This window comes from Dermacentor variabilis, chromosome 11 (assembly GCF_050947875.1).
Source record: "Dermacentor variabilis isolate Ectoservices chromosome 11, ASM5094787v1, whole genome shotgun sequence".
Taxonomy (NCBI): Eukaryota; Metazoa; Arthropoda; class Arachnida; order Ixodida; family Ixodidae; genus Dermacentor; species Dermacentor variabilis.
The window spans coordinates 66,719,805-66,791,893 of record NC_134578.1 but is presented as its reverse complement, the minus strand read 5'-3'; the positions used below and the strand labels follow the sequence as shown (position 1 = coordinate 66,791,893).

General features: G+C 43.4%; 1 protein-coding gene and 1 long non-coding RNA gene across 2 annotated transcripts in view; both read left to right on the top strand.

Moving 5' to 3' along the window:
- Positions 1-12,287, top strand: part of LOC142564991 (uncharacterized) — a 17,093-nt gene extending 4,806 nt beyond the window's left edge. The window contains exon 3 of the long non-coding RNA XR_012824728.1: positions 12,090-12,287. This is a non-coding gene — a long non-coding RNA (uncharacterized LOC142564991). The remainder of the gene's footprint in view (positions 1-12,089) is intronic.
- A 16,549-nt stretch (positions 12,288-28,836) lies between these two features.
- Positions 28,837-56,433, top strand: LOC142564306 (metalloprotease mig-17-like). Its single transcript, XM_075675257.1, has 7 exons — positions 28,837-28,903; positions 30,640-30,686; positions 31,223-31,331; positions 36,148-36,312; positions 55,133-55,277; positions 55,461-55,589; positions 56,243-56,433. Exons 2-7 carry the CDS (start codon positions 30,653-30,655, stop codon positions 56,357-56,359), a joined length of 699 nt encoding a protein of 232 aa, XP_075531372.1. The 5' UTR covers positions 28,837-28,903; positions 30,640-30,652; the 3' UTR covers positions 56,360-56,433.
- Positions 56,434-72,089: the final 15,656 nt, after the last annotated feature.

Here is a 72,089-nt window from a genome sequence, read left to right as displayed (position 1 = left end):
AGAAAAAGAAAAGTTGCTGATGAAAGTGAAGCTAACAACCCACCACATCCGAGGAAAAAAAGGTTTAAGATTTATTCCAGGGACTAGAGTCGTTGCCTTTTAGCACTGACTGAAATATTTGGTAACGCTTTTTGTTCACAATTACTGATAGAAAAGGTGTTAATATTTTCAAGGCTATTCATGGTATGCATAATTGCCGCGGAAGCTACATTTCATTTATGAATATCTGCCCCATAAGCTAACGAGCCTGCATAAACCCCGGTTCAGCTGAAGTAGAAGATCCCGATGTATGCTGGATAATCATGTTGTCATCGCCTATCACGACAGCTGTTTCTTGTGGTGAAATTGGTTCTTCGTAGCTTCTGGTACTTTCGAGGTTTTAAAAGACCCTGATGCGTGTTTTAGACGCCACGCGGGTGCAATATGGAGGTGTGCTTCTCACGCAAAGAAACACTGGAATCGCCATTGGCCCGCCTACTGCATCTCAATGAGATGGCTCACATTAGCACGCGAGACCTAACCCTCGCGACGCCACCTATTCTGGTCGTGAACATCCCAGCGAGAATCGGGTCCCTCCCTCCACATACAATGAGATCAGAAAGCACTTTTATCTACACCGCAGAGTATACAGCGCACCTCACAATAAGCTCCCCAGGCCTCAAGCCCTCACGTTCAGAATGGTTCAAACCAACACGTACCCCACGCAGAACAGACTACATCACTTTATGCCTGAGCTATACACAACATCATATTGCGAAAATTGGCTTAGCACACTAAACGTACATCACTTGCTCTAGCCGTGTGGTCGGGCCCACGTAAACAAGAATCAAGACTCCGCCAGGCTACAAGATGCATTACGCAGCACGGACCTGGCGGAGCAGCTCTAGGCCGTCAAGTGAGCCCACGATGCAACCAGGGAGTTAAAACTCCCAGTCTCAACGTGGGAGTAGCCCGTTCTATGGTGTCTTGCGCCCCATAGCTCGCAGAACCTTTCAGTAAAGTTATTCCATCCATCTATTCATCCTACTGCAAGTTCGCTTGGGTGGTAAATGATAAACTTCTTGCAAGGAAACCAGAGAATTCAAGCTTTGCAGATATTCCACATGAGGAAGCTCCTTCGAGGATATGCTAAGAATCGCTAATATGGCTTCTTCGTAGCAGTTTCCACTTATTAAACAGTCCTACTCGCTGGTACAGAGCAATGTACGGAGTTTCCGCAAAAGATGTCGATAATCTCTGCTTATTGCTTTTAACTAATTCGTCTCCTTTCGATTTTGTTACTGTTGCAGAGATATGGGTGAATCCTGCCAAAGTTGAAATTATAACAGGTTACTCATTCTTTTCAAAGCCCGGGCTGTCTCGCGCGCGAGGTGCTGGTGTTGGGCTGTTCACAAACGAGCATTTGAAGTGTTATGTTGTCCCATTATTCTCATACTCTTTTTTTCATGAACTTGACTTCCTTGCTCTAAAAGCTACCACCCTAATCATTGTTGTCTATCTTGCCCCCTAATCAAATTACTGATAACGTTTTGCATGATTTGAAGCATCACTTCTGCATTCGAGCAGCTCGATTGGGAAAATACTAATCAGCTCCATAACTAATACAAATTACGAATATCTTACGCTGATCAGTTCCTATGGTTTCCATAATCTTATTAAAACAACTACCAGGGTCGCGTCCTCATCGTGAACGTTAATTGATCACATATTTTGCGGTTCTGATACATCAACCAGCACTTCTCTGATTTATGACTGCGTAATTTCCGATCATTGTCTCAGGAGCTTGTTATATCCGCATGATCATAACACCTTCACAGAAACTGTTACTTCGCATGGAAGAAGTGTCCACGCTTTAAAACAACCTGCCTTATAAATTAGAGATATAAGTATACGCCGCATTAACACAAGCCCTTAATATATCTTATTAAACAATAGCTTGACAAAACATAGGGTAACAGGGCAAACGAATGGCCACAAGAAGGAAGACAAGTGCACACAAGCGGTATAAGAGCGCTTGTGTGTACGTGTCTCCCTTCTTGTTGTCGTCTGTTTGCCTTGTTACCGATATGTTTCAAGATGGACCAACTCGGCCGAAAAGAATTATTGCAGAAACTTGAGAGAAGTCACACTAAAATCTACTGTTATCCGGGAGAAGGGGCACCACAAGAAGCCTATTTTTGCATAGATGAATTGTGCTATTCGAGAACTCATCAAAGCGAAAGCTGACTAACAACCAAATGTCTTTACTCTTTCAGTCAGCATATATACGGTATACTCCACCACTATCTCAAAGCACAGAATCAACATAATTCAGCATGCGCAGGAGCAAAAATTGCAATAATGCGATAAGAAGGCAATCTCCTTCGGAAGTTACACATGTTTAGCCGCTATAATGAATCTGGAAAACTTCGGAAATAAGACGTTACTCAGCGCTGTTGTTGCGTCCCTCCTTTTGTCCTGTTTATTAGGGGTCTTTACTGCTTGTAATCCTAACCAATGTGGTGAGATATCTTCTTTTTGCGGATCAGTACATACGTTGCATTGCTTTTGCAGCGCACGTCCCTAGTATGGGTCTGTCATCCGCTTGGCCTGTGGTGCAGGTCACTCGACGAATGTTTGTACCCGGTGGCTGTGCGTCCCGACGCGATCAGGCTCATTGAGCTCTCCTTACCTTTCTTGAAGTAACTAATTTAGGTTTACATTTGCAGCCTATTACTATTTTTTAAACGACAATACGTCAGACACAATTTTATTTTAACATTCTGTAGTGTCATGACCTTAAGTGACCGGCCGTACCGATTGCGATCTACGCTCTCTGTGTTCTGTTTAATTTAAGAGATTTGTTCTCTATTTGTAATATTGCTCTTTTTTCTTGTCTCTTTCCTCCCTTTCCTCCGATTCTTTCATTTCTGGGCTTCTGCCTCCACTTTTCTGAAGAGAGTAGGCAGGCGTTGTGCCTGTTGCTTCCAGTGGTAGGTGCCAGCCTGCTCCTTGCTTTCCCTTTCCTGCCTAGTGTTTAAATGTTGTATATATATATTATATATATATATATATATATATATATATATATTGTAACGAAGAAGACAGGTGCATCGGCAGCGTCTCTCTCGAACGTAGAGCTTACGCGCTCGGTGGCTGAATTTCTACGAGTAGGCCTTCCTGTTCATCCTTCTGACTTTGTATTTCAACAGAGTAACATAATTGCTGGAGGTTGCTAAGCTTTTCTCCAAAACTTCCCCTTCAAAACATGGGATGTTCCTCTTGAAACTTGCGCATGGCATGTCCTCGCTTCTCCAGAGTACATAGGCTCGTGTTCAGCATGCCAACGCAGCAGGTCTGCTGCACGCGGTCCTTGCTGTCCTTTGCAGCCAATTCTGCGCGCCACTCGACCATTGGACCGTGTCGGCATCGACCTCTACAACGCTCTAGCATGTACACCTGCTGAGAATTCATGAATTGTTCTTGCCGTGGATGACCTGACGCGCTATGCGGAAACAGCTGCCTTACCAACCTCCGCGTTGCCTCCTTACTCTTGCAACACTTCGTGCTTCACCACGGTTAAATTCTGAGTAACACAGGAAGTGGCTTCATTCATAGGAGGGTAACACGCTACTTACTGCAACGTACTGTGTGATTTAACCTTACTTCGGGTGACATGCTGTCCCTGTACATTCAGTCCAACCCCACCAAGAGAGCCTACGACAACGTTCTCCATGACGCCATACTTGAAGCATTGGAATCGGTGGGTCTAGGCGGTCCGTAATATCATTGGACACACAGTTATTTACATAGGCGGACTCTATTTCTTAACACTGAAGCTGGCCCAACTTCGCAATATTATACGCACCATGGAGTTCCACAAGGCGGTGTCTTGAGTCCCACGCTTTTCAACCTCGTACTCATTGGTCTCGTGGAACAACATCCCAACACAGTTTAAACATCAATGTATGCCGAAGACATCTGCGTCTGGGCATCATGCGTGAGACAGCCGCAAGTACGCGCCAGGCTTCAAAAAGTTGCCACGTCAACATCGGTGCACTTAAAAGAAAAGGCCTCAAGATCTCGCCAGAACAATGCGCATTGGTCGCGTTTAGCAAAAAGCCAATGAGATCATACGATGTCTCTATCGACGGTCAAAGCATACCTTATGTCAGGACGCACCGATTATTAGGCGTAATTATTGATCGTGACCTCTGCTGGAGTCCTCATGTGGCCGACCTAAAGAAGCGCCTAATGGATATTTCTAATGTGTTTAAGTTTCTTGGAGGAAAAGTCTGGGGTACTTCACTACATGCAATGATGTAACTGTACAGGACGCACTTTCTTGGGTATTTTCGATACAGCTTGCCTGTGCTGACGAACACCTGCAGAATTAATATCCGTACACTCGAAAGCGTCCAGGCCCAGGCACTTATAGTTTGTTTTGGATTTCCGCGGTGCTCGTCAACGGCTGCAACAATTGCCGTTGCACACGATTTCCCAGACAAGACCCATATAGTCATGGAAGCGCTCAGAGAACACGTAAGACACCTTGTTCGAGCCCCTGCCCATCATCTAGCCTCACTGCCAGAGGATAGACCACGTGCTTCCTTTTGATAAACAGTCCTGCCCAATCGTGCACACCTTCCATCAGGTTATACAGCTCCAACGAAAGTTCCGTTTCCACCATGGTGCTTGGCTCAAGCGAAAGTTCGACTAATGGTACTAGGATTCTGAACAAAAGCCCAACTCTCGTCTCCAGCACTCAAGCAGCTTTCACGGCTCTTGCTGTACGAGACGAACAACGAGCATCATCATCTATATACTGACGCTTCAACCACGGTGAATGGGTCTGAGGGATCGGTGATCTTTCCTGCAAAACCCTCCACCATAAAGTGTCGATTATCTCACCAGACTACATCGACAGCCGCGGAGCTTGCTGCTATTCTTTGTACACTTCGCGTAATTTCAGAAGAACTACCCAAGAAATGGAGCGCGTTCAGTGACTCCAAGGCTTCATTGTTTAGTTTCTGCCTCACGCCGAGGACCCCACGAAGAACTAGTTCTAGAAATCAGACTGCTGCTTCGCCACCTCGTCGAGCAAGGACACGACATCACGTTACAGTGGCTTCCAAGCCACTGTGGCATAATGGGCAATGGACATGCCGACGCAGCAGTGCGATCTGCACATGAGGAGGGCTTGCAAGACTCCATTCCGTTCTCAAGAACAGACGCTGCAATAAAAATTCGCGTGCTTGCAAATGAAGCCATCAAAACTTCATGGAACACTGCAAGCTTGAAGCATACGCGTCTACACCAACTGGACCCATCCCTTCGACTTCGACCCCCCATCTGGACTCTCTCCACTCGAAACAGCAGTACTTTGCCGACTGTGACTTGGTGTCGCCTATACACGATCTTTCGATCTTTCGCCTTCTGAGTTTGTATGGACGACAGCGCGGCCTGCAGTCACTGCGGCGACGGGGAGACTATCGAACACAGACTTTCCCACTGTCCTCAATTCAGGGCGCACCGGCTGTCACTAGCGACCGCATTGGCATGCCTTGACGACAGGCCACTCTCAGAACAGTCAGTTTTCGAATGCCGACATGAACTGTCGTCGCAGCGAAAGTTGGTCAAGGCTGTGTTGACCTTTTTACATGACAATGGCCTATTAGAAAGACTGTAATAAACCGATTCCGTCCCTTTTCATATTTTTTCTCACGCTTTTCTTTTTGTCACGTTCTTTCCATCTTTACTTCCCTTTTACCTTCCCCTAGTGCAGGGTAGCAAACCGGAGGTTCTAACTCTGGTTAACCTCCCTGCCTTTGTCTCATTTGCATCTATCTCTCCCAACCCAACCAACTGGGACCTTTTTTTTAACATATGAGACTTACGCCTACAAAACCATCTCACAGGCCATGACTGGATTTTCCCCGTTCTCCTTGGTATACGACCGGGAACCTTCCTGTACACTCGACACGATTCTCCCTTACCGACCTGATCGATCCGAGTGCACACCACTGTCTGAAGCTTGCAGATACGCGTAGGAATGCCGCCAGCTCAACCAATCGTTTGCGACAGAAGACCAGTGGCTGCAAAAGTTTCCTCGTGATGACGACCCACCCACCCCCCTCCCTCCCCGGCTACACCACGACTCCTGACACACATTCCTAAAGCGTCACCAAATCGATGTTGAGACTTGACAGCTATTTGGCTTAGAACATTTTGCTGCTTTTTCACTCATTTTAACGGCGGTAGATAACTGCATTCCCTGGGATGTCAAAGTCAGTTCTCTTATTGATTCGGTGCCCGCGCGATTAACTCAAGATGCGTTCAGTTTTCACCATCTATTCAACAGTCACACGCATCGCTGTTGCTTCGTTATTTCAACCTTGTTCTTTAGTCTAATCCAGGGACCAGGAAAGGATTCAGATCGTAGTCAACTGGTCCGTATGTGCTCGTGGAACGTGTTGCGGCCGGTGAAAACGCCAGTTGCGTTTAACTTTTCTTTTTGCTTCTTAATTTCCACTAGTCACAGCTCGCCGCGACGCTGGTAGATCCTCGGAATCATATATACTCATGATATAGGTTAGATAAGGTGGAAAGTAAAATATTGCGAGATAGCGTCCATCATTAAACCCTGCCGTAACCCCTAAACCCATAAGGAATACGACTGTCATCCGTTACCTCGTCTGGTTTTTCCCTAATATTGCAGAGCACTTTCCTGCAAAATTGGCAACTGGAAACAAGAGTCGCAAGGAGCTGAGAAATTAGGCGATCAACTAAGGGAGACAACCAAGGCAACAGCCAAACAGGAAGGAAAAGCGAAAATTAACAAATTTAACCTTGTTTATGACTGCATTTATGAATCGACGTCTTTTTATTTTAAAAGGAAAGTAGAGAAAACGCGGCCGGAAATGTATAACGATCCCGTGTGTTTTGAATTACGCTTCTACAGTTACCGGTCGAGCCACCTGACGTGGCGACTTTTGTGATGTGCTGATGTGGGTGTTTTGCTAACCTTCCACAGTAGGCGCAGTGCGTCTACAATCGCGGAATCCTGGGCTCTACGCCGTTGTAAGGGACTGGCGGCCACGGCATCGTTAGGCAACATCCCAAATAACAATACGAGTCGGTTGTGACACTATAATGGCAGAGCAGCAAACGAGGGATCAAAAAGAACTGTAATTGTTCCGCAAGTATATATTTATCTATAATTCTTCCAGAGCTAATTCAAGAACGCTACTATAGTTGGATACAACTTCCGTCTGCAGTGAAGCCCCGCCCACGCCCTCATAATCGCCAGCCACTGTTTCTCCGCGAGGCTGCAAATAATTTGTACATCAAATTTTTCTGTCACCCAAACATGGCGGTAACTACGAAAATAAAATTATTGGTGCGTAATTTCCTACGTTGGTGCGTAATTTCGCGTATTATAGCTGAATTGCGAAAGCCTAATTTTTTATTGAACTGAAATACTTGCTTGGCTGCAACTATTTATTGTAAAGTTTCTATTCCTTTGATAGTGAAGCTTCATGAGTAAAACAGGTTCAGCAGTGAAATAAACTGCGCTGCAGACTTTTAAAGCGTGAAATGCTCCGACTCCGCACACCTTGTCCACGTCTGTGGCACACCTGATTGCTTCCGCCGATGAAAAGGCTCTTCAAAAGCAGCAGACACTCCACAGGCCACATGACGTCGATTTTACTTGCTTCTGTGATTGGCTGGCAGAGCAACACAACTCCGCGAGGTCCGTGTGCGTTGGTTCGAAACTGCACTTTATTTTTCGTTAAAGTTGTATTCTACTCTAATAATTCTTATGTTACACTTTGGCTTGTTTACTTGTACTTGACAGTGTTCTTCCTGCGCTTCTTTTCTTCGCGAAGCTATTTGACGTGGTTCCTTGTTTTTAAACTAAAGGAGAGGTGTATTTCACAGGCGTACATGCGAAATACACCTCATTCAATTTTTCTTTTGCATGTTCACGCGTCTTTATGGTGAATGGTGGGTGTCATCACACTTACACTAGTAAACCTATCCCCTCACCATTTGCATAGAAAAGTTACCTTGGGTTGCCCCTTCCCCCCGAAAAGAAATCCTGTGTTGCCTGTTTAACAGGATACCGTGCAAACACAACACTGGGTGCGATGAGGTATTTTCGCTTATATTAAAGCAATCTAAACCGATTCTGTGCGTGTCGTCGGAAATAATTTTTAATGATGGATTTTACACAGCTACGTACCGAGATATTTTAAAGCTTGCTAAAGTTATTCCTGTACAGAAAAAAATGAGACCTAAGGCTTCCTGAAAATTACAGCCCAATATCCGTTTTGAATGCCATTATTACAGCTTTTGTAAAACTCAGCGTGATAAGGTCATGAATTTTGTTGAACGAGAATTGGTGCTAACAACTAGTCAGTATGGTTCAGGAAAAGCAGGTCATCTGTCACCACTATAGTATATATTGGAGCTATTGAAACACCTACTTAAGCAATATGGGATCCTATCAGGTCTGTTCATTCATATTGGAAAGATTTTAATACTGTATGTCATGGAATTATAGTTGACGAACTAGAATGCTACTGCTTCCGTGGTGTCTGTCTAGACATTTTAAACGCTGTCTCACCAATACACAGCAAAAGGTATGATTTCTAGGTGTCAAATGAAATTTTTCTGCGCTAGCAACAGGAGCTCTCAAGGACGAGTGTTGGGGCCCATATTATTTTTATTATACTTGAATGGTCTTCCGTTGATATTGCGTAATTTCAGTCCTCTCGTGCACGCAGTTGACACTGCTCTCATTTGCACACAAAAGTCTACGACAAAAGCTTTTGCTATAACTAACAAAGAAAGAAATCGTATTAGTGGTTGGTTTAACGCTGATTAGCTGCTACTGAACATAAAGAAGACAAAATATATGGTAATGAATTCTTTACAGAAATTGGCAGCCTTCGAATCATGCGCGCTTCAGGGAGGGGGAGAGCCAAATGAACGTGTCAATTATCAACATGTCTACGTGTAATGATCGATCATCAGGTAAACTGTAAAATGCATATTAATTATTATGTGAAGAGGACAGCAACATTTACGTTCTGATAATTAAATGTCGCCAGATTTCTGATGCACTGACTTTGAGAACGACCTATTTCGCTTTTTTCATAGTCAGTTATTATACTGTACAGAGTCATGCGGTCATACGTATGATCCTTACTTAAGTCCACTTGTGTTGCTCCAAAAGAGAGCAATTAATATTTATTGAGTTAAAATTATGCAGCCCCTACCAAGCCACTCGTTAACAAATTCGAAATAGACCCTATTAACTTGCGAATAATCTATAAACGTACAATTATGGTGCATAATTGTATTAGTCGCAATTGCAAATTTCATTTGTCATGATTCGTGACTTCCCGGTTTCCAACACGAGGCTACGAAGCCACTAAGTTCTCGCAGCCGCTTGTAAAAAAATTTGTGCGGCAAAAGGCGACTATCTAGCGTTAGTGGGACTTCCTGGTACATTCTTCCTATTAAAATAAAACAAAGTAAATACTTTTTCGTAAGATAAAACACAGTTGCAAATATTCGCATTATTGTTGAAACATAATTGCAATGCAGTATGTCTGCTGCTTGCATAAAAAACTGTTTCAATTGCTGCTCTGTAAACATATGTCTATGTTATTATTTATGTATGGATCCGTACTCACCTCATCCTTAGAATCCAGGTGCATCTCATGTATTTTCATCATTTTTGTATGCACACTAGCTTTAACAAGTCCTACGCGTGCGCATTCTGCACTCGTAATGCGCAGAATGAGCCATCTAACTGTCGTACTCTTGCTGCACTACCAACTTGAAACCTCGGGCCATGGGAACACTGAATTGGTTGACGTATCGCGCAGTGGCTCCTTCTCGGTAACGCACACTTTTTTATAGTCCTGAACGGCGAAAGTTGCATAATATAGCTTCTGTTGAGGAATCAGTATTAGGCCCCGTTCTTGGCTGCAGGCCAAGCATAAATAGAGTTGGTGACACGCCGGTTATGGTATGGGCTCAGGCTTAGAAATCCCGTAAATAGGCAGCAATACTCTTTGAAGGTTGCAGCCTTCTAGCGTTCTCAATTCTATTTATTCATTGGGGCCCCAGTTGAATCTTTATACGAAACATTTCGTCTTTGAGGTAGCACATGGACAATGTCGAGGGCTTGACGATATTTTTTGCAGCAATTTTCCAGAGTGCCGCCTAAACTGGTGGTCAATGTAGGTCGAGATTGTGTTGGCCAGCCTTCCCTTCTGAAGGTTGCTTGCAGGAAGTTGAAGATTGCTTCCCTGTTGTGAGCGCAAAATCCATCTTAAAACAGAGCGGGTGGCAAATGACCGATGTCATAAATAATCTGCACTCCACAAGTACAACATCTAGAGGCCCAAAAACATAAGCGGTGAACATTTGTCATGGTTTTTCTCGCCACGACAATTATTTACAGTAGGGCCAAAGCCACCTTTTCTTTCTCATCAACAGTCGAGTATGTCGCTGCTTGAAACTCCTCCTTGGACTTGGTTGTGCACGTTGAGCCAACCGGGTCACCACTACGACCGCCAGTCTGACTGGTTCTTACTAATCATGAGTGGACACGTTGTCAAAATATAAGTTTGTCGCTCTCAGTATTTTAAGGGGATGCAACCTTTTCTCCTAACAAAAAAGGCCCTCCAAGGATGATAGTTCTTGTCGAATCTGGGTGTAAGGTGCCAATTCGGCGGGTAAACATTGCTTCAGCTTCTAGCACTCTAAAACTGGATGCAGGATCTCTTGAAGTCGTGTGGCTTTATACAGACAAGCTGAGAAAACCAACTGAATTTTTTTTTCAAACACTCGACACTGTTCTGCGATAGCTGGTACCCTTGGTGCGGTGTCGGCAACCAAAGTATCCTTGCGTTTAAACCAGACAACATTTACCTATTTGGACTTCGAACGTGGGACTCAAGTCAAGTGGCACATGATAACAGCCCGATGATCTGCACGTTAAGCTATAGACGCTTGCATACTCCTCTTGTATCAATGACAATTACAGTACTTTAAAATGACTGACTTGTGTGGCTCGTTTCAAAGGAACTTTTAGATTTAGAAATCAAGAGCACGTATGTGTGTTCGTTTTTCTTATGTCACATATGCACTAACGAACACGCCAACCACACCTAACTTTAACACCGCTCCCAGAAACCACGCATTATTTAAAATGTTTCTCGCTAAAGTCTGAGCGCACCCGCATCCCGTCCTGTGTCGCAGCTTCGAGTGCAATTGACTTGGTATTCAATGCTGCAACGACATAGGAATCGGTCCAGCTCATAGCAGAGAAAAATGTAACGTTCCTCCTCAAGAGTACAATGTATCATTGATCACATCATCGCTATCGTTGTCATCCTGCTGTCGTTATTCGTCCGTTGGCGCCACGCAAAAAAATCATGTGCGTTCATGTATCTGTTGACGTTCTGAGAAGTACTAAATATAGCTGGCTATAGGCTTCCTAGAACATTGATTCTTGCAGTGCAAATGATCTGCCCGTTATTGAGCGTAATGTTAGCTTCCGATTCAGTTTCATGTAACGTATTGCTAAGGTTTGATATAATATAATTGTATTAGCAAAGATCGCACACACGAAGCTGCACTTACTTTTCATCTGTATTTAGATCTGAATGCTACTGAGACAGCTACTGAACATAATGTCGCAATGTCCTCATGAGGCCAATCAGAAAAAAGAAATTTTTGGTACGTGAGATATTTCTCGGCTTGTAAAATTTACCGATAGGATTTTATGATACTATGTCCTCAGTGACCATATGCTCAAATAGTTCAATTAACAGAGCTGAGATTTTGGGTTTAACCTTTCCTTTATAATGTCTACCGTGACCTGTATTCAGTACATCTATGTCACATTATTCAAGTCACACTTTTTAGTGCTCGGTGCATTTCTTTTGTTCAGTGCCGGTCCTATATTTGCTCCATGTATCTACATGTTCCTTCTATGTTAAAAGAAGTACCTGGCACCGTTTATTGACACAAATGGCTTCGATCTTTTATCTAGCGAGCACTTATGCCAGCATTTTTTTTCCTTCCAGGGTTTTCTAGCGAGAAACTGCCAGTTGCTCAAGCAGATATTGGTAAAGCAGGGAATGCCAATGTAAATGCCCGCTGTGCAACTCCTACTACCGGTGGGCATCCCAATATAAATAATTTGTAATTTTTACAAAGTGTGCGTGAGCAGTAAATGTACACAATGTGTTTACATAATGTGCGATTATAATTAGTTTTGTATGCGTCTACCGTACCGTACGTTAGTCCACAGAAATTTTGCAACGATCGCGCTGTTACGTTACTATGTTATCCAAAAAATAACCGCGAAATAAGTAAAAGTGGGAGGCAGATATACAACTATCATAAAATTCAGCTTCAAATTGAAAATTCTCAGTGAACGCTTAAAAAAGCAAGATGCAGGAAGACAGTACAGAAGAGTTAAATTAAATATACAATATTACGCACTATACCAGTACGTACATATCAATCTTATTTTTTTGTCACAAGCCGGCTCATTTTTGCGGCTGCAGCGCCCAAAAAGATATATTGCAGACAAATTGAAGGATTAAAAAATTATTTAAATACGGTAACATTTGGAACGTTTCTCTTACTTAGTACATTATGATCCCTGTGCTTGTGTATTAGTATGTCGCGAATACTATTGTGCTTCCAAATACAAAAAAAATTCGCTGTATTTCGTAATAATAAGGCGTGGGAACTACTTGTAAGACCGCACTAAATGTGTTGTGAGCGCTGTTACAAGTCCTAGGTAAAAGGTTGCGCTTAAATAAGTTTTTAATTTTTATGGTTCCCAGCGCAAAAATAACTTGAATGTTCGTGAGACGGTTTTCAAATTATGACTTAGGAGTTATTTGAACGAATATTGCGCATTTTATTGAATAGCGATACTGCACGCGTTTCGAACTAAATAAGGAAGAGTCGGAGAAATGAGTCAATAAATGCATACTGTGTGCCTTTCAACAAGCAAAATCGTATAAAAAATCAAGGGCCATACGAGTTTGTCGAGTGCAGGATACAAATGGCAGAGCACAAAGGAAAAAGTGCAGCGAAAGATGCAACCGGGAGGTTGCTGACAAGTGAGTTTAAGGCGACAGCCTTGAGTGTCATTGTTGGAGGTGCGTTTGGCGAATCTGTGCTTTGTAGAAAAATGGCCGACGTCACAAAGAGTAAAAATACGTCAAAAATGCTCTGATTGACGTCGCATTTCCAAGGGAGGTTCCTCTGATCAAAGTAAATTAGTGGCTTTGAAAAGAAACTTTGGGACGTTTCGGTATGGGTGGGAAACGAATCCGCGCCTCCGGCGTATAGATGATTACGCTTCCCTGAAGCCACGGCTGCTCCACGGTTTTAGCCTAATAAAGCTGTGCCTAGTGCGTGCATCATTGCACTCGGCACATCGCATTCATCTCGTCGACTAGCACATGCGTCATTGTGGGCGCACGCGACGGTGCGGAGCAGCTGGCGCCACGTCATGACAGTGTACAATGCGCGCGCTGATGATCTTCCGAAGTTTTCAAACTCGTAATGATTTCGCATTCCTACAAATGAGCATTTTAACGGGCCTGTCGAATTGTAAGTTTAGTCATTGCTGCCGCGCCAGGTGTTGTGCAAAAAAAGAAACGGACGCGGTTGCTCTGCACATTGACGTCATAGTCGGAGCAGCGGCGGCGTTGTGCGATGAAGGAGCCTGCAAGCTCTGACGGTTCGCGACGACTGCAGTGGAAGTATGCCTCTGCTGAAGAAGCGCCTGCCGCTGCACCTTAGTCAGGAGGTCGCCTTAGTACACGTGTACTTACCTTCACGTCTCATTAAGTCTTGCAAGAAGTGTAGCCCCGATCCTATAACCCAATGCATTACCAATATGTCTTTCAAAGAAGTCGAACCCCAACTGCATAACTTCATGTATTGCCAAATCTGCCGCAAGATTTCGCCTTCTTTTGTTAAAAGAGTGTAACACCTACCGCACTTTTTTTATTCGGAGAGGATCCGGTATTGGGGACGCATTTGTGAACAAATATATATAATATTTTGTATTACGGTCCGGCAAACTAACTGCTTGGAAGATTAGGGCAGCATCATTCCAAACCGCTAGCCTTAAACAACAGTCTCTTGAACACGCACTGCCATCGTATCTTATTAAACCACATATCCCACTCACAGTGTTCATAATTTTGTATTCCAAACTGGTATCACAAAGAAAGCGTAACGACAAAGTGGAAACTGCGGCTCTGCGGTACTGTCCAAAACCAAATTACTACCAATTTCTGTCGTGGAGCCACAAGTGAGATATATAGCTTTATTTATGGACGCTGCCCTAATGGTCGAGTTTGCAATATGTGCATTTCATGATGCATGCTGCTAACCAATTTTAAAGAATATCGCTCAGCGCAAAATGTGCCATTCTGTATCGGAAACTTCTGGAATGTCATGCTGGGCCTATCTGTTGCTTATCTTGACACTGGGGGTTTAATAATGGGATTGAGAACGCAACGCAAACACTGGTGCACATTGCGTGGTATAGAAGTTACATAAACAGGTATAAAATGCCTCAAAAAGGCTGGCGAATGTTTGGATACTTGGACCTACTTTAGTCAAAGGCGGCCTTAATTTAATAAGGTGCCGTTGTGTCGTCGTGTAATAAGGTGCCGTCGGCTGGCTGTAAAGAAGGACACTGAAAAGAAAGTAAGTGCTCTAATTTGCTTTTGTTGGCATTGTTGCGGGAAGGGCGGGGATGAAAGATGAGAAGTGAGCGGGGGCTTGGGGAAGTGGCAGCAAAAAAAGAAAAAAAATAGAAAGAAAGTGCCTAATGGGGAGGTTGTTGGAGAAGCGAGAAAACGGGAAGCCGGCGGAGAACTGGGCAAAATCTATAGGTGCAATAAGCGGCGTGCATTTGTGGCATTAGAAGAATGGTCTAATCAGCTGGTGAGCATGGAAGCAACCGTAGAAAATGAGGCCAATGGGACGTCTACGCTGATCTAGTGAGGTTAACGTTCCTTTAAGAATGAACCCGCTCCAATAAACCACGTCTGCTTCTCACCGCCTCCAGTTCTTTCCCAGAGACAATGTTGCCATCCTAATACCTCCGAAAATATCGCGCCAAACTAGGCCAGTAAAGCCATTCTCTTAGCTCATGTCTCCTCGGTTACTCTGGTGCTGACTGGCTGAGCGGACCATTCCTCTAAAATCACAAATGCCTACGATTCCAAAGGTTTCATTCCAGTTATCTGCAGGCGTCCCATCCTCTCCCCTCCCACCAATATACCCCCAGGCCTGTCTCTCTCTCTCTCTTTCCGGCTGCCATCTCCCCACTCCACATTCTCGTCCCCTCATCTTTGAACCCCATTCTTTCCCCAAGGATGCCTAGAAGCGCGAAATACACCGCTAATTTTCTTTTTAATCACTATTTCTAGAGCAAGCCACTGCCTCAAACTACAACACGCGACCTTACCGTACTAACCCCTTTAACCTAACGCTCTCGAGAATCACAAGGCCGCGTCTTACAGAGACAGGTTCACCTATCGAAAAGTTGACCAGCCTTTCTGAGACACTTTATCCCTGTGCACGTAACTTCCATACCGCTGTATCTCTCGGCACCCATCTGGATTTAGGCGCAAATGAAAGCACTTGCACGAGCACCAGCTATCACGCTCAAAAGCTCATTTGAGGCGTGCATAAACAGCCGACGCGTCTGATCCGCACATCAAGTTTGCCCGATCGATGAGTGTACCCCGTGCTATCCTTGTTCTGAGCGTTATTTCTTTAGCTGGGCACAAGTTCGCCCAACAAACAGCTAGTTTAGTGACTTGCGTCATGCCACTGTGGTTTTACACAGTCGTTACAATGCGATACTGAGAAAATGTGTGCTCTTCAAAAATAGACCTAGAATGTAGCTATACGCCCAGCTATTGATCCACTTGAGTTCTCGGCAGAATGCGCCTGTGTTTTGGCTATTTTTACACTTTGGAATTGCCAACCTGTGTAAGTTGATAGTGCCAGTACAAATTAATATAAATGTTAACTAATCCAAAATAGCGAAGTGCAACTCTCCATAGAGCTGCTAGCTCCGCTGACCTCTTTTCAAGGCGCCTCGAGTTCTCTATCTACAACTGGCGCGGTTGAACATTGCCTTGCCGTACTATAGCGATCAGCTTCGTCGGTAGGAAGGGGGGAGGGGCGGACTCTGAAACAGCTCCTTCTTGAAATTTCTACTGAATGCTGCTCTTTAATCATACGAATTCGCAGAACACTAATAACGACAGAAATCGCTAGCGTGTGTAAGGCGTCGTATGAGACGAGGCACTTCATCACAGGTTTTAAAGCATACATGGCGGTGCCGGAATAAATTTATGCGTTGATACTGCTTTGTCTCTTTAGGGTATTGAATGCTGTAAGCGAGGTTCTGAGCAAACATGAGGTAGAATCGAAGTTCAGTAGATCACTTTGATGGCAATCAGTAACACTATGACTGAGTGCTTGGTTTTCTAAGAAAACGAACCTTTAGAAGTAGCTTGAGGTATTCAATGCGTTGAAGACGAAATGTGATAGTTCAATCTACCGAATGTGCACAACAATTACCCTGCGTAAACAGCAAGCTCAAGAAAATGTGTAGCACATACCTAAACATTGTGCACTCAGTGTTACTGCTATGCCGAAAAGTTCTTTGTAGCTGTCTGTTTTTTTTTTTAAGATTGCGGTAGAATCTGCGATTTTTGCGCTAGGGTATGCGAGTTTGGTGGCAACGAAATCCAGGTATTTCCGTAATTATTGGTTTCCCTCGAGCAGTTCAGCTCACGTGGCGAAAGTGGCTAAATCTTAGAACTGCAGCATCATGCGAAGGAAATGTCTACTACTTCCCGACCGCCACGTCCATCAGATTGTCACGTCATGGGTTTAAGTAATGGTACTGTAAAAAAGACAATAACGCCCACTTAAACGCGTGACCCGACGATCCAGTAGATGTGCCTGTGTAGTCATAATGAGGACGCACTGCTTGATGTAATCATGCCATCGTTAGTGCCGATTAGCTTCTAAGGTGCTACGCAAGCAAGACAAATAGCCTAGAGCTGAAAATAAAATAAAATTCTCGATCAGGTCTCTATCGTTTAATTATTAAATTATGGGGTTTGACGTGTCAGAAAACTTTCTGATTATGAAGCACGCCGTAGTGGGAGACTCCGGAAATTTCTACCACCTGGGGTTCTGTAACGTGTGCCTAAATCGAAGTACATGGGTGTTTTCGCATTTCGCTCCCATACAAATGCAGCTGGCGCGGCCAGGATCGATCAGGTATTGACGCTAAAGAAAGCAAGGTCGGTCTACACAGCGGATAAAGTCGTTCTTTCAATAAATGATGAAAATGCACCTTTATTATATGTCAGTGCATCATTGCATGATTATTATTCATTAATTATGTATCTCGTTCATATCATACTTAAGTTACAATTACGTCGACCGTCTTTTCTAGCGCGGACACTAAGTGGAAATTCATAATTTTTTTATATATAGGTTGGCCTACACTGAAGATAGTGAAGTTTATGGTGCCGCGTGGCAAATTTTCGATACGTTGGAGCTAATGACATCCGTACAGCAAATTTTTCCGGGTCTGCAACTAAATCTAGGTTCTTGAAGGCCGTAGCGAAGTCATGTTTAGCCTAAGACAAGTTTAGCCTAAGCGCTCACTCCATTCCCCAAAACTGAGCCGTACCATGCGTTCACCTCAACATGTTTATTCTACGGGGCTGCAGCCTTTATGGCCGTTTAGTGGAATGTGGTTTATTAGTTATAATACAAGTTCTAAGGATGCCCGTACCTTTAGTTGTAATTTTTCTGCGACTGATGCTAGCTTTAGGCTTCACTGAGACCAGCATTTTGATACCTTTTGCAACTCCCCACGACGCTATAGTGTCTATTAGAGGGCTCGTGGGACGAAAAATCTGATGTCTGGCGTTACGCCATCCGGCGTAAGGGCAAGAAAATTAATTGCACCATACTTCGTAGGGACTCAAACCTCGATCTTTCATGGCAGTCGAAGCCACTACCTGTGGTGTTAAGGCGAACCTAATTGAGACCCACGACTATTGGTCGGAGTCAAACCCTCGACCTTTCTTAGGGGGGTCGAACACACAAGTTTTGGTGCTAATTAAGGCGCAGTTAAGTAAGGCACTCGATCCACTGAAAACCTTGACGTTTGGTTGGAGTCGAATCCATGACTGGTGGGCTTAACTAAGGCGCAGGTAATACGATAGAGGTAATTAGGACACTCGTACCCACGACCTTTGCTGGGAGACGAACCCGCTTGTACGTATGGGCGAACCAGCCACATATCGAAGTTGCATTCCAATTGACACCGAGAAGGTCGAGAGTCGAACTCACTATTTTGGTGTTATTCAAGATGAAGTTAATGAAGAGTCAGTTAATTAATATAGAGTTAATTGCGGCACTCGCAGCCACTACATCTGGCGTTAACTTGGGGAAGTTGATTAATGGAATCGAACCCATGCCCCAACATGTGGATATGGCGTACCGGCCATATGTAACTCAGATTCCAATTGACATCGTCAAGGACGTGAGTCGAACCAACTAGCTTTAGTGTTCATTAGGCGAACTTAACTATATAAGGGTAACTGAGATAGAGGTAATTAAGGTACTCGAAGCCGCGACCATCAATTTTCCTCAGGACCCATGTAATTAAGACAGTTAATTAAGGTAGAGGTAATGAGGAGACTCGAGGCCTCGACCTTTGGTGGGAGAAAACAAGTAATAGGGAGTAACGCATTCCAAGGAATATGCCAAGTAATTTAATAAATGTCTTGCCAGCGCGCCGGCATTTGCCTTTGTTTTTTCTAGCGTATGCTAAAGTACCTGTCAATTTTCTGGCTATATATTGTCAGAAAGTTCATTACTGGCTTACGGAAAACCTTAAGCGAACTTAAATTTAGTTGTTACCAGCACGACGCACGTTGCGCAATATATCTTTTGCGAATAGGGTGCGCCCGCGAAATCTATAAACCACGATGTGACTCTGCACCTACGCGTACGCACTAGCAACGTCATGGAATAGCCTCAGTAGACATGTAAACTGTTCATCTGTCACTTCGTTATGCGGTGACGATAGCAGCAAGCGTCTTTTTTTCGATAAGCGGAAAGCATCCTGCGATTATTGCGCAGCGACATCTAGGAGACACGCTGCCCTGAACGTCGTGTCGGAATTGAACAGCCGGCTTTCCCATGAAACTGTCTCATGGGGCTGCCAACAAGTTTTCGAGCTTGTGTAGTGACATCGTACTCTGCAAGTGTTGAGCACCTTCATAATAATAATAATAATAATATTTGGGGGTTTACGTGCCAAAACCACTTTCTGATTATGAGGCACGCCGTAGTGGATGACTCCGGAAATTTTGACCACCTGGGGTTCTTTAACGTGCACCTAAATCTAAGCACACGGGTGTTTTCGCATTTCGCCCCCATCGAAATGCGGCCGCCGTGGCCGGGATTCGATCCCGCGACCTCGTGCTCAGCAGCCCAACACCATAGCCACTGAGCAACCACGGCGGGTAAGCACCTTCTTGGAAACACTTCAGTTTGACATTGCTGATTATTCTGCCATGCCCTAATTGATGTCCAGACAAGCGGAGGAATAAATAACATGTAAATATTGTTTTTTATGTACCCTGTAGTACAGTTTGCGAGAGCGTCAAGATATTGCTGATGGTTTCTTGACAGGACTTTAAACAACGTCCTCTGCATGGCATAGAATATTCAATCACTCTAGTTTTTAAACTTCACAGGTGAGCTCTGTGACAGAACGTATATATATATATATATATATATATATATATATATATATATGTGTGTGTGTGTGTGTGCGTGTGTGTGTGTGTGTGTGTGTGTGTGTGTGTGTGTGTGTGTGTGTGTGTGTGTGTGTGTGTGTGTGTGCGTGTACCACGCAAAAAATGGGCCAACTGAATATGAGATTAGCAGCACGTAATTTACTGCACAGTAAGAAAACAGGCGTATCAATCAGGGATATCTTGTGAATTGTTTCTCCATGGAGAACACAATCCCGAGACTCTTTCATGTCAGTTATATGTCACCTCAAATGGTAAGTCTTATTCTGTGTACATAACACAACCTTCTATATCAGGGCACAATTGCCGTCATGTCGAAAAAAAATTACAACCCTGTTGTTACAGCGAAGCTGCATGTGGCTAGCCGATTCTTCCGTCCTCCCGTCTGTCCGTCCATCTGTCCGTCTGTGTGTCGCCTGTACACGGACAACTCCTGTACACCGAATACCTACGTGCACCTGTACACCGACAACAGCTATACACCAACAACCCCATGTACATGTGCAAAAAAATTAAAAAAAAACAAATCGTGACGGTCGCTCTGAATAGTATCATATTCCGTCTATGTATAAAGTGCATCACCATTTAAGCTTCATGTCCTCAGTCGCGGCGGTCACACAGAAAGTTATCGACCATGTTATAAAGCATGACCTTAATGGCCATATGGAAGACGTGGAATGGCGGCGTTCATTCGCTCCCATTGGAGGGTCGAAAAGCATAATAAAATGCAATGGTGTACCCATCAATCACCCGACAAGATTGCTTAGTGGCTATGGTGTTGGGCTGCTAAGCACGAGGTCGAGGGATCGAATCCAGGCCACGGTGGCCGCATTTCGATGGGGCGAAAACGCCAATGCGCTCAGATTTAGGTGCATGTTAAAGAAACCCTGGTGGTCGAAATCTCCGCAGTTACCAACTACGGGGCGCCTTATTATCCGAAAGTGGTTTTGGCACGTAAAACCCCATAATTCTTTTACCCACCAGTCATCCACTTTAATGTCAACCTAGCGCTACCCGACGGCAACTGGATTGTATCCTTCCCTTTGGAATGGTTTGTAATGAGTCACCGGTAATGTATAGATTAAACCTTTGGCAAGAACTTTTCTAGCTTAGCAGTACAACCGAGCGCGGTGTACCACGGCGATCAGAAACCTATGGTCACTGTGGTAACAAATGAGACAAAATCAACAGTATGAAAACCACGAAGTTGCGTGTTTGTGCCTTTATTCTATTAATTTAGGAATCCTATAGCAATCAATATAAATCAATATAGTTGTATAAATAGTCATCCCAATACATCTTCGCTGGTTATCCTTCTTCTCAGACTGCAAGGGCACACATTTTTTTATTCTGCAGGCCCGATGGCTGCTACAATTGAGGCTGCCCTTGTCGTCAGCCACGAGTACAGTACCTTGTTTCCCACTATGACCGGCAACAAACACAAGGCCCTCATTGATTACTTACGCGTTCTATTCACAGCCGTAAGTATCTCTCTTAATATCAAATAATTTGATAATCCTCGCGTTCAAATCATAGAGCCCCACAGTCATACAGGCTATAGGATGGAATTATTGGTGGGTTAGCACGTTGTTATGGTTGCGATCATCATTCGCGGATCTAGATTCCAACTGAGGCCAGATGGCAATAAAACGGAGCAAACGAAAAAAAATTGTTCACGAAATGATTGTAAGTCTCTAATATAGTGTGTATTTCGGCGAATTGGTTATTTGGCACCATAATCTCTACTTATAGCTGAGTTTTTATTGGGAAAAATCTTCAGGTATGGCCGCCGGTTGACAGTGATAGGTATTATGGGCACACTCCGCTGGTTCTTTCCGTACCCACCGGTGTCCGCCGGTCGCCTCAGCGGAATCTCAAAATCATTTCCGAAAGAAAATGGAAGGAAACTAAAATGATCAATGGGCTGAAAGCAACTGATGTTACAACGGATAAGTTGATATTCTACTTGTTTGCACCTCGACCGCTCTAGTGATGCTACAGTAGAAGAAAATAGTGATCCTTGAGCGAGCGATTGTCCGAGTAGCTGCGATCGTTAGCTAACGCCCTTTCTGCAGCTCTGTACTAATATATATATATATATATATATATATATATATATATATATATATATATATATATATATATATATATATATATATAAATGGAACCCGTGACATCGTGTACAAGCACGGCGCTTTCCCAGTAGTGGAATGAGTGCTAAATTAATATTTCTTCTCGTACGAGCTTGCTTGTCCTTTGTGTCATGGCGACTATCTACTGGGGGGAATTGAGCAAGAAGCCGGTGGTAAAATGAATGAGAGAGTGAGAAAAACTTAAAAGAAAAGGTAAGTGAGGATAAGGCAAGCAAGCCACGCGCTACGAAGAGACATTGCCTCCGGTTGGGATGTTGCTCTAAACGGTAGCAGAAAAATTCAAAAGCGTAGAGGGAGTTACCAAAACGCTGCGAGAGCGTCGAGAGCGCTGCTAGAGGGCACATTGCGCGCCTAGTTGAAAGAGGGCGCCAGTTCTTTGCCGCGGAAGTGCCGGAGTAATCGAAGTGCTCTCTCTCGCGTTAGCAGAGTTTGCGAGTACACATACGCAAAATGCTCCGCTTGGACTCGTGCTGGCGCTGGTGGCAGTGGAGTGGTAGTGTTTGTGTATGGCATATAAGCGAACATTGCGGAGCGTTTGCGACTCCATGCCAGCGCAAGAGGCGGCTTGCTATAGATCACGGACGCCGTCTCTTGTGATTAAGGCCGCTTAAATACTAAATACATGTTCCTCTTCCTCCTCAATGTCTACCAGTGTGGCTGAGGGAATCGTTCGTTGCTAAAATCTGCTGCGCGTCCTATTTAATGCGCGGGATATCGCTTACAAAGACAGGAACCATGTTCACGATTCTATTGCGCTTTGTATGACAGTGACAGAAGAACAAGCATAAAATAACGAAGTGGGAGTACATGAAGCAAGCAGTGGACGTACTTGCACCACATTGCTCCCCGTTCTTTTTTATGTTATTTCTATAGTCCTCCCGTCAGTGTAATACTAAGGGTAATACGATAATGAACGGCCACACACTAGTCTCGTTCATTGCTGTACTAAAGGAACCAAGCACTGGTACCGCCACGACTATTTATAGGTGCCCCACCACCATCATCTTAAGCTCTCGCCTCAATTTCATTATAATGCCTTGCGCACAAGCCATTATCAGCATAGAGATACAATGGTGTAGAAGTAGTTTTCCGTTAGTGATTATAAGGCTAGGTTTACTTTTCTTGTAGCGGCTGCTTTGTTGGCGCCAGTAAGATTGGAAACAAAGAAATTTGCTGTATATTCAGTTAGCGATACGTCTTGCGCCGTGCTTTATTATGTAAATAAAATTGCAACCAATTATAACAGAGCAAGGCAAGGTTAAGGCAATATTCGGTGTATGTATCCAAAGAGATGTATCCTTTGGCCGTGCCATGAGGAGGAAAATTAAGATGTGCTTCAGGAGAAAAAAAAAGCAAATTTCAATATAACAAGGAAACTAAAATTTTTATTTTGAAAATATTACTTCTTTCTCTTTTTTTACCGAAGGTCAACACAATCCTTAGAAACACGGAGACAGATATCTTAGATCTGAAGCTCATTATTCTGGATATAGTTATACTCATGGTGAGTTTTCCAGTTACTAATATTTTTACACTTCCCCATAGAGTAACACAGGCGTCTCACACTAATAAATTGACCCTTTTTATCGGACAATTATATTGCCAATTATAAGCAAACTGAGCACATTTAGCGAGATCAACTGAGACCAAATTGGGTACTTATGCACGACATTACCATAGATACACCTTCGAAGTCAATATCATGGTTTTCCTTGCCGCTTCCGTAACAATTTTGTTGAATCTGTTACGGTAAGGTGAAGGATAATTGGTATTTTTTATTTCAGATGTAAGTGTACGTCTCGATGTTGCAAGCTCGAAATAAATAATTTATTTAAACAGCCTTCACTGATGTACTCTCTGTATATTCAGTCTACAAAGGTTAAAACCGAAAATGAACCCAATCTTTGTCGGATGCATATCTCTTTCGCGTGAATATCCTAAACTTAGTACCATCGTTACACAGTGTGCCTCTGATATTGTGGAAAATACATTGCTGTTGCAGTTAAAGCCAATAGCTTTCTTTACATCTTTCGTAAGTATTCTTTTTTTGTTTGTGGCCGGCCTCGGCAGGACGAATGTTTGTTCATTCGTTCGCTCGCAGGTTAGTTCAGGCTATTCCCCGGCATGGATAGTCACCATGGATGATGTGCAGACATTCCTTTCCTGAATGCTTTCTTTAATCAGTTGAACGATTTTTAACCTATCGCTAAAAAATGTTGAATATTTGACATGTAGTAGTTGTAAAACATAAAAATGGTCGACAAAGCTGTTGGAACAAGTTTATTCAGCATTGCAAGCGCTCGTATGCGTCAAAAAGACAAGAATGAAACAAATGAAAAGACACACGTAGTGCAACGTGTGCATTGTCCTTGTTATTGTTGTTGCCTGTTAGGGCGCATTTAAACGCTTGTCATAAAAATGTTAGTAAATTGCACCTTGGCATAAGGAAAACGGATAAATAAATAAAAAGTAAATTGCTGTATGCTTTGAACACAAATAATGTAGCCTAAGTTCTCAGCTGCTGCACCACTCAAAGTGACACGGACGTCTTCTTCGACGATAAAAATATTTTTGTTTGTTACAGTTTTAACTATGGTGGCTTCGCTGGCTCAAGTAGCGTCACTTAGGGAGTGTTCTTTGCTTTGCTCTTGCGTGCGGAAAATGTCGACCATCTTTTGCTAGATAGGGTTTTCCGCGATCAGTCATTGCTGCACGTTCCTATCCTGAGTGCCCAAAGTGATTCGGCTGTGCAACATGCACTCTTGAAGGTCCCCAGACTCGCAGTTGTTTCCCAGGGACGCATTTCCGTCAACCAGTCATTAAGCTTCACGCCTCATCCTTTCGGTTCCTTGAACCAATACGAAATTCTCGGAATGATATGTTCGTAGGCGGGCTTCTAATGCTCCTCAAACTTCTTAATGAAAACTGCAAAATAATTTCTGTCCTCGTCCTTCCTCGAACATGAACTTACTCTATCACTTCTGGGCCCGTTTGGCTATGGTAACTAGCAACGTGGCTGCTTGAATGTATTTTGACTGCTTGTTCGATTGCGTAGCAGAGGTAAACACCAGAAACTGACATTTCAAAGTTTCGCCAGCAATCCAAGGGTCGTGCGATGCGCCCATGGGCTTCGCGGATTACAGCAACGCAGACACCATCGACATCTCGGCTGAACTGGACCATGCAGCGAGGTCAGCAATTGGGCGAACAAGTTTATTGCGGTTGAGCAAGTTACATATAAAGGGAAGCAACGTGACGTAACAGATCACGTGATTACTGGTGCTAGCTGGCGTCTGCTGATTCAGCCGTGCTACGCTTGGTAGAACCTGTATTTTTTTTTACAACGAAGCTGTTTATGCGGAACCTGTGATATACTTGTCGGACTGCGCTAATAAGGAGCCACGAGAGCTAGCGGGAGAGGAAAAGCGGAGCTGAACCGGGGAAGGCGGTTGTAGTGACCCCTTTACCCCTGTGAGAATGCTATCTTATACGCGAATCTTATACGGTTATCACACGGTGAATTTTTTGCGATCAAGCCAGATCGGCATCGAATTTATCGACGATTGATTCCACCCTGCCGCGAAAGAAAGAGATGCTATGCTGGTGGTTTGCGGTCAATGAACAGTGCGCAGCGATTCAAACGCGATACTAGGAGTGCGTGGCTGCAGGCACTTCTTGCTGGCGCAAGAAGTGCCGGAGCTACGTCAATCATCGAACCAATCCAACCACTCGTCGAACAGATTCCAGCGCCCGCAAATCCAGTGGCCGGAATTGCACCCAATACACATAGCTATGTATTAGTGGTTCTGCACATTCCATATCAGCTACAACTATGGAAAGACCACGAGCAGTGCGTACTTCTGAGGAAAAAGCTCCCTACCGTGAGCAGCAGCCAGAGTTGGGTCGTGAACGGGCTCGTCAAACACAGACACATATAGACTGAAATCTCACGCGCAAAAACAAAAAAAAAGAACACAGGGGTAACCCAAAAAAGCACTCAAAGCATGCTCACCACGCGAAGCACGCAAAAGCGAAAATGAGGTGAAACAATAGTGAAGCAAAAATTGAAAATAATAAATGCTTGGGAAGTTTCACTTCTTCCATGGTGTAACACTCGGTGTAACTAACGTAGCTTCGCTGTTCGACCGTCTTCACGGACTGGAAGTGGCGGTGTTTTGTTATTGTACAAATTTAATGTGTTTTTAGCAGTACCATCAGAACATGTACGATATTTTCGTCAATCTATTTGCCCCGTGCTTCCTTAAAGTATTGGCAATATATGAACTAATTTAGCTCAAAAGAGGAATATATGACTTCCAAATGCTTATGGCTGGAATAAGGGCATGCGGCGTATAGCTGCTATTCTATTACTGAGAGTGATCTGTCGCGAAACATGTATTAGATGATAAGCTGGAATTATGGCAGAATGCACGAGGTAGTGGTAATATACATTTTGTGATGGATGCAGAAAAGCATCAGGTTCACTTAGTGCATATAATTATTGCCTCCCTTGACCATGAACGTTGTAAGACTCCCATAAAGTAAAATTCAGAGAGACAGAAGGGAAACATTGGCTGTTAGCCGCGTTCAAACGCTAGATTTTTATACAGAGCCCAAGACAACTTCAACTCTCAGACATGAAACTTCACCTTTTCGCTCTCGTCCACTTCAGCTACTACATCTACGGCATCCTGGCAACTCTTTAATACCGGCCGTCCTTAGTCAATGTTGCCTAGAAGTATAAGTACACTTGAGGACATTATACGATTTGCGCTGCCCGTATGTTGATGCATGTTGCACATATTAAGAAAGACTATTTGTTCACGGTGCACAAATGTATGTTCTAATTTTTAATTAGTGATACTGTGCCGCTGAAACACTGGAGGAGGGTATCGAGAAACGCCCGCCAAAAGCACTTTGGGCGACTTGGGTCTATTCTGGTTATTTTTTCGTAAGAAAAATAGAGCACACGAAATTTAAAATATACGGTATGACAACGCCTGCTCGCGTCTGCGAGAGCTGCTTCATACGTAAACATTGTCACCTGTTGTTGCATGCATCTGAAGCAAATTGAAAATCTGGTCGGCGCTTTTTGTAATAGTTGAAGGTCCGCCCCGAATGATGGTGGTGAGGGTAATGCGGGTTCACATACCTGCGCGATATTTTAGGCGAGAATAACCAGGTTTACGTCTCTGTGCACTGCATTCACTGGCGCGTGGACTCGTTGTCGCCTTGTGAGTAATAAATTTCGCGTTTTTATTTCCCCCGAAAAATGTACCGCATAACACCAAGGTTTTATAAGACGGTCTTATTGGTCAATTTGCTACGTCGTCCACAAATTTCATTGCGCAGAATACGATTTTTATATTTCCCTAAAACTAGAGAGACGTGTGCTCTTTTTCGTGCTTATCCTGTGCACTTGATTCAAACTACTGGTACCAGCCATATAAACATTTGGTACTTGAAGCCATTCTTTTATGCTACACACCCATATTCTTAAGCTTTTCATAACGAGCGTGGAAATTTTCTCCAGACGTGAAATCCTTCGGATGAAAATAATGATGTGCGAACAAACTGTACATTCCAGCGTTATATAAAATATTTTTTTTTCAGTTCAAGACCAATAATTGGTTCATCAAAAATAAAACAATAACTATTGGTATTTTAATTATAACAAACAATAATGAAGCTGTAAGTGCTTGGGCTAAGTTATACGCAAGTATTTTTATGGAGCGGTAGCACTAGCACAACACTAAGGATATCTCTAAGTGAGTGTAAGTGTAATGAGTCAAAGTGTAATGTACACTTCATAAGGCCTTTATTTCTTATTTTTCAGCCATACACTGAAATACTCGGTCAGAAAAATGAAAAGAACCCTAACCTAATTGAAGCAAGCTCACCAGATGCATTGTTCATGTTTATGACCGCTAATGAGCACTTGTTTGGTGGAGTAGATCTGGTATACTACTTGAGCAGGTACGCGAAATATTCTTCTGACGTTCGCTCTTCTTTCGTACTGCACAGCAACAAGCTACTTACACTGAGTTTACACCAGAATGAGCTCGCACTTTTCCGTTACGATGTTTAACGAACGCTCATCGTGATCTTCATAACGAGAACTTTTTTTATACAGGCAGCCTGCTACGGTAAACTTGTGTGAGATGAAGCGGCACTTATACAGGCAGCAATTTCATCACAGTACCATCTGCGAAGTGACAAGTCCTTGCACGCAAGGGCCTGTTTCTGTCCTACGTTTTGAGCACTCCATTTCAGTCAGTGACCTGTCTGCTGCCCCATCACTAAATAACCAAATGGGCTTGACGTGTGCCGAACTATGGCTCAATAAATTAATTTATTATTCATTAGTTCTCATTAAAGGATTGTTCTACACACGCAGCTGCAATACCAACAAATAATAGTTGAATACTCATACAAGAAGAACGGGAAACTCCTCTACGTAATGGTACATCGTTGTAAAAAAAATACACTTGCCTACGCTGAACAACCATTCTTCTACCCCTAGGTAACGACACCCCATTTCGAAACATTGTGTGCAGAGTTACGCCAGCCCTACACATGCACGAATTCTATTTGAAGGCGCACAAAAACACTTTCTTCATTATTCGTATAGGGGCTTTACCTTTGAAGGACGTCGCCTTACGAATTTCCTCCCGCAATTTTCTTTTTCACGTCCTTAATGCATATCGGAGTTAGATGTACTTAACCCAACAATCAACGGCTTTCTTGCTCCCTTCGTTTTCCCTAGCGCACTGGAAGCTACGCAGGGAAAGAGGCAAGTGAGCAAGGCTCCACCCGAAAGTTTAACGTCTCACTGAGGTGAGGGCTCATGGCGACACCCCATAACGCAGCATATACGATGCGCAGCACGCCGCTGCTACCTCAGACGCCACGTATCTACGCGCTACTGAAGTTTGTAGACCGGCCATGCAAAGACGCAATGCTTTCTCCGTCTTACCATGATCACAGCCACATCCTTTTTTTCGTTCATTTTGGTCAACATTAGCGATACTGGTATTACTGAGAATTAGGCCTATAGCTTTTGGTGGGCCTCTATGCTATTGATGGCGATATTTAGAAGGTAAAAGCAAGGAATTGTTCCCTCATTATGACGTGTGATGGAAAATTCCTTGCTGCATGCATTGCAACTATATTCGGCTCAAATGTTAAAGAGAGTCTCTTCGCCATATCGGCAACGCTTTTCTTTTGACTATGTTCTTAATGAGTTTCAGGACCCCTCTAACATTGCCTTTCTAGTGTTGCAGCAGAGATTCATTAAATAGAGTGCATTTCTATCGTTCAAAAGTTCTCTCTACGAATAGCGCGTTATTGTCAAGCTGCTCTACCATCTAAGCGTTAGCATATAGCCACCGCAACTATGCGGTAATTTTGCACATATAGTAAATTATATACGTACATTATAAATCAAGAACTATAAATATTGCAACTTAACATAAGAGGAATAGTTATCACAATAATATTTCCTTACGCAGAATTACCAACGCCAGTATACTTTGACGTTCTATACCCGTTTATAACTGCCCGAGTCTTTCCAGTATTTTCACACCCCCTCGATTCTTCAATTTCCCCAGTGTATGCGCTAATAATCCTTACATGTCAAGCGACGAAAAATTTACGAAATATACAATACTGACCTGTTTTATACAAAACTCCCACAAAAGATTTAAAAATGTTTCCTGTAGAGACAAGATGTAAATAACTGTCCCGTGTGCTGCAATTCGCACGGCCAATAAAAGTGCTTAGCTTAATTAATGTATTTCTCTAGCGCTTTGCTTTTTTACCAATGTTTTGGTTTTCGGACAAAAATAATAGTTTATAATTCTGCAGCCTTATCATGCCCGTGTGCTCAAAAAAAAATTATGCGAGCCTGTAATACACCGCTTCTGCCTTCCATCAATCCCTAAACTTTACTAATGTACGGTAATTCCGCTGTCCTTTTGTTGCTGCTTATTTCTTAATACACTGGTTTCTTGCTGATTTCTATGGCTACTATTTTGTTTTACCCTTTACGATACATGTATTGGCTTCGGAAACGCGGGCTGTCGCATTGTTCTATAATTGCTTAAAAGTGTGGCGCACGGATGTTTGTTTATGTAATGTTACTGCAGGTAATCAGAAGTAACCTTCTGCTCAAGCAGGCATATATTCGGAAAGGTAGAGAAATATTCAGAAAGGTACTTATAGGTGGAGTGAAATATTCAAAATACGGACTGAGTTAAACATTTGTAAGCTCTAAACTCCACCGTGATGTTAGGTCCAAATAGTACATCGGTCTTAATTAGTTCAGGGCCCACATTAGGTTCTCGACGTTAGCACCAGAAACATTGTTTGAACAACACATTTCAATTGAATTCAAGGCTGTGTTACTCAAAATCAATTTGCTCGGGGACCTAATATAAATATACTAAGTTTGGTACCTATAATTGCAAGCATCCTACTACAGCACCAGAATAAGCATCAATTTTCTCTACTTCCTAAGAAGCAATAAAATTGTGCGCGGTACGATTTATACAGTTTCTTAATAAATCGCGCAGGCAGAACTATGCCATGACTTTCGAAGGCGGGTATCACGAAGTGAAAGGTGAGTATTTATTTTATTCTTACACTATGTCATGTAGGGCAAATAATTGCTCAATGTAACGTTTGCCAATAATTTATTCAATGAAGGTGTCGCTAGTAAATATGAAGCCTGCTTTCACATGGTCATATGGGACGTTCTAATATATACAAACGTAGAGGATATATATGGATACCTGATACGTTCACATGATCGCATAAGCCTTGTCGCGAAAGATATCTGGGAACAAACGGGTAAATCTATGAGTTCCACAGTTGTTCATATCGTGATTATAGGGACTGCGATAGGGATCGCCAATTCTAGTGCTATAAAACTAAAAAAATATAAACCTTACGCCCGCGTAATAAAGCTCATGTTAGCAAACGGTGCGACGTAAAATGCATTCCTAATGGTGACTAGATAAATTTAAGACTTCCAGCTTTAACTTCTTGAACTAGTTCACAAGGAACTACACATTTCTTTTTTTTGCGTGTGTGTGTATGGGTATGCTCGCTTTTGTTGCGCATTTCGTTTTAGCATATGTTTTACCTTTCTTCAAGGAATGGCATATGTTGGTTCAGCTTGCGGCGATTTCGCTGGTGTTTTGGTTAGTGATGACGCCACCACCATGAAAGGCATGACAACTATTGCTCATGAAACACTTCATGCGTAAGTATACATGTATACATCTAAGTTACATGGCTCTACATAGACGCTAAAATTTTTGCCCAACGTACGAGCATTTATTTTTAAGGCAAACGTTCCTGATAGCGGGTGCGTTTTTGCAAGTATGCTCACACCGCAATACTGAACATAGACAGGAACACTTCCTTTTCCTCTTTCATTGACAGAGGGGTGAGAACATGCATAATCTACAAGGCAAGGTCCGCGGTGAGGGAAATTGCAACGTCAAAAGGCATGTATCGATTGGAGTCTATAAGACGATTGCAAAGAAGTCTCACTCGTAGTCACCGTAATGCTCCCTGGCTGGCTGCAATTGTGCGTGCGCGCCCCGCAAAAGCATTGCAGAAGCTTCACTGCTTATATAATAGTCCAGAGAGGAGCTAAAGCCGCGACACAAAGGGTGGCTAGAGCCAGCGCAGTAGGAAAACGAATGAAAAATATCATCGCCAATCTTCACTCGTGGCAGCTTGCGCACTTGGAAGAACCGTGGTAGAGAAAAACGCGACGTCAGAAAGCATGCCTGGTTTGGGGTCTCTTCAATCAAGAAAGCGCTCATATTCGACAATGCAGCGGTTGTGGTCAAAGTGGTAAAGTTATAATGCAAGGTGAGGTACAGTACGTTTCCGCTACTGCTAAACACGCCTCACTAGAAATGAAGCTTAGAACGACAGAAACGACAGAAATCTGAGCTAGTTGGTAAGGATTCACTATGCAAAAAAGAAGTGAGGCGCGCAGACAGGACAACACGAACGCCGAGTATCAACTGAAGGGAGCACTGAGGCGAAAAAAGAAAGAAGACACAAAACTCATCTGCGCATGCTCAGGCACTAGTTCAGTATATGAGAAAAGAAAATCCTGGTGATTGTACAGCTTTTAGTACTGATATCGAAGACCTGTATTATTCTTTGCCGCATGACGGGTTGCTAAATTCCGTAAATAAGTGGATAAAAGAAGAAGTGCAAGAGTCAGCTTTTATTGACAGAGGCGGTGTTTCCACGGGAGCTTTTCTAGAAGTTATTCTAATGTACTTGAAGTCGACGCTGATTGGGTGGGGAGATGGCGTTCTTCTACAAAAATCAGGCATTTGTATTGGCTCAAAGGTAGCCCCTATTCTTAGCAATATTTACCTGAGTAAGGTTGACAACTGCTTCGACAAAGCCTTAGGTGACAGCGTTATCAAGATATTTCGTTACGTTCATGATTACCTGATTTTCTGCAAGAGCGAAGAATTCAATTCCGCTGCTACCTCTGTAAGTGAGCAATTTAAACTTTATGGAGGAAGTTTAAAGTTTAACAAGGAATTTCCTCAGCGACGCGTAATTCAGTTTCTTGACATTTCCTTGGTCTTCGAACAAAATCATGTTTGTTGGCAGTACTCCCCAAGATCTTCGAAGGCGTTTGCCGAAGGCGAATTGCCGTGTCGTGCCTTAAGAATTCCCTCACCAGATCCTGCATGCACAAAATAAGCGCCAGTTTTAATGCGCAGGTCCGGCGCTTATTAGAAGCAGGTTATCCTTGTTTAGCAGTGGCCACTGTGGCTGAGCGCCTAAAGAAGTCGGTTTCGAGAGGGACGGACGTGATTACAGAAAACAGTAATAGCAAAAAAAAAAGAGTAGTGGCTATTCCGTATATTCATTCAGTGTCGCACAGGCTTAAAAGTTGAAAGTAGAATATGATGTTAATGTTGCTTTCACTGCTCCCAATATGCTAGATAAGATATGCGCTGCGGTAAAGAGTAAAAAAGGAGCGGGTGAAAGACAAGAAACCAAGTGATATTTCTCCAGTGAAGCACAATAACAACAACAGGTGTACTGACTGTCGTATGGGTGTGGTTTATAAAATTCCCTTAGCTGTGGCCAGTTCTACGTAGGGTAAACGGGACGGTGTATCAATCAGAGTCTAATGGAACATAAAATGTCGTTAACCGGTGGATCACCTTCTAATCTTTCGCTACATTGCCGAGATTGTAACTGCACGCCAGACCTAGATGAATGCGCGATATTGTACAGGCATAAGAATGAAGATACGCGTCTTATGGTAGAGGCATGGCATATCTATAATGGTGGAAGTGCGTGCGTGAGTCAGCCTCCGATTACTTTACATAAGGAAGAGATTAAGTGCCTTAACAGTTATCTCTCACGTAGACCGGCACGTGTACCCGATTGACACGTGGTGTTACCATTACTGAGCATGCGCAGATGAGTTTTGTGTCTGTTTTTTCGCCTCAGTGCTCGCTTCAGCTGATAGTCGGCGTTCGTGTTGTGCACTTCTCTACTATTGTGTCCTGTCTGCACGCCTCACTTGCTTTGTTGCATAACGTCTCATTAGGTGTTTGTCTCTACTACCTAAACAAAGAGAAGTTGTGTACGCAAGGCAACCTTTAACATCACATCACGGCTGCCGCATCTCATGAGTAGCACTGCCATGTAATATCAATCAAAGGAAACGGCACAGAAAGTTTCACTTACATCGATTCCCACAGTCCCTAGGATCTGGGTAATTCTTTGTCTTTATCCATGTTTACCCTTGTCCACCATGGATATGTACAGTCAAAATCTTTAACAAAATGTAGTGAATCGGGCTCACAAAAGCACCAATTTTCCCAACCAGCAACCAAAATATTGTTATGTTCAAGTTATTTATTTTCTGTAAATTCACTTAATCTTCCCATTCATAAGTTCTTATCTTTTTACACTTGGGCTAGAATGATTTTTTTCTGTGAAGAAAACACGTAAACATTCGTATTTGTACGGATACCTAATGCAGAATTTCCATTGTCACGTATAAGCATTGCTCTCGGACGCCAGATCACTGACTAGGGTGTAACGCAAGAAACAAACAATAAAGGTGCTAAATAAGTTACACATTTTAACACGCGCACACGTCAGACGGAATAAGGTAGCAAGCAAGGCGGCAAAATGAAGTCCACGAATAGTATTTTTGCGTGGATTTGACAGTATGCTAAAGTCAGTGCATAGCTGCCATTCTTGGAGAAAATATTTCATGTGCGTTGTGGCTAAGCTCTGCAAGCTAAACATTCTTCATCGCTTGGAAGCTTAAAAAAATTTCGGTTACGCCATAGATTATGAAAAAGCACTTTTTCAGTTAAAATACCAGCGGTCGTAGAGGCGTTGCGCAAGCATACGTGAATAACTTTGCGAATACCTGAAAAGATTCCACCGCTGCCTTAATTCTCCACAAGAAAACTGGAATGTTACCTATCAGGCCAGGAGGCACAATCTCTCCAAAGCTATTCACTGCGTGCTTTGAAGTATTCAAACTATTAGACTGCTAGCGCTTCGAAGTTGGGTTAAACGGTGAATATCTACAGCCACCATAGACATTAATGATACCAAACCGTTGCAGATGACACTTAGCTGTTCAGTAACACTGGAGACGACTTAGAGCAAATGATTGATGACCTTAACCGACTATTTGCAGAAGAGGGATTGAAGAATAATATGCAGCAGAGAAAGATAATGTTCAATATCATGACTAGGGAACACGTATGCTGTATTACCAATCAGCATCTCGAGTCGATAGAAAGTACGTTTATCTAGGTGAATTCAGGAAGAAGAAATCATGATCATGAAACCTGATCATGAAGAGGAAATTTACAGAATAAAAATTGGTTCGAGTGCATTTGACAGTCATTGCCAGATCCTCACTGGGAGCTTACCACTATCACTGAAAACAAATTTCTACAATCAGCGCACTTTACCAGTGCTAACAAATGGAGCAGAAACTTTGACGTTGGCAAAGAAGTCGACAATAAGCTAGAAGAGTTCAAAGACTGATGATTCGCAAAATGTTGGGCGTAACGTTAAAACACAGGAAGAGAGCGGTGTGGATCAGCGAGCAAATGGGGATAGCCGTCATTCTAATACCGAACAACCGAAAGAAATTGAGCTGGGTAGGCCCTGTAATGCATAAGATGGATACCAGTGAACTATTATAGTTACAAAATGGGCGCTAAGAGAAGAAAGCGCAGTCAAGGATGGCAGAAAACTAAGTGGGGTGATGAAATTACGAAATTTGCAGGCGTAAGTTGGAATCACCTTGCGCAACCTAGGGGCTGTTGGATCACAGGGAGTCACCTTTGTCCTGCAGTGGACATAACGAAAATACACTGATGATGAACCGAAGAGGAATTCATATATATCTTCCTGTGAATTGAGAACAAACCTTTTCAAGTGAAGGCTCCTAATAAACACACCGCTTTTTGTATTCTTTCATTCCGAGCCACGAGAAGTGGGACGGCCTGATAGGTCATATTGTAGCGGAAATGTTACAGGCTGTTTCAACATAGATGATCAATTCCGCTAGAGGATAAGGTTAGCATTCGATCCGCGACTACTACAGCGACACACGGAAAACACATTGCTTTACAGAATGCCCAAGGGAAGAAATGATAAGGAAAGCGCAGATTCTAACTTATTTTGTTATAGCGCAAACTTGACACGGACTACATAAGGCACATCTTACACACACAGCGCTGTGTGAAGCTTGCGCTATAATAAAGTAAGATGTGCCGTACCAACAAGCCCCTATTGCTATCCTCATCAGCAGATTCTAAGATATTGGTATGTATGAACGAGAATTCGCGAAAGCACTGTTCAGTGGTCTTCGAAATATTGTTCGTACAGGAAAGTCTCTAACAACTGCATTTTAGATCAGTAATGTTGTGCATACTCTACAAACCTATGTCAGTTTCCACAGAAGTCCCACAAAAGCATTTGACAAAAAATCACTAAATACGCATGAGAACTTCAGGATGTTTATTTTATTTTACGTATTTCAGTCTAGGATCTGAGCATGACGGTGAACCAGCAACTGATTACATTCCAAACAGCCCCGGTGCGACAGTTTGCCCGGACAATAAACAGTACATTATGACAGCGACGCCATCGCACGAACTGCTTCCGTTGTCACCGTGCACCCGCGATCAAGTTGTGGTGTACCTAAAGTGAGTTTTCTTCTTTTCACTTTTCTGTACAAAAACTAAAAACTGTTTAATTGGAAGACCAATACTCGCCATACGGTCGGTTCGCAAACACTGAAAGTTGTATGCTTTGCAAGTGCATTAAGGGAGGATTAAGGACTATATCTAAGATTTTAATTAAGAAAGTCACAGTTTCCCCTGAAAGGAGAATCATCGATTGCGATAGCAAATTAGCAGACACCCATACAAAATAAAGATATTACTTTTCTCAGCTGCATCAGCTTGTAAACAACCGCTTGCTAACTAAATTAACAAACAGGGTGTCAGCGCACACAGCGAAAATTAACAGATCACACTCGATGACCGCGGACACTCGCTGCTAAACGTTTACATGAAGCATTTCAGCACCAGCCAAGGAACTGAGCTTCGTACTTTCGATCACTCAGATGTATACTGAGCGCCGAGAACAGAGAGCATGCACAAAGGTTCGAGTCATCCACGCACTTATACTTTGCTCATAATGCGTGCCTATCTTAAGAGGAAGCTTTAGCTCGGGCCCAAACCCGACGCGGCCTATTCAAATACATGTAAAAACGCAAAAACGTTTTTCTGAGATAACCCCTGGACAGATTTTAATGAAAGTTGTTGCATTTGAGAGGGAAAGTGAAATTCTAGTGACTGTTGGTCACGGAATTTCTATTTAGGTCCTGAATTTTGTTAAAAAATTTTCAAAAATTCGAAAGTTTGAAAAAAAATAGAAGCATGAAGTTTACAAATTCATAACTCTGCATCAAGAGCAGATATCGCGGTTCTGTAAGCGAGATCCATGAGATCATTGAAAGCGGACAAATTCGAAATGTCATTTTATATCTTACGTGCATTTGTTACGTTGTTTACAAGGGTTCTGCAAAACCTATATTTCCATTTTACGATATTTTTTGACATTCATGTGTAACCTATCAACTTTGTCCGCTTTAGATGTACTATTAGATGCAGTTCACGGAATTGTATTATGAATTTTCATTGCTGAGTTACAGAGTTGTAAACTTGATAGTTTCGTTTTTGAAAATTTCTAATTTTTGCCAATTTTTAATAAAAAATTGACAACCTAAATCAAAAATCCGAAACCAACAGTCACTAGATCTTAAGTTTTTCTTTCAAATGCAAGAAACCTCGTCAAATTTGGTGCAGTGGTTGCCGAGAAAAACGAATTCTACTTTTACATGTATTTAGATAGGAGCACCCGAGCAAAAGCTTTCTCTTAAGGTACGGCCGCGCGAACACGTTCAGCTGTCACATAGCCAGTTCCAGCCAGAGTAGAACGCCGCCGCCCCCCTACCACCAGAGCCTCGCGCCCGATGGAAGACAGCGCCCTTCCTTCTTGCTTTTCTCCGTTTCGCGCGGGCCAGAGTAACGCGTGATTGTCGGCTCAACTCGCACGCTTTAACACGTACATAAAGCGTACGGCCTTCGGCGACAGTGTTATCGTCCTTGGAATTATTACGGAACATGACGGCGACGGCTACCGCAGGAGTGCGGTTGCATTGTCCCTACAGTCACTATCGCAATGAAATACACTTGTTCATACTTGCATACTTTCACGGGACAGCGTTAAGGGCCCTATGTCGCAGAAAATCCGGCGTCTGCCTCAGGCGTCTCCCGTCCAGCGTCGGCAGCAATCATTCCGTACCATGGAAACCACACCACGCACACGGAACCACGCAGACGCTCCGTGTATCGCAAAACAGTTACGGAACTAATTGAATTTCTCAAAGTAAAACACCTCATACAAATCGTAAACTATGACTTTGACACAACCTACAGGCGTCGAATAACGTCGAATTGTGACTTGAATAAACGATAAAAGCATTGTTCTATTACGCGGACACTCACACAAACCCCTTTTCAATCGTTTGTACAAATTATAGAGCAGTAACGGGCATGCGAGACCTCGGGACCGCGAAAATCTCGGAGGCCACGGAGATAACACCTCCATATAGCACTTGCCTCCAAGGCATCGCGGCCCAAGCAAGAGGCCGCGATTGTACCAGAAAGCCAGTGTTTCCCGGTAAACATTACGCTTACAGAAGCCGCAGTTGCCTGGAAGCGTGAGAGCCAGTTAGGGATCTTTGTATGGTGTCGCGTTCTACTCTTAAAAGCGAAGCTTAGGCGTCCTCCAGATTTTTATTTCCTCAACTAATAGAGAATCTTTTTTTCACGTGACGATGGCACCAGCTTCCGCTGATAGCACATTTAGACGCTGTTGTCAAAACGCGACAGCAGAGCGCCAGAAAAACTGAACTTAGAATGAGCGACATCCTAGGAAAGATCATTCTCTAAAATAAATTTAATTCTGGTCGGAAGGGGGTTGAGCGTAAAGAAACGTGAGAACAGGAGGAGGGAAAACAAGGGGAGGGCGGGAGATGGAAATTCAAGACGATGAGCAAAACGAGAATAAGGTGAAAGCGGGAGCCACTGTTTCGGCACATGGTCTTGTCTTTTTCAAAGCGACATATGCTTTCCTCGGCACAGTATATATAGGTAGGGTTCTTGTAAAGGGGAGAGGGGGTAAGGCTGGTGGGTGCGGCAACGAGCGAAGGTGTGTTAACAGCGCGGGTGTAGAATTGAGAATAAAGGAGTGCTGTGCACAAGGCTGCTGCCACGGCCGTCTGTCAATCACATGTGCCAATCACGTAGCTGTGTGTCAGTCGGCGTGTCCACGGCGTGCACAGCACCGTTCTATTACCTGCTTGGTTGGTGGTCGTGGGTTATATGCCGTCTGTGAAAGAGATCATAGAAAGAGTGGCAGAAACCAGTGCTCCTGAATATAAACAAAATAATGAAATAGAATACATAAAGAAATAAATGAAAGAGAAAAAAATAGAAAGGCGTAGAAAGAAGGAGACAAAAACAAGAAAGAAAAAAAGAAAACACTAAGCAAGCAAACGAAGTGCTGTTGCCTATAGCATAAAATTTATCATAGCGAATAGGTTCTGAAGTTCCCTTTGAAACGTTTACGCCTAGTGATTGCAATCCCTTGAACTGGTGGATAAGGTATGATTCTCTGTATTTTATTTCTCGTTCAGAACGGAAATTTGAGTGTAAGATGTAGAGTTTAAGTTCATCAAAGAACATGACAAGGCACATTGGGCGCTTAGCGCACGATTATAAAGGTAATCGGAAATGACGAAGCCGCTTGTAAAGGCGCACTGCAAATAAACTATATTTGCCTCTAATTTGCCTTCTTTTATCGTCGTGGTCTGCTGCGCTCAACTACTTTGAGTCAAATTATGCCAATGAACCCACCATCGTCACCCTTGATTATCTATTGGGTTTACGTTGGAAATCCATGATATGATTATAACGCATGTCATAATGGGAAACGATTATTTTTGATCGCCTGGGGTTCTTTAACATACACCTATGTGTGAAGCACGGGCGTTTTTGCATTTCCCTCCCATGGATTTGCATTTCGACCAGATGGAGCCGTGATTTCTTCCCACGCCCTCTGGCTGAATAGCGCGGCACCAAATCCACTATACCACCGCGGTGGGTAAAACTCATTCTATGGCGGTTATCCCTAAAAAACCTATTAAGGGTGCAGCAGACTTTGTAAAAGAAAGAAGGAAAATGTAAGAATTTTCTCTATTACAAGCCGGAATTGAATGTCAGACCGCTACTTATACTCATTTTGGCGGATAGGCAACAAAAAAGGCCGAATTTCATTCACGGTGAGTTTGAATTGGTAATAAATTATAGAATGCATACTGGCGGATTACAACGGAGATGCAACCAGTGAGTGCAGAAGTGCATTTATTTATAGGTACCTACTTTGCCCAAGCGCCTGTAAGCAGGGGGTTCAACATGAAAAAAAGAACACATCTTCATTGATGCATCCACGTCTGCACAAGACAAGCGATTCCACTCTGTTACAGTTTAGGGAATAAAGCAATTAGCATGAAGGTTCGTTCTATTGTCTGGTAGTCTCGAATTGTCTACAATGATCAGATCTTATAGATATATAGTGCAGACTTTAACTCAAGTGTATTTGCTCATTCCGGTCTTAAGATGTATCGGAAATTATAATTTCAAACGCAGTTTTCTTCGGCGAGAGGAGAGCGCTTCCCATTCTAGCACGCTTTTCATATCAATGCAGCTCTCGCCTCGATTGTACCATCCTAGAACAAACCTAGCCCTAACAGAAAAAATTATTCGGAATACATTGAAAAACCATTGGTCAACATTGACCAATGTTAAGAAACTCCACATTGAGTTTCTTATTAAGAGGTCATGGAAAGTTAGTTGGAATATAATTGGGTTTATTGTTGAGAGCTCTTGAACATTGGCCCTTTAAATTTAATTGAAACCACATTGGGTGTCTCAATGTTGAATATTTGTTAAGTTGCCATTAAAAATACATTGTGCTTAGACATTCTTTGTGTTCGTTCTGTTGAATTGTGGTTGGGTTACTAATGATGCTGCATTGAAACGACAATGTGGTAATTCTGTTCACCTCTTGTTGAGTTATTATTGCCACAGAACTGAAAAGTACATTGTGGCCCAGTTGAGGTGGCATTGCGATTTGAAAGCTCGCCACTGAAATATGATTGAAATTTCGTTCGGCTAGTGGATTTTTATTCATATAATTTTGAAATTGATTTGCTATTCACAGTTACATGCTCCGGTGCCTGCTCATAACTTTCCCTAACACAAAGGCAAAGGACACTGATCTATTTGAAGTTCCTTTATTTACCCTAAAGATGCGCGCACATGAAACATTATAACAGCATATAAGGCACAACTTCATGGAACCTGGAGACATGCGCTAGTACCTACACTTTTAACAACGTAATTACATCTGAAAAAAGCTAGATTTGAATTAAATCAGAACAATCATTGTGGTCTTCACTTGAGACCTAATTTTATGACAAGAACGTTGCATTAAAATGTTTCGCACACCAACATATCACAGGAAGAGTTATAGGCTGCCTTTGAGAAGACAAAATAACAAATAGACTGGAAACAAATGACTTCACGTAAATTTATACAAACTTTAGCATACGTCTTTCACCGCAATTAAAATCTTATGAAGTACCAAAGTAGACTTGTGTGTCTGAGCTTTTTGTCCTCGAGATGTATATGCATTCATGTTGACCAATTATTCTATAAAGTAACATCACTCAACTTACCTATTAATTGGCGAGACATCTTTTAGAAAGTTGTCGGGCATGATGAGAAACACCTGAAACATGTGTTTCTGACGAGCCAGTTTTTTTCTTCAGGAATAATCTTGTAAAGCTTTCTAGTGCAGAATGCCGCTTATCTCCCTGGTCCAAGTCAAGAACTGCACAGTATTTATTTTTTATGTTCATTTGGCGTACAGAAGAGTTCGTTGGTGGTGTTTCCTCAACTTAGTGAACTCATTTTCATGTAATTTTCCTGCACTTGCACAAAGCTTATGAAAGCACTTTTGGGGGCCTTTTTTGACTATACACAGCAGCTAAGTGGTAACTCTGTCAATGAAGAGGTAAGGCTAGGCTAATACCTTGGATGATAAGAAAAATAAATCACTATTTAGCACAGAAAATCGACCGTAACACAAAGCTAACACAATTGCCAACAGCCAAGTAAATGTTTATCTGCACATACTGCAACAATCAGCCCAGAAATAGTACTTATAAAGCATGAGAAAAGGTTCCAATGGCTGGACAGCGAGATTGGTGAGACAGTGAAAAATTCAAATATTTGCATATACAAAATACCAGTTACCGCAACTGTCCAGGTGAAATGCGAATAAAATTCCACCAGAATATGGCATAAAATCCATAAAAGTTGCATAAAAATTTGGACAATGTAGTAACTGAAACACGGAAGGAGCCACAGCGCCTGTGTTGAAAAAATTAGAACGAAAGTGATGTACATGCATATTTAAGTTCACGACAACTCTTTCTCCAATATATATACAAAAAAGAACACCCATGCACTTAGAACATAAAAAAAGGTCCCTACACCTGGAGAATGAAGCACAGTATAAAGCAGCGTTATGAGAACCGAAAAGTAAAGCTTAGTATGTTTAAAAACTGCGAATGCTTGTATACCTACAAACAGGCATTTGATATATCATGCGTTGAAAGGATGAGATTCATAAATCTTACAGACAAATAAAGTTACCATCACTCTTATTGGCTGCCTCAGGGTACTCCTTCAAGTTGAACTATATAAATCTACATCAGTGTTAAAAACAAAGGTGAGACGGTATAGCGTTCCCCCAGAAATAAACTATGCAAATAACTTTATGCATTAATTCTGCGGACACTTTGGCAATTTGGTGTACATACATATTTCACAAAACAACCCAAACAGAGAAGAGAAGGATAAATTAACGTAGGAATGCACATAAACGCTGACTCAAATAGAAGTTCATTCGTGAAGAAAAAGATTTTAAACACACTGGCCAACTTCACAAAGAAAATGCCATAATGCGCAGCAGAAACGGCCCGGTACAAGAAAAAAGTAACGAAAGACATGACCTTAAGAATTAGGATGTGTGTCAAAAACAAACAAATACGCATGAAAACTGAAAGATTTGTCCTCTAAGCAATAATACTTAACGAGAAATGCTGCAGCAACTCCTTCCCACTGAGGGTCACATAAATATTGCTTATGCATTTGTCTTCTTCATGATCAATAAAAATGCTTCCTTAATTTCACTTGTATTCTGGTCTTTGTGATGAAACAATCGTTCTTTCTGCCCGAACAGCAGAAAAAAGCAATTTTGTTTTGCCGCAATGAGCACACGGCCGGAGAAATTACGGAAGTATTATTTATTCATCATAAACGAAAGAAATGCCCAAATAGGTAATCTCTTGGCCTTAGTGGGAAAGAGTTGCAGTTTTTAAAAGAGCATTTCTCGTTGGGTAGTATCACTTATCGGACAAATCATTCGTTCCTTTCGAGAGATTTGTCCAAAAGATTTCATTTTTGACGCACGTTTATGCGACATGACACGGCTTTTCCATATTTTTTCTTGTCGCACGTGGCTGTTTCTGCCACGCATGCATGACTTTTGATTTTTGTCAAGTTGACCAGTGTATTTAATACCTGTCTGCAAGAATAAACATTTAGTTAATCCTGCGCTCGTATGTGTTCGTACCTATTTTGTCGACCTCCTCTGTTCGCGCTGCTGTTTCAAATACACTTATACCCCTCAGTTAGGCTGATAAACATTCCCAGACGAAAAAATTACCGACGATTACGTTACTTCCTAATGCGAAATTTGAGCGCAGCAAATAAGCTGTTTCACCTTTTGGATAGATTGAGGCAAAGAAATCGAGCAACACATGTATGCGCTATCACATAATTTTTTTTTTATTTTTCACACGTATTCCTTTAACAAAGACTCCACTAACAGTTCTTGACAGTCATGAAGGAAGCTTTGTGGTCGGAGAAATAGACTGATATATGTTCGACTTGGTACACCAATGCTTGATTCTCAAAGACGAGATCTATACAAGTGCCTCGCGAGGTTGTCACAGCCGTGGGGGAAGCAGAGGCTAAGCGCCGCCGCCGAGAAGACCCTGCCGTTCGCGCCGCCGAAGCGGAGGCTCATCGCCGCCGTCGACAGCAACCAGCAATAAGCGAGGCTGAAGCAGAAGCTCATCGCCGCCGCCGAGAAGACCCTGCAGTTCGCGCCGCCGAAGCGGAGGCTCATCGCCGCCGTCGAGAGCAACCAGCAGTAAGCGGAAGCGGAGGGGGGCGGCGTGTACACCCAGCGGCAAACGATGGGGGCAGAAGCGCGCGCAGCAAGCGGACAACACGATAAAGGGAGGAGGGAAGAGATAGCAGCGACTGACTGATGCCGCTGACGGCGATAGTGAGTCAACCCCAGCTATCCGCCACACAAGAACAGGGGGGGGGGACCCTTTCCTCCTCTTTCTGCATGGCGGCGACGGTGTTCTATGCAGTCACGTTATCTTGACTCTCTAGCGGCGTCAGCGGCATCCAGCGGTATCAGTCGGTCGCTGCTAGCGCTGGGGGATGAAAGGGGGGCGGAGCTGGTTACGAGGCCGACGACGACGCCGACGACGACGACGACGCCGACGACGACGACGACGCCGACGACGACGCGAAACCCAGGAACGGACGCCAAAGAGCTGCGCTCTAAAAGGAAATACGTCCCCTCAAAATGTAGCCCATCCTTTACAACCAAAAGGCAGAGCAAATCGAAAGCAAGCCTTCACAGTGTTCATGCGGCAGTTGTTACACCACAGAGCAGCACAATAATAGTTAAAATCTCACTTGATGGAGATTGGCATCAGAGATGCGAGCTTCCTAGCAAATCAGCCGCATAGCAACGGGTGTGTCTTTCACGACATCAAGCTGATGTTGATGCAGAACACTTTAGCACCAGTAGCACCCGATCATTTGATGCACGTGTAACCTCTGGGAAGGGAATGCTGACAGAAAATGTGATTATGCCGATTCAGAATCTGGCCACACTGCAGAGCGCCGTCGAGAAAAGGAAGAAATGCTTTGCGACAGTCAGTGTGTCCTAAGATACGCACAACGATGTTTGTTTCACGTCCGTAAAAATACTCCCGGCTCTCTCGCAGAACGAAAGACCACGCGACAGTGCACAGCCGATATCAAGCAGATGTCGAATCGTTGGTATCAGGTATGACCTATAGATAGGCCTAGAGCGATGATAGCGTGAGCGTACTTCTACGAGTGAGAACCTGTACCGCTTCTCTGAAGCTTAGTATCCGCGCTGCTTTGTGCCGAAAGTCGCGTACACGCCCTTTCGCGCATTGCTCTGCAGCGTCTGCGCAGTGAGCTTCATGCACGCGTCATTCCTCTCCCAGCGTAGATTGAGGCGCCAATGCACCGACTGGCGCTCCTTTCGCTTCTGCAAGCAACGCGTATTCGGATCGGTCCAGCTCAAAGAGGCAGCGGAGATCGGTGGCGTGTTTGGGTTATCGCCTATTAAATTTGTACAGCACGCCTACAACGGCGACACGCCAGGCTAGATAAAGATGCTTGTTGCAGTAGTTTTGGCGGTGAAAGGCTACAAGCGGAGCCCGTCGGCGGCTGTGTTTTTTGCCGACGTTGTCACCATACCTGTGTTCATTGGAGCTCTGTCTCGGTGTACAGTCACCGCGCTGAAGCTGGACTTATCGGTTGGCCGTTCTCCGCAATACTGAAATGGCGAAATATATTTTGCGGCGCACCGCATCATTAGCCGCAGCGTAAATCACGCTGCTCTTAGCCGCTGCGGCACAAAAAGTGATCACAATAGCCGTATGGTATACGATAAGCCACTAAGGATAAAAAAATAACTCTGGTAGCCTACGTGCCAAAACAATGATCTAATTTTGTGGCAGGTCGTAGTGGGGAACTCCGTAATAATTTTAACTCCCAGGAAATTTTTCACGTCCTTACAATGCACAATGGATGAGCATTTTTGCATTCCGCCCCTTTAATGCGGCAGCCGCCACAAGGATCGAACCCATCATCCCGAGCTTGGCAACGCATTGCCACAGCTACAGCAGTATTGCGACAGGTGTCAGTACCGATTAAGGAATCTGCCAATACCAGATCAGCATTTGTCGCAACCACATTTTAACTATGCGTACTTTTTAATCTGGTATGCATTAACAAGGCTTTTCTCCCATTTATTGCCGCTATCCAAAAGCAGTATACTTCAAGGCCAACAACGCATGAATTAAAGGTTTACCACAGCATGAAAGAATACCTAACTCCAGCCATGGATTATAAATGTTATGGATTACTCGGCAAAACTTATTTGCCATGAGTAGGTGAGGCACATTCGAACTAACCTTAAGAATTTCACATTCTTCTTGGAGCTCTTTGGCCCTCTTCGATGAAGTACATGGTGCCCTCTATTAGACGTAAAAAACTGGAAACGAAGGGTATTGCGCCATATACAAGGTACGCATGTAAACTGCCCCTAGAATTCGTTCAACCCCACATTTAATACAACATAAAAGTCGTATTCCACTGAAAGGAGCCTCAAATATGTGTAAAGCATGACTTTGAAGTGCAGCCTAATTTACCATCCTGAGCCTTCGAAAATGCGAAGTGCGAACGTGTAGCAGATAGCCGCGAACCATGTTACATATAGCGATGTACATTTGGCTGAAGGTAACAACATCATAAGGGAGTGGTTCTGTTACCCAAATGCGCAAATATGAATGACTAATTTTTAAGAATCTGTAGAACAAGCTCCAGTGCCTCATTAACCCACATTATCAACGCAGCATGCCATGCATAACACTTCAGAAGATCCTCTCAATCCACATAAAATGACATATGTGACACAATGCCGTCCGAAGGAACAGTGTGATGTGTTTCTATGCGTCGTTTATGCCGCTCGATGCCCGATGCGAGTTTGAGGTCACGTAACATAAAAACTGCAAGCCCGCAAGTCAGCTGCCCCGCATAACAAAAATTAGTAACGTGGCCGCCGTAGTAAAGCTTTTCAACATTGCAAGTGCGGGAGAATACCGAAAAGACGGAACGCTACCAAGAGGCCCAAATTGCCACGGCGGTCGCCATGGTTACGAAATGAGTAAACGTGAAGTGCAGCCCTGCCTTGCGGTATGAGTATGGTACAAGCGTAGCAAGCTGCACACATACTGCCAAATAATTTGTCGCGGTTCTCTTGCGCTCTTAATGCCTGCCTAAATGCCTTGATAGGCAGCGCACCTCTCACGCATCGGAACGCGGTAACAAGTGCTTAGGCGGCCCACGTGAGCCCCTATGAAAGACGGGGTAGCCACTGTATAAAATCTTCACTGCGCAGAGAAGCTGATTCTTAAATTCCAAGTGTTCTCTCATACAAATTAAGGGGAGCTAATCAAAAGTTATTAGACAAGAACAAATGAAGTCGTGCAATTTTACGCACGTTAGGCCCCGCTCCCTTTCCCGCAACCATTGCTTCAGACGAAGTAGCGGCGGCAGCAAGCGTTAGTTTCTCGCGCTTTCGCTCCGGGCATGCGCTTTGCCTGAAGAAAGTGAACGGTGTGCTTAACGTATCACGTTCACCAAAGTCAAAATAAAGAAAAAGACTACGCGCTCAAGAAAACGAGATTACTTACCTGTGTACAGAAGTTCGGCTTCGACTGTTTCGGGGTGCCTTCCCTCCTATTGACATCATGAACTCTGCCACGAAACCCATCAAAAGCGCCAGGCTCGCACATCAGTCGAAGACTAGTAGCTGGGTCTGCCAACGACTTCAACGGATAAACAACCCATTTATCGTCGGGAAAATATTTCGCTAAAACGTGCATCATGGTGTCCGAAAAGAAAAAGTACGTTCATCAAAAAGCAAGAGGTGCTAACCACCGCACGACTGTAACCGAGTAACTGAGTCTGCAAGCCGTTCAGAGCTTCACTTTCGTACTGAATTATAAAAAAACATATTCAACACAATATAACCGCACTGAAAAAATTCTTAGTTATTGATAACTTTTTAACCTACTAAACTTCAATAATTCTTGAAGAACAACCTAATTTGTAGCGTAAGCAATAAATACTACAACCATGAAATGCGACTACGAAACTAGTGGTACACTATGCGTACTGTTGCAAAAGGCTGCTCAAAATAAGGTTACCAACGCGTGCGCGCACACACACACACACCCGAACACTAACTTCAGGTTTGTAGCGCTCCCTAGAAATATCAATCATTAGTAATTTTGTTATTTTTACAAAAAATCACACGCTTAAAATAGTTTGCAGCGCCTTTGCAGATGACCAGCTGACACGTAAGGTCTGAAGCGAGTCCGTTACCTGTTATTCTTTCATTTTCCTTTGGCCTTCTTTTATTTGACTCAACATACTACACCTCCAGGCTTTTGAGACGACAGAACGACAGTTCGGCGAGGTTTAGATAAATTGAATGCTTCTTGTAAGACGAGAGTCGGGAACAGCTGCACATACAGCGATTAGCTGTGATACTGTTGGGGCTGTTGCTGAATTCGAAGCTATTTCAAGTCAATGATTCTAGCGGCTGCGCACTGCGATCTCAAAGCGCGTTCGTTGTTTCACCTCTGGTACCACGGCCATAGGTTGAAAAAAAAACTATGTTTGCTTTCCAGATAGTGGGTGCGTCGAAGGAAATTCGAAGACCTTCACGTGTATGTTTGCAGCCGGTGCGTGCTTGCGTCCCACGGTTCCCACAGCACGTCCCAATGCTTAAAGGTAGCGTCGTCACGTGTCCGCGCCTGTCGTATCGTTACCGGCCACGCTGCCGCCGTATCTCCTTTTGAGGACGTCAACATGCGCGCAGTCACCGTGTTTGCAAGTGAATTTTGCATTCTTCTGCTCCCCAAAACATGCTCATTTTGAATCGTACGTAGTGTATGTTAGAACGACGATGTCATTTGTACGCTGACGAAGAAATTTTAAATCATTACGAACTTGAGCGATAATGAAGCTGGTGCAACTTCGCAGTCTCTACGTAGCGCAAACAGCTGAGAGTGAGGCGGTCCCGGAGATGGGCGTTTCAAAGTGCCAGCTGTAGCAGCAGCACGAGGAAGTGGCACATGGCGTACGCGTCAAGCGTTTCGGAGGTTACTGGTTTCCGTTAGAGCACAGGGCTAATGGTTAGAGCACAGGGCTTGATGGCGGACGGTCGATGCCACCATAGGTCACACATTGGTTTCTTTTTACGAAAGCGACGCGAAAGAAGAACCCACCGGCCGCAAATTGACAAGAATGAGGAAAGAACGCTTGCATTATAAATTTGGAATGTCTTCATATGCGAGTCCTAATTATAATACACCCGCCGCCGTTGCTCAGTGGCTATCGCGTTGGGCTGCTAAGGACGAGGTCGCAGGATCGAATCCCGGCCACGGCAGCTGCATTTCGATGGGGGCGAAATGCGAAAACACCCGTGTACTTAGATTTAGGTGCACGTGCAAGAACTCCAGGTCGCCGAAATTTCCAGAGTCCACAACAACGGCGTGCCTCAAAATAAGAAAGTGGTTTTGGCATGTAAAACCCCTTAATTTATATTTTTAATTATTTGCTGGACTCAACTGCCACACAACAAAAACACAACTACAAAAATCAAACATATTGCTCAAATTATTTATTTAAAAATTTATTTATTATTTAAAAGATGGAGTGAACTCAATGACTTTTGAAATTTGGTTGAAAGTGAGTTGTTTCAACAATTACCCAAAGATACATCAATGGTAAATCAGCAGTCATTTTCGCACGGGCTAGCAGCTCTATTCTGCGTTCTATCGATTTGCTCAATCAAGATTGTCTGGCGAAGGTCCCTAAAACAACGCGCATACTCCAAGTTTCGATGAACGAATGAAATATAAACAGTGTTTATTTGGGTAGAGGGTGAGTATTTCAGATTTCATTGTATGAACTTCAGCGCTCTGGCAGTTTTGTGAACACATTATTCTCATGCGAATTCCAGCAGCAATTACTCAAAAATGCCACACCCCACAATATGTACATAAATAGCTGGTTAATGTCACTATTCAAAAAACAACGGGTTTCCTTTTGTTCCCGTTTTATTGTGAAAGATAAATGAACACATTATTGCATTTAGTTCCATTTTCTACTGTTCGCACCATGACATTTGTAAGATCTGTCTGCAAATTCACAGAATCCTGTTGATCTTCTCTATTTCTCTACACGATGCAGTCGTCGGCAAACAGACGTAAACATGAAGATATCCCAAAAGGAGTATCATTCATATAAACAAGAAATTATAGCGGCCATAAAACGGCCCCCTGCAGAACACCCGATGTGACGTCAACCTAAGAAGGAATGGTACCGTTCAGTATAACAGGTTGTCGACGCAGTGACAAGTAATTGGCCATCTAATGGCACACTTGCTGATGAAAATTTACCCTATGAAGCTTCTGAAGCAACAATGGGAGGCAAACCGCGTTGAACGTCTCACTGAAATCTAAGAAAACGCAGTCTGCTTGCCCATTTTATCCACCTAATACACTAAGTCGTCATAGAACTCAACTGTATTGTGCAGGACATTCCCTTCCGAAAACAATGTGCATTATCACCTAATAGTCTGATTTAAAATAAATGTTTCGTTATATATTTGTATAAAATATGTTCGAATATTTTATAGGAGGCGGATGCTAAACAAATTGGCCCATAATTATTCACATATTATTTTTGGACTGCTCTCATCAACAGGAACTGCATGTCCCATTTTCCAGTCCTCAGGCAGCACTGCAGTAGAAACAGATTTGGTATTGATTAGATAAAGGCAGGACCCGATTGGGCAGGTATAGCGCTTTGACATGAAGGGAAAAACACCATCCGGACCAGGGTTTCATCTATGCTTTCTAACAATAATTAGATATCATTCACACTGTGTTCGACAGGTGACATTAATGGCTCAGCCCTCATGCATCATTTCACTGAACTAGTTTTGGGTGAAAATACAGAACGAAAAGAATTGAAACCAGATACCTTAGTTGTATCGTCGGATAAGGCGGAATTATTCTGAACAATTTTATTTACTACACTGGAGTCAAATCCGCATTCTTTCACGTATTTCCCAAAAAGCACTGCATTCCTTTTCTTACTGTCATTGGGTCGAGTGAAGTATTGATCCCTTGCACTCTGTACTTCATCGTTATATTCATTAGTCATCTCGACTAACCTGCTAAACTACTAAATACTTTGTGTTCTTTGAAATGTGATATACCTGCCTTCTTTTCCTTATAATTCAAAATGTGATAGGCGCCACCCATGGCTTTGCACTTTTCTGTCTAACTGAATCAATGTTCGGCACATACTTTGCCGTACGTTCTATCACTTTTGTTTTCAAAGGAGACCACGGTTGTCCGGCATCAGCATTCTCGGAGGGGCATTCAAAAATGAACAAATGAGTAAATAAGCTTTGAGAAATAGCAGATTATCACTCTTATCAAAACAGTGTATCTTCCACCATTGGCGTGGCTTGGGTCGTTTGATCGCATATTTAGTGTTAGCCACGACAGCGAGATGGTCACTCATACCAGGGATACCAGTCACAGTATGTACAGGATTAGGCCAGTTAGAAAGCAACAGGTTTAAAATATAATTGTTACGTGTATTTGTCAAAGACATTTTTCATTTCCAAATTTTCTCCACAGGCAGACATAGTAATACAGTTTCCACGAGACCAGTTCAGGACTGGTAGGTTAAAATCGCCAGCAAGAAATATCTGATCTGATGTTTGAGAGACGATCTCCTGCAGCCGCTGTAACGTCGCCGCATCAGTATTTGGTGGGCGATAAAATGATCCAGCACTAAATGAGGTATTAATAGTCAGGGCCATTTTTCTCCAGATTGATTCCGCTTCATCATGTCCGATATCAAAGAGAGATGAACGTAAAGAAGAATGAGGGAACAAAAACGCCCCACCGCCCGTTCTTGTCCTATTGTTTCGATAAGAGGTAAAGTGGCTTGAAAACACCTAACTATCACTAATCGACAGAATCAGCCACCATTTTGTCCCAAACATAATGTCAGCCTTTGTGGATTCAATGAGACCCGCGAATTAGTCTACTTCGTTCACTATGCTGCTACAGTTTACAACAACGGCTGTTAAATTGTGGGAAGCAGGGTTCGTCTTAGGAGCAGGGTTTCACGGCTTTAGGACTGAAATAATTACCTGTTTGACTTTGTCCCAGGTGAACTTCTTATCGTAAACAATCAGCTTGTCAAAACTTAGAACAACCTTAGATCTGATGTTGCTTATTTTAATTTTAGCATATTCCATCATCTTTTCCGGATATCTCATGTTTCTGTTGCATAATTTTGATCCAGACTGCATTCAGACCCCTTGAGTGTTTTTGTGTTTTTGATGACATCTATTTTTTCCTTCTCAGGGAAAAGAACTAACAACAATCGGTCGTTTAAACTTGTTGTATCGACCGACACGATGCCCCCTTTGCACTGTCTTCAGTTCTATTGCAGCATGTATTTGGCAGATACGTTTAATAAGTTTTTCTCACCGACTCCATCATTCTACTTCGTCACCTTTAACACCATAAAAAACAAGATTAGTCCGAGTAAGAGGATCCATCCGTACGTCCGTTGATCCTCTTACAGCGACACAGTGGCCCAAGCTGTCTACTTGCTTCGTTGATTCTAAGTTGCAATGTGCCAAACTGATTGCCCTCGGGTGCAGAAATTTCAATTGGACGGTTTCTGTTCAGCTGTCTAAGGTTTACCAACCTCTCCCTCCAGCAATGAGTCCCCGTGCCACTCTCTCTTTTTTTATCTTGCCACCCCCTCCCCCTACCTTCCCGTCTTCTTCTAAGTCAGTCCTTTAGCTCAGCGTTGCCCAGAAGCGCCAAATGACAGCGCTCACTTTTTTTCAGTTTATTCTTTTACATCCACGCTACTGACAAGAATAGCCCACGATGTCACCCTACTAACCCGTTAAAGCCAACCCGTCGAGATTGACAAGGGCGTTTTTGACAAATATGGGCCCCCTTTTCAAAACGGTAGCATTTATGAAGCACTGTCCTTGTATATGTAACTTCTACACAACACTTTTCCGGAAAGTAGCATGTCGTTTTTGACCAATGCATGAATAATAAAGGCTCTTTTTTTGCAGGCCCACAAGTTAGGACTGCTATCCTGTTCAGGCTGATTCTGCGACTTAATTTACGGTCGAGTGCATAAACTTAAAGAAACTGTCCGCCTCCTTCCCCAAGCATTCTTCAAAGCCTAATGGGGAAAATTATACATGAAGTTCTGCCCCATAGTTCTGGTTGAACACCTAGTCGTGGCAGCAAAGAACATTCTCAAGTAGGAAAAATCGTCGCTTAGTTTTTATACCATAATGAATTGGTGGTCAAATGTGCAGTACGGAAGGAGATATCTGTTAATGATAGCAAATGGGAACAAGCGAATAAGCGGCCTAAAGATGTAATTCTACGAGGAAAATAACTAAAATGCAGCTGTGCACCTTCAGAACCAATCAGCGAGATCATTTTAAAATCATTATACTATTATTGGCAGATAAATACTTATGCGATAAAGTGCGCCCAATTTATGGTGGCTAGACAATTTGGGCGCATTTACATGCAATAATATTACTGTGTGTACTCAGTGAATAACCGATGTTTATCAACATAAATAATCGCATGTAATATTTTGACATCCTTTTTGTTCAACTTCGTCTTACTTAGCCTTTGAACATTTATTAAATTATTATAAGATTGGTTTGAATCTGTGAGTGAACAGAACAACGTTCCGTTAATAAAAAAAAAACTAATGCATGTGAAATGCTATACATCAACATTGCCAGTTAGGATAGAAGAGTTTCGGCTGCTTGCTCGCAAATTTTTGTTATTTTGAATTCGTATCTGCTCAGACACAACCTTCTTACACACAGAGCCGGAAGCAGCCTTCATATGCGCTACCGATACACTTGCCAAATACAGAATCAGTGGTTATGAAGCACTTCCAAACAGTAAAAAAGTACCGTATGGTAAACAACGACCAAGAATAGGTAAGCTGAAAGAAGAATAAACTTTGGTTCAGTGATCAAATAGGCGCTCGTGAGGGTAGCACACTTCCGTTCATATGTTACACCTTTAATTTCAGAATTTTGTCCAGAGGCTACTGTATTTTCTACACTATCTTAACTAGGCTTTGTACGTGGACGAATATTTAGTTCTAGTTCACGTTTGTTTTTAGATTGCAAGAAAGTAGGCACAATGCATTTTCGACACATCACTGTCATAAAACGGCAATGAATTAGACTAGTACAGTAGGCCTTAGTGCAATTGATCTTAACTTTCGAATGCGAGTCGCAACGACCGCTGCGCCTCCCTACGAGTTGCTCATTGCAAAAAAATAAATTATGAGGTTTTACGTGCCAAAACCGCTTTCTGATTATGAGGCACGCCGTAGTGGAGGACTCCGGAAATTTCGACCACCTGGGGTTCATTAACGTGCACCTAAATCTAAGTGCACGGGCGTTTTCGCATTTCGCCCCCATCGAAAGGCGGCCGCCGTGGCCGGGATTCGATCCCGCGACCTCGTGCTCAGCAGCCCAACACCATAGCCACTGAGCAACCACGGCGGGTGTTGCTCATTGCAATTAGTGTTCCATAATTGTACACTATGGAATTATCGGAAGTACGGAAGAACCCTGATGGTGTTCCCAATGAATATCCTAAGTAAATGTTGCAAGTCGGGGATCTTTCACTCTGCCTGTCCTTGTTTCCTTACTACGTGCGCGCTGTGAACTCCGTCACGATGCATGTGCACAATCTCGCCAAAATTGCTTGCTTAAACCCATACAGAAAACAGTCGTGAAAGTACGATGAATGGGAAAATGCTCGGGGCTACTCTAAAAGACTAGCGAGTACTTCGGATTGTAATGAAAGTCAGAGGGGCGGGGAGTGGGGATGTACCAGATGTTGCTCACACTAAGAGGAACAAGGGAAACTCGGCAGGCCACGTAATGCTTAGAGCGAATAACAGCCGGTTCGTCAAAGTTACAGGAGAACAGCAAGAGGAGGACGGCAGCTATTCAGGAAATTTGAAAGCAGAAGATGGGATCGCCTAGGGAAAGACAAGGGTAGTTTGAGATCGCTGCAAAAAATCATTTGTCGTGATTCGGGTATAAATAAAATGATATGTGATATGGAATCCCCACTCTACTACTGCAGTAGTGTCGAACGCTCTTACGTTGTTTTCTGGCGTGGTCAGGCACATGCTGCTGTGATTCAGCTCATCACAATTTTAGTGTTCGCCGTGGTTATATTTAAAGAATAAATCGAACATAAAATAAAATTCGCCCAAATGTGCGCTCCTTCCTTTTCAGAACTGAACAGGCCACATGTCTGAAGAATGCGGAGCGAAGGCGCTCGCCTCCTCTTTCTGAAGCAAATTTGCGGAAGCCTATTATCAACGCAAGCAGATATTGTCACGCTCTACACAAGGATGCCGCAATAGTAGAACACGTCCCCGTAAGCTACTTACCAATAAGATATTTTCAAGAGAAAAACGTCTATATTCTATGCTATTTACTAAACTAGAATTTGAGCCGCGAAAAAAGCGGTACGAGTAAATTTCATATTATTTATCAATTTACTATTTGCCAGGCTAGAAGAAATTTCTGCAAACAAATAATACAAAATTGTGCCTTACAGTTCTACAGCGATGAATACAACATTGAGAAGTGCATCGTGGTCTGCGCAACGACCAAAGTTGAAGGAGAAAAGGAAAATAATATTTATGCCGCACCTGATTACATGAAATGTAGTGAGACACAAAATCTGGTAAGCTGACAATCTCAATACTAACGAAGAACATTATGATAATATTTAACATGCAGATGGTCAACAAAGTGTAATTCTTGGAGAGATAGTAATCTATACCCATCGGGTGAGGCGCCGCAGCGACGCCATTTCCCCTCACGAAATATGTGGCGCGTGAGGGCCACATATAATATGTGGCCCTCTCTCCCGCTCGGCTCCGTCTAACCGCGCTCGTGCCATGGCGTCGTAGCCAGTAGGAACTCTGTCGAGGTGAATTCGTGACGTAGCGTCTGAGCCAGTGAGAATCAGGAAGCGAGTTCGATGCTACAAATGCCATCGACTTTTTCGCTCAGTGGGTCATTTAACGGTTGCGAATAAAAAAGACAGAAAATAAATATGACGCAGATTGATCGAAGTACTGAAGTTCGTGGGCACCTAATCTGAGCGAGCTCGTACTTTCAGATCAACAAGGAAAGTCATAGGACCTAAACGCAGGGCCGGCAACTTTCCTAATGGGGAATGAAAGAAACGGCGTGAATTTCACTAAACATAATGATCACATAGTACAATACGTCAGATATAAAAAAGATATATTCCGATGGTCGCTGCGCGTTGCTGTAACAAAACTTTGAGAGTACTAAACGTTGCGGAATTAAGTGGTATTTGTTTTTCAGGTGTGCATCCGTGGTATTTGTGGAGAGATTCCTTCCAGACCAAAACCACCACACGAAGGAGGGATAGAAGCTGCAAAAGCTCGCCTGCATTTGAAAAGTGCGGTGCATCAAAAATAAAGACTCAGCATTATTCTGAATCTGTACAATTTTTGGACTGCAATTTAATGTTCATACTAATCAAAAGGGACAGTAAAAAATTACTCGGCATTTTGTGCGTATGTAATTATTGTCCTCAATTTTTTAAGATCACCTGCAACATAAGCAGCATACTTTTACTTCATGTGGTGCATTGTTCTCGTAGGTGGGTATTGGCACACAACGTAATATGAATATATTACTTAATAATAACGTATCGCGAGTTGCCTTCTAGGCTATTTACTTCAGGCTGATAGAGTAACGGACGATTGGTAGCCGGGGCTATCGAAAGTCATATCCGCATGGAAAAAAATTTGAGATAGACACCAGTTTTGAGATATAACCAGATTTCTTTAATTGCATGCTTCTAAAGGTTCATGCGGTTGTGTTAAGTGATTGCTACAACACTAAGGATAAAGAGGCAAACATTGATGCAGTTAAAATGTCTTGCATTAGGTTAAACTTCAGCTGACATTGCTATCGGTCAGCAATTTTCTGCCATTTCCGCCGAAATTATCATGCAGCACAATGAATGAATACTTCGCTTCGAACTTGTTCGCACTAAAGAAAGAACTTCATTCGCTGCAAAGACCACTTGTTTTCTCTGACTACAACAAACGTGGTGTCGCGGCAGGGTTAGCTTATACTTCACAACTAGAAAAAGACAGCGTACAAAATAAATACGTCTTATAAGGCTTAACGTAAACTACATGGTTGTTAGTACACTGCAATTCCTGGAAATTCCTTATTAATATATGAACGCATATGGGTACAATGGTACTCCTCGAAAATTACAAGATTTGTGTGGCGCCTATAAATAAAATGCTTAGTAAAGAGCATTCGAGCAAAATGTATTTCTGGAAAGGAACATTTTAACAAGCTGGTATACCAACAAACTGCTTTCACAGTTTACTGGCAGGGGCGTCGTGCACGTCTGCATTCACCTGGACCTTCCCAAAATTTCCCACAGCTTCTCCCTCTGTAAGCTCGTTTAAGGCGTAAGCGTTTAGTGGCTCATGAGTGTCCGTGCACAGTCCTTTGTGGACGCAGGAAAGCGGTGGTCAATCACAGCCAGTGACAGCTGTCACATTGCATGATGGATGACCTTAGGTGAACAATGGGTGATCAGTGAAAGTTGTCAGGTGACCTTAGTACAAAAAACAAACAAAGAAATTTTAAAGAAACACAACAAAGGAAATTGAAGAAAGAAATAAAGAACAAAAATATAGCCAAGTCAGTCGGATGTCTCCGAAGATCATGCGCACTGCGCTTGCATCCCATACTCGCGGCGACTGCGGCGTCCGTTCGAAGAACAGTTCAGACAACAGCAACAGAGGTAGTCATAGATAGGCTTCCGCCTATCGCCGTTAAGCTCAGGAAAGTGCCCATGGATTTTTGTGGTTTGCTAATGGTAATAATAATAATAATATTTGGGGTTTTACGTGCCAAAACCACTTTCTGATTATGAGGCACGCCGTAGTGGAGGACTCCGGAAATTTCGACCATCTCGGGTTCTTTAACGTGCACCTAAATCTAAGCACACGGGTGTTTTCGCATTTCGCCCCCATCGAAATGCGGCCGCCGTGGCCGGGATTCGATCCCACGACCTCGTGCTCAGCAGCCCAACACCATGTTTGCCAATGGAGCCTGTCGTTATGATGCTTTCTTTAGCATGTGCGCAATTTGAAAGTCTGGATTGGGCATAGCCGTGAGAGTGGCATGCTCATGCTCTGGCATGCATGTGAAATGTGTTCATTATCTGATATGGCGTCCGAAAACTGGTTTAGAATTGTGAGTAGGCCTTTAAAACAGCCCAAACTATTGTATCTGTGCATTTCTTTCATCATATTCGGTGTACATGGGTTGTTCAATAAAGCGTGAGAATGGATGATGCTTTAACATCTTTGTTTCGGAAAATTATTTATGGGCACTTCTATCCCCTTCTACAGGGTGATCAAAACGGAGTTCTACGGTTTTCTTAATATTAGGCTCAGGGAGGTACGTGAAGTTCACCCATTGAAATAAGTGATGTGGCCGGGGGAACAAAAAGAAAAATTTTAATTGGCGCTGTCTACCGCCCAAATAACTAAAATAAATAATTAACTTTTTAGTGACTGCAGTAAGCTCGCATATTTCTAATGAAAAGTTAGAGGCAGTCGTCAATCTGCACGCTTCCACTCGGCAGAATTCTTCTGGCATGCCCCTGTTCCGAGGTATCCGGGTGTAACGTTTAATTTCCGTTTGCCTGATTCCGCTTGCAAGACAGTGAGCATTGGCGGAAAGCTCCTCCCTGTTGTGATGCGGCTGTCGGGTGCGGCATTTATTCTCAAAATGGAGTGGAGGCATAGGAAAAAATGATGTCTGTTCCCCTTTCACTCTTACCTGGCGAAACCAAGGAATGACTGCGTGGGGTGGCGTACGCAGTACGCATTATCCTGTTGGGGGCGAACATGGAAGGTGATTTTTCAGCGAGTTTTTCTAAGTTTTCGTATCGCATCGGGACCTTATCTTATCAACGCTTTAACGTTACTGCTACCCACTAGACTGCTTCTGCAATTGCGGCACCTCTGGAAGGACAATCAAGAAAAACAAATTGGTATCCGCTGGCGCTGACATGGCTACATCCACCGGGACGGGGTTTTCTACGGAAAACAATATAGACGTGGATACATGCAATGGCTTAGAATAATGGCAGCCAACCTTCAGAAACATCGTTTGGTGCTTACGTGCAACAGGCTCAGTCCACCATCAAAGATATACGAACAAGATAACTGTCGATAAAGACTTCAAAATCGACGCTCTCGCGTGCGCAACGGTGATGCCAAAAATCATTATCCGACGAATTGCCGATGAGTGCGGCTGGCAGCTTCTGAACAGTCGCAAATGTGCTAAAGAAGCGTAGGTTCAATCCGTACCATGTTTGCCTTTTCCAGGACCTAAGTGAGACGTACTTTGAAAGGCGGCTTGACTTCTTCAATTGGGTCCTGGTCAAAATCATGAGCGAAGGGACAATGCCGCGTCGGCGATTGTAATCGGCGACGTGGAGAAGGCGAACGCCGAGTGACAGGCCTCGGGCGTGCTGCCGGTGACGATTCAGAAGGCGGGTCATCATATGGGCGTGGAGAACCGACAAGATGACTTGTCGGGCATGGTGCAGCGCTAGAAAGCTGTACGCGATTCCAAAAGCGTGTCACGTGGCCGGCGTATCAGCACGCAAAGCAGATAGGTCGATTGTCCGAAGTGCGCCACCTATTGTCTGTGGCGCAGGAGACGTTGTACGGGGCGGCTGATAGAGTGCTTGCACGGCGGGCTGCGGTCGGGGAGTAGACACGACGTCGGCGTAGTGGAGAGGTGCACATTGCTCAAGTGGTTGGGGCCAGCGGACGACATCGGCATAGCGACACCTGCGGCACCTGCACCACTATGCATTGCATAGCATAGTGGTGCAGGTGTATGCATCTCCTGGGGCCGGCTGACGACGTCTGTGGAGCTGAGAGGTGTAGCCGCATGGACATTTTGGCGAAGCAGACAGCAAAGCCACGTTGATCTCGTGCTCATGGACGTGGCGGAGCAGAGCCACAAAACGTGAGGAGGGCTCCTGCATATGCTGTGGCTACGCAAAGGTTAGCAATGACAGGTGGCGGGCAACCTCCTCATGGACGAACGCCTTCATTTCCTCGAGCAACGCAGACTGGTTTGAAATTATAGCCAAGCCAGCATAGAGTTCGTCGCGCAATGAAAAGCGACGGGTCAACGACCACGGCCACCGTAACTATTCATTGCTTTCGCACAATGTGATGAGATCGGCCACGGAGCGATGATTTTTGGCAGCGCAACATGCTGAAGGTGTTGTCTTCAATATCTCTCAATAGAAGACTGACCCGTTCCAACTCCGCCAAGGTCGAGTTCGCTTTCTTGCATAGGGTCAGGATGTCGTCGATGTAATTGGATGATTTACCCGGCTGCTGAGAGCGCGCCTGGGAACGCTACTCGGCACACAGCTTAGGAATAGCAGCGCGACCAAATACATTGACCTGGTCTGCCTTCAAGATCACTTGAAGGCAGACCAGGTCGGTAAATCTGCTTCCTGGTTGTTAAACCTACACTGGTGACATTCGCGAGGTATTGCTTGATTTGGCTGGTTCGGCTCACTTGTTATTGACGCTGATCCTTGCGTATGTAGTGAACCATTCCTTGACATCGGCGTCAGCTACGCCAGTGAAGATGGCAGGGTCGAGGTCAGGATGTACACCAGGAGACGTGGTCGCTGCAGGAGGATGTGCTGCCTGAGAGCCCTCCTGAGGCATTGTAGATGGCAGGGTGCGTGAACGAAGTTCCAGGGTGGGAGGTTTGAGGGCATATCACTCTCCACCGAATTTGACTCACTCACCACCGTTTATTTGACTGGACTAGGAGCAGCACAGAGCAGCCAGCCAAGGCACCGCACGGACACCGATCGTGAGAGACATTCCCGAGCGAAAGCGCTGAAGAGAACAACCCACTAGAAAGCGCTGGACTAGTGCGCTGGAAAGCACACTATATCATTCCAATCCTTCTCTACACATCCTCTGCTTTAAATATGCTTTGTTTTGTGATATCTCCTCGTTATTGTGATTCACGTAAATGGTGCCGATGATTCGTAGAGAACCGCTATATTTTATCACATTTTCTTCAGACGTTCTAGGAAACGGAACCCTATATGGTCGGCAGGAAATGAAACTCAGAAATACTGAAGCCGGGTGTGCTCGCAAGCGCGGGTGTGCTTTGTCAAACGCATCTAACCGTTAATGAGGACAGAACATCCAGGAAGTTGTATGCTTGAAGTGACTATGACTAATACAGCTTGGTCATGGTTGATCACCTACAACTACCGGCGCTAAAAATCTACGGAAAGTATTAGAGTTTTCAAAGACTGATGCTTTGGCGAAGATAACATTACGCTAACTCGGATACATGTGTGATCACAATACAGTGAAATACATATGTAAATACCTTCTTTTGAGAATGTTTTACGTGGAACTGGCATTCTATACGAATACACGACAAAAAGTACAAATAAATTTTCGAGCTTGCAAAAACTGGAAAGAAGATAAATCGAACTATGTAGGACGCACCCACGAGTTCACGCACGGGTTAAGCTGTCTTATTATTCAAAGGGTAATTGCGGGAAAAAACTACAGCAAGTTGTGGCCATGATATTTCTAGTACGACATACCTGAGCGCCGGTATCTCGTGTACCTACTCGACATATCGAGTAGCACAGGCACTGCTAGCCACTCTGCATGAGGCAAATGAAGATGCATGAGGAACATTTCGATAAACAAAGCACAGTTGGCATCCTCGCCCTAAGTCAACGAGCATGCTTAATACATCTCAAAAATGGTATTGTATAACAAGAAAAAAAAACCCGGAGCATGTGTCCTTAGCATTACTTTTGATTTCATATATAGTTGCCGATAGAATTTATTTCATGCTTTCCTTAGGAGTGTTCAGCCTTTCTCAGATATTTATTGCGCAAGAGAGTCAATGTGCGACGCAGAAACGCCGGTGTTCTCCAGAATACGTGCACGTTCCCCAGGTGGTGAAAATACTTTGTGTCCCCAACTAATGCTTACCTGATAAACAGATCGTAGTTTCGGCACGTGAATCCCGAAGTTTATCTTTTTGTAACTATACGGCAGAAAGAGCGAAAAGTGCAGCACACTGAACATTAATAATTTGCGTGCAAATCAGCAAGCTTTGTATCAGTGTAGGGAATAACAAATGCCATCGATTAGGGCTAAGGACGTAACAATCCCGGGAATTGAGACAATGGCAATGTGTAAAGCTCCACGAAAGAACGAAGATGTACTCCACCACTTTAGGCTGCAAGGTAAGAAGAATGTGAATAATGAAAGAACTATGCAGCCTCTAAAGCAGAATATGTCAGCGTTACATCATTGAAAAAGGGGTCACGGGTGCCGTACGGGCCCTTGCTGTTCTTTTTACTTATATCGTCAACGCTCTAAACAAAGGAGTTGTCTTGCATATGAATGCATGTTGTTATCGTGAATAAACATTTCTTATCAATATGTTTCTACGTGAATCATCATAATTTCGCACATTGCAACAGCCACTAGCAAACGACCAACTAAGAAAAGGCCAACTAGCAAATGACAATGTATTAAAAAAATGGGAGAGATTTGCGACGCCAGATTAGAAAAACAACAACGTAGATCCAATAACTGATATTCCCGAAACGCACATCTGCAATCAGAAGATTTTTCTTAAAGAGGACGTCTGCCAGTCTCTATTCATCAAATTTAGGAAACACGTTCACGGTAGTTTTTGACACATGTCATTCTGCTACAAACATCCTTTGGCAGTGATCTTGTTCGCGCGAGTCATTTTTCTCCCCCTTGGAAACATTGAGCGTTACTAAAGTTTGTCCCATAACACTTTAGTCTGCATATCATAATGAACGCAAAGAAGGACGGGAACAGCGGGAGAGAACACATAAACAACACGGGCAGTAACTTTCAACCGTTTTATTCACGGAAGCCCATGGGCATATTTAGACATATAGAACATGCGGAGATCGCAGCAAACAAGAACACTCATCAGCATAGCATGGCAACCAGTTATCGAAAAAATCTATTTCTGATTAAAACAACCTAATAGAGGTTTCACTAACTCAGTCTTGGGCTTTCTTTTTTATGTGATAAGCCTCCATCAGTTCGCGTGCAGTCTGGTCATGGCATCTCCCCAGAATCTTTATCTCGTTGAAAAGAGGCGCACAGCGACAGGCGTTGCAGTGCGCAGGTAAGTGTGTTAATTCATCTTTCGCTAACTTTTGTTCGGTACGCGAAAACAGCACAAGGTTTCGCAAAGCGTCAACACAGTCACGGTGTCTTCTTTCCGTCATATTTGTAGTGGCTAGAATTTCATATAAACATAGCTCCACCTGATTCTAGGTTGATGAGATATTTTATTTATATTCCATTTCTATTGCGTTAAATATTTCAATGTAGAGCAAGCGTTGGAACTCAGACAGTGGTATTGCCGAGGCACATACCGTTTTCCTGCTACAGAAGCAGATTACCGAGCTCAGACACACACAATTTCAATAGTTCCAAATGTCACGGGCCGTATGGCTGGATTTCCTTCGCGTGTCTTCAGATGTCAGCTGAAATGATATAGAAAGGGCAGGCTTTATGTTTATTATGACCAAGTACGTATGTGCTTAGTGCATGAAACACTAATTATTTTAGATTTATCGCATGAGTCATTTGACAAAGAACAAGATTCAAAATTTTCCGGTTCATTAAGGCTAAACAGACGTAAGGCGTCACTTCACTTTTAACTTCCTTAGATGTTTTCACGACTCGGCAGCACATTAATGTTCTTTTCAATTCAGCACTTATTATAAACAATAATCTGGGAGCCGACTTTGTAAAGGCAACGGAACCATGATTTACGCACTTTTTCACCTTGCTGGAGTTGGTCCCTTCACTTAAAGGTGATAGTCAAATTTCAATATAATGTCAGGAGAAATTTCCCCACACAGTTGTTCTCGCGTTTGCCTCCATTAAAATGCGGCCTACTGTGCTTCGACGTAACAATAAATATATATGCATATTTGCACGTATCGGCATGCCCATTACGACAACTTATGGTTGATTTCAGACTTTTTTTTCCTATGGCGCTGCCGCATCACTGTGTAAATAAAAATTACCATTTCGATGGAAGCAGATAGCTGGAAGCACCGAATACAGTTGGATAAGTACAATTTCACTTGCGGTATTGACGAAAATGCTCAACGAAGTTAAAAGAAACCAAGACTTGGGAAGTTATAAATTAAAAGAAAATTTAATGTGAAAGACTGCATGCTCTAACTGTGCAAGCCCACAGATCTTAGTCTACTGAAAACTTATTGTTTGGTGCCTGCACTCACTGATAAAGACAAACATCAAAAATTTCGAAAGCTCTAAAACATGTTTACGAGCTTTTTTGAAACAAGAAACTTTCGAACTTCCGTGTTTTTGAATTTACAATTATCGCTGCTACTGTGTGGTAATATACCGCGAATAAAACTGTGCTTCAAAACAGAAATACGCCAAGAAATGTAGTACGCGAAATTGAGCTGCGATAACTAAAAGCACTGAAAAAGTTTCGCAGCATTACTGAAACAGTGAGGCAAGGTATTTCGTCGCCATATATTTTTTTATGTTACCGTGGAAATATTGCGCTAAATGTTCACATACAGGTTTCCTAATTAGCCTTGAAAACATGCATCCACAATTGTCACTTTCATATTTTTAATTCTGAGTAACTCTAGGAGAAAATTATTGCTCTCGCGAAAGCTGGGTACGTATCAAGCATATCCCTACACGGCTGACGCCGCAAAAGTCGCCGTGTCATGACGTGAAATGTCGTTCGTCACACGTAAGTGAGATCATCGCATAAGCGGTGTTATTTAGGCTGCACGACCTTTAAAAGCAGTTCTTCTGCTGCAAATGCATTCAAGCAGCATCCACTGAATGATACTTTTCAGTGCAGCAAACCTCTTAATAGGTGATTATTCAGCGTGTGTTGGCATTAGAAAAGATGAATATTCCGTTACATATTTGCATTAGGTCGTGCGTTTATTCCAATATACGTGTCATATCTTCTTAGAGTCCGTTAAGGCGGTATCATTATATGCGCTGTGCACTAGCCTTTCAGATGTATAAGAAGCACAAAGATTTGCGGTATAGTGCATGTGGATTTAGTACTGACCTTCAGGATAGGTGGCGATAGGATGTGGCGTCTGATGAGCTCTGTATTTCAGTCTACGTACCAGGTGCGGGATTTGTCAAGGAAACTGAATAACGTAACCTTTGCACAATAACAAATGAAATTGGTTTATTAAGGTAATCAAGAACCGCGGGAAAATTTGAAATTATAAAACAGAAAATGGCTACTACGTGAAGAAGCAATGACGCACAGAAAACTAGAGACCAAAGACACAACATGAGCCCTGACTCGCAACTCAGTTTCATTGGAAATCATCAAATACAATAAATGAACCATACGTATGCGTCAGGCAATATGAAGAAATACCAATTAGGCACATCAGGTTAGTATTGAGCTGTGACTGACTCAGCACCTGTGTTATGTTTTCCGCCGGACTTGGTCCTTTACACGCGTTTATTAAATTAAGAGAACAGCAATATACCAGAAATAACGCCAAGATCTGTGATCTTCGTTCGTCTACGAAAAAAGCTGATGCTAACAGTAGGAAGCTTGCATAAGTAAGTAAAATCTGGGCAATTGCTGTCTGCGTTAAAGAAATTATATGTGAGATATACCAGAAAAACTCTAATATGGCCACTTCACCACAACTAAATTATGGGGTTTTACGTGCCAAAACAACTTTCACATTATGAGTTACGCTGTAGTAGAGGACTCCGGAAATTTCTACCACCTGGGGTTCTTTACCGTGCACTTAATTTAAGTACACGGGTGTTTGCGCATTTCGCCGCCATCAAAATGCGGCCGTCGTGGCCGGGATTCAATCCAGCGACCTTCTGCTCAGCAGCCTTACACCATAGCCACTGAGCAAGCACGGCGGCTACACTTCAACAGAATATCTTCAATATGTCGGCCTGTAGAAAAATGCCAGTTGATAATAAAAGCACTGTGCAATAACTCAAATGAAAAGCAAGTCCGAATTCGGGTCTAAACGTACCTTCACCAGGATGTAGTTTCAAATTGTGCAAGTGCAAAACTATCAAGACCGGGGGAGGCCATGGAGTCACTGGCTAATTAGGTGATATGCAGCATGTGCTTCTTGAGAAGTATCTTGACATCTGCAAACAGTTATGGTCGACACTTGGGAATAAATAGCTGCGATGAAAAATTTGGTGGGTGAAGATTTTGAATACACCAGTTTTTGGGATGGCAATTATGCACAGATTAAGTGCAATCAGCTGGAATTTAGATGAGTATTTTGTAAAATGCTTGCGGAATACAAAACCGAAACCGCCTAATTTCTTTCTGTTGATTCGAGCAATTGGCTCGAAGTCTAGTTTAGTTTATGTCTACGTGTTTCTTCTCTCATGCATGTGCGTTGCAGAAAAATAAACATTACGACAAGACGGCGAGCAATGTGACAATGCTGGCATTGGCCATGGGGGAAGGGGGTGAGAAATCAACGATTGTAAAGATCACCTTTCCGCCGTCTTGGCAATGCTGCAAGTCGTTGTTGATTATTTGTAAATGAATTTTCATTTCTAATTTCCCCTGGCATTTTGCTTGTGGAGCTGGGTACTATGCAAGACGCAACTCCGCAGTGCAAGTGTCCTGGCAAGTTGCATCATGTCAACAGGCGGCGATACTGCGTCAGCCGCAACACCTGCAAGGCAGCCGGTGACATTAATCCCCCCCCCGACCACGGCTCTTTCTGCGGCACCGACAGCGTCAGCGTCGATGGCTGGCTTGGGAATTACTAGCGCACCGCAAGGAACATTCGGTCGGACCTTACAGTGCAACTCGCCACTGTCGCTTTTTACCTCAGCGTGACAACAGACGTCTGCTTTGACACTCATAAAACAAAGCTGACCAGCGGGGATCTATGCAAGCAGAAGCTTCGTGACCTATTTGGCAAACCAATTGGACGCCAGCCCACTGCTTCAAAATATCTATGCTGTCGTGCTCAAGCTGTTGTCACGTCCTGAATGGCTTGGTTGATGAAGTTTTAAACTTTGTGGTCTTTAGGGACTACTCAATCATTGAAAACATTATCAAGGAGTGCGGCGTTTTCATTAACTGGAGAGTCGCCGCATTGACGAACAATTCGTGCGGCTTCGCAACACTGCTGCTGCATCGTACTCCGGCCGTGCTGTCCCTCCGTGCTCCGAATGTGCACCGCTCGTGTGAGTGCCGCTGGCCGCCACACTTCCGTTTCATGTTCTTCCCCATTTCCCTCATGACGCAATACTTGGACTTCATTTCTTATGCGACTACTAGGCTGTAATTGACTGCTCGGCCGGCTTAGCTGAACTTGACTTCCCCGCTTCCCCAGTTGTTCCCGATAGAGTCCGGACTTCGCTGTCATGTGCCCAGTTTGTTCGTTTACCGCCCCAAGTACAGACGTACATTATCGCTGTACACTGTGCTAGTGTACTGAATGGTGACTATGTGATTAGGCCGTCTACCAGTGTCCTTTTGTCGAACAACGTTTAATTTCCCACACTGTAGTGACTGTTTCAACCAGCTTGACTTGTCTGCCTCGCATAAACTTCTGACTTTGTCCTCAAGTACTTCTGCAATGCACAGCTTTGCTTACTCTGTCGCCTTCAGATAGTGCCAGATTTCTTCACTGTCACCTGATCCTCCTTCAGCTATGCTTTCTGCCTACCCGACAAATGATCATCGTCCAAAACATTTGTTCGTCTCTGCATGATCTTTTGTCGTAGTCCGCAAGGCTAATGTATGACCGAACGTTTTTCCGTAAATAAAGAACGGTCATTTCCATAGGATTGACAGCTCTAGAAATGAGACTGTAATACAATATACGACTGCTTTCGTATCTGCAAAACGGAAGACTGTACGGTGCATAGGTACTATAACCGTTAGAGCCCGGGAGCTTCTCGTATTCAGAAAACGGAACACACTGTATGCTGAATCTGTACTATAACCATTAAAGTACAGGTGCTTAACGTATTCAGAAAACGAAAGACTCTCTCTGCTAATTCTCTGCTATGTCCGGTAAAGTACACGTGCTCCCCGTATTTCGTCTTACAGAGCATATTCATTGTTTGGAGAATGTACTATTGGGGACAAAACTGCCTAGGACCCGCGAGCATTGGCAACATCGTATTGGTGCGCTATCTGCTGGGATCAGCCGTGTTAAGATCTGCGTTCGGAAAGTGCCTACGTGACACACTGTTTCCAGCGATCTTGAACGCAGAGATGGAACTAATCTAGTCGATGCTCGCACCTCCAAGGTAAGATAGCCCACGATAGTACATATCCTTTAATGCAAATGTCATGAAAGCAGCTCAAAGCCGAAGCAGCAGTTCACCACTGAGAAAATTGTCTTGCCAACACGCTGACATAGATAAAAAGATAAAACACTTTGCACTTTGTGATATGAATGCACTGCATAGCATATATACAGAAGGGTGCAAAATTTCAGTCCTCAAATTCTTAGATCAGAAAAGCAACTTTATTTTCTTCAATCACTCGTCTTGCACTCTTTTGTGGTGAAAATTGCTCTTTATCCCAAACGCCTTCAAGAATAAACTTTCTGGTGTTAGGAGAAACAAGTAGTATTCGTGAATTTCCATCCTAAAGAAAGCAGAGAAAAGGGCTAATCATAGAAGACAACAAACCACTAAATTATTAGTAAGAAAAACATGCACGTACGCCAACATTGTTTGAACAAGGGATGTTGCTGTTGGCGACATTTCAATTCTAGTGCTTGTCATCAGGGTAGCAACAGTTTTCCTTGGCATTGTTTTCTTGTGCATAGCTGACTGTCCCCTACCATAATCAAGGGAGGAGAATCTGGTGCATATAATAGGTCAATAGAAGCCGAAGCCGAAATAAACGCAGGAAGGGTGTGCTTAGCACTGGTGATGGTGATCGAGTGGGTAAGAGCACTGCTGTCAGTTCTTGCAAAGAGGAGGGGTGACCAAAACAAAAAAATTATGTACACATGTAAGCAATCATTTATTCAGAAGACCATGTATACCCTGAAGTCAAAATAGGAATTAAGATAAACTGTTTGCCTTTTTGAAAAAAAAGCAACGAAGAATTCAGGAAAACAAATTTTGTATCAAGATGCATCTGGTTAAGATCAGTGAAAATGATAAATGAAGGCACATGATGAATGCACAATTTCTGTATTCAACATGGGAGAAAAAAGATATTCACCCAAAATAAAAAATACGGACATCAAAAGTAAACTGGACATGATAATAAAACAGTAAAGGACAGCTTGTTAAAAAAATTGGGATGGCCCATATGACAACCAGGTGCAAGATTGGGAAACGTTGAGCACTGTTAACATTCAAGGCGCTGTTGATGGTTTCAGCTTTTGGTGCTCTTGTGGAGCCTTTGTCTTACTTGGACAAGGGAATGGGTAATTTTTTAAACAAGTCTAAGTTAAAATGCTGTTCTGAGCTTCAGCGTCGTTATACTGGAAGAAAATGTTACGGGCAGTTCTGCTGGGTGGGCATACATTCCCCAGTAATATGCACAAGTTAAAGCTCAAAATTTAATGGTCAAAATGAACCATAGCTCCTGGCAAACCATTAGCTGCCCTTTTTTTGTCGATACAGATGCCTACACAATGTATACGTTGGCAGGAGCGCTAGCAAACTACATTATGCTTGTTGCCACAACCAAAGTGAAGTTTGGTAACAATGAGTAAAAGAAACGAACTGTGTTCCACAACATTGATTCATGTCATCTAGAAAAGTTGCTAAAATTATTGTACCCCTCACCATACACACAATTTAAGTACACCGCACTCTCATGGTGTCAATCATGCTATTATAACACTACGCATCAAGTGAGGAGAATTAGGCGATCAGAAGCCACAATTCTTTTTCTTAGAACATCAAGTGTGCTTTACATTAACGCTACATTCCAACTAACAAAGAAGCAGCCAGTTTATGAGATGGTGACCGATGCATACGAAAGCTTATGGCATTCTGTGCAGCAAAACATTGCCGTTGAGCGTTATGTGCACAAATGCAGTCTTTCATGCAAATTTACATCCTGCAGTCAAGCCTTGTGCAGACATGCCAACCTTAGACTTTGAAAAACACCACAGTGGAAGGCAAGAAGTGCTAAATTTATTGAAAATTACTAAAAGCTATTCAATTACTCATTATGTTTACTGATCATTAAAGATTCACAGACTGTTCCATACGGTTGTTGAAACAGGCACCCTGTTTTTACAGTCGTAGCAACAATGATCTGTGGCCCCGACATCGAAAAATGCTGATGAAGTTTACGCAAGAGTATACTCTACAAATTACACCCCACTTCACATTCCAATCCGCTAGAGGAGAAGGAGAGTGATTGCCACTAAAAGCAGTAGCAGTAGTACCACTGGCATCACGCGGCCGCTTCATGACGGTGATTGCCTGTGGGGATGCGCGCGGTGATTCCGGTACGTACACGGGATGTCCCACCGCCTATAAGGCGTGGCAAACAAGTGCGTTGTGGGTTTTGTTCTTTCAGCGCCCCTCAAGCCCGCAAGAATGTGCAGGCTGGTAAACAATGTGGGAAGTGAAAGTACATGCACTGAAGACCATGTCACCCACTTTGTTGACTGCAACGTGGTGGTGGCGTTTAAAATAGCTGAATGACCGGCTTAGGGAGCAAATGAATGCTGTAAGCGCTCTGGCAGGGCGCTGGCCACTAAGCTGACCTCTGCCGCTGATGCACACGTTAATGCTCTCCGTGTTTTCACAACACGCAAGTGCTCAGACGGTTTACGAGACAGTTCGATAGGGAAATATTTGAGGCATGTTGCATTTCAAAAGCTTCTGATGAATGTGTAGGCGCTCCATCCGTGGCATTCAATGTTAAGATTCGTTGTCTCTTAAGAAAACCTGATAATTGCTTTGTGATAGCTTGCTGTGGGCGCCTATCGGCTTCTCTGCGCATGTGGTTTTCTCTTACGTGGCACATTCGTTTATGCGTCAGTCTGTGCATTTAATTAAGCATACGGTGGTTTATTCCATATTTTTTTCTGACTAAAACCTGCCAGTTGAAGTCTAGCGGTCTGTCCTTTCCCAACTTCGTTCTGTTAGTCTTTCTAGCCCTAGTAACTATCTATCAGGAAATGTATCAGCACGAACTAGGCTAACATTTTGTGTTAATTCTGGCCAATATTCAAGCCTTCATAAGATGCCTTTTTCACTGTTGATTCTCTGCGGGAAAGAGGTGTCCATATGAAGACGATACTATCTACTTATTTCCCGTTTCTTGACAAATGGTAAGGGAAGAATTTCACACCTAAACTGCATCGAGCTTGAGCAAGTTATCTGTTTGAATCGCACACAATCTCTCATACTGTAATGAGATCATGAGCGGAGCGCGCTTGCCGATTTTCTACTTAGTAACACAGGCAGCAGAGCACCCACCAGAGCTGTGTATTTTTTGGAACATGCAGCCTCTTATGTCGTCATTATTAGAGAGGGATAGCTCAGCGGATTCACAGGCTATCGGGCCCAGGGGCGAGCGCAGATGCCACTTTACAAGTGCGGTGCGCTGAGGTAGCAAGTGTGCTTACGGACCTGGCCGCCCGCTCGCTAGCTCCCTATCCCAAGCCAAACGCGCGCATGGGGCCAGAGTTCTTGTGAAAGAAGCATGGCGACCAGCCGCATGAGGAGTGGCATCTCGTCGCCGTCATCTTCAAGCGCTGCGCTGGCTAACCTGCGGGCAAAATAACCTCGGAGGTGTTTCACCACTGCAGAAGACCTGTGTATCCTGCGAGGTTTCCGGAACGAGACCGTTCGGCGAAGATTGGAAGTGGAAGACCACCATCGAGCACCCGAAGAGAGCCTACCGGTCCTTGTACAATTACTTCAACTTTGTTCGACAGGTGGCCTAGCAAAGCGCTCCGCTCTAGTGTTCCTGCGTATGCTCCCGCAGGGAGCAGAGTTGCGCAGAGGTCCGGCATTATGTTCCAGCTATGGAGTGAAACCACTCCTCGCGCGCGCAGGAGGCA

What these genes read in the sequence shown, in the direction of transcription:
- LOC142564306 (XM_075675257.1), top strand. Translation starts at nt 30,653, where the DNA reads ATGACTTTCGAAGGCGGGTATCACGAAGTGAAAG. An exon ending in CGGGTATCACGAAGTGAAAG is followed by an intron (nt 30,687 to 31,222) that starts GTGAGTATTTAT and finishes CCTTTCTTCAAG; the next exon opens with GAATGGCATATGTTGGTTCA. An exon ending in CAAGTTGTGGTGTACCTAAA is followed by an intron (nt 36,313 to 55,132) that starts GTGAGTTTTCTT and finishes CTTCCTTTTCAG; the next exon opens with AACTGAACAGGCCACATGTC.